Source organism: Microtus pennsylvanicus, chromosome X (genome assembly GCF_037038515.1).
Source record: "Microtus pennsylvanicus isolate mMicPen1 chromosome X, mMicPen1.hap1, whole genome shotgun sequence".
Classification (NCBI taxonomy): domain Eukaryota; kingdom Metazoa; phylum Chordata; class Mammalia; order Rodentia; family Cricetidae; genus Microtus; species Microtus pennsylvanicus.
In genome coordinates, this window is record NC_134601.1 from 9,320,979 (window position 1) to 9,393,067 (window position 72,089).

The following is a 72,089-nucleotide window of genomic DNA, read 5'->3' on the forward strand; positions in this document are numbered from 1 at the left end:
AAAGGAATGGAAGACAGTTGTGGAAGTCTGTGAACCTTTGCCTATTTTATGCCTATTATTAGAAATCATATTTGGGTAAATAAAATGACAGGTTTGAAATTGTTGACCTACTGTGTCCTTTTTTTAAAATATTGGAATATGGTACAGCTTTTTACATTTTGATTTTTAATATACCTTAGTCACTGCTGTTTTGCTGTGAGGAGACACCATGACAAAGAAAACTTATATAAAATAAACCATACAAAATTTGGAGGTTCCTTACAGTTTCAGAGGGTGTGTCTACACCTATATAATGGTGAGGAGCCTGGCAGCAGGCAGGCATGGTGCTGGATCAGAAGCTGAGTGCTTATATTCTTATCCAAGGTTATATGCAGAGAGGGAAAGAGATTGGGCCTGGCATGAGTTTCTGAAACCCCAAATCCCACTCTAGCAAATATGGACCAAACATGCACATATATGAGCCTTTGGGCATTCTAATTCAAACTATTAAAACATGTTTTTAAAATAATTAGAATTGCATTCACTTTCCCCCCTCCCTTTTCACGTCCTACTTTTAACTATCTCTGTGTCCTTGGTCTGAATAAGGAGAATCTTTTTGGACATTGATTGCATTCCAAAAAGTAGGAAAACCTTTCCAGCCTGGAAAAAAAATATTCAGAAAATTTCCTTAATAAAGAAGTATAATAGAAAATAATGAAGTTTTCTTTTTCTTGTTGATGTAGTGATATTTCATTTGTATTTTACTAAATAAAACTTGCCTGAAGATAAGAGAGTGAAACAGCCCCACTGGTCAGCCTTACAGACCAGGCAGTGGCAACACACACACACCTCAGTCTCAGTCTGAGATTCCTAGAGTCAGGATAGCCATTTTCGGACTGAGGTCAAAGTAAGAGCTGGCTTTTCTGGTCTTCAGGTTAAAATCCTATTTCTGTCTCAGTTAATGTTAATCGTGCTTCACACTGGTATTCAGTGTTGGAGTAGAGAGGGCTGTACTGTCTTCTGCATCAGCTAGAATTTAGTCAGGATGAGTGATGGGAATTTTGAAAGGCTCTATCTTGGAATCGAGGGAGGTGAGACTACTACTTTAGAGGGAGTTGGACTTATTTGGTTAGCAAAACTGAGGTCCATCATTGAAGGGCAGAGCCCAGATTTAAGACTGATCCTTGTCCTTTCCCATGGAATGGTGGGATGCCAGTCCTGCCTCCATAGTCAGTTTTTCTGGGAAACTCAATAGAAGGTCATGGCATTAACCATTATATGCAGCCTCAGTCATGTAAGACTCAAAGGAAGGTGAGATATGTAGAGGGTAGGCTATGGTAGGCAGAAGATGATTCTTAGAATTGGAAAATACTAAAGAGAGATTTGAGGGAGGTATGTGAATATTGCAAGGAACTTTCGGAGCACTTTTTGCATTATTACCAGCCAGTTAGGACAAAATATGAAAATACAGAATTTAAATTCTACTTTGTAAATCAGGGGGGAGCAAAATTTTTGAGGCATGTATAATCATCCCAGAGTTAGCCATTGTTGGACTGCAGCCTGTTAGTCTTTCCAATTAATTATACACACACATACATGTAAGATGCTGTGACTTCAGAGAATCCTGACTATTACAGATTTTGGTATCAGAGTGGTTCTATAGAAACAGAAGTAAAAGGATAAGTCTTTTAAGTATCTGAAATATGCTTTTTAGTTATCTAGCACCTTCAAATTCACCAGCATCTTCAGGTACTGAAACCTCTCCAGTACCTCTCTCTCCTAAGAGGTCAAAGAGTACTAAAAGTCCATGGTGCAACCTATACTTCAAACTTAAAGAGATAAATGCCTTTGATTATTTTGGTTTATTAATAGTGAGTGGCAATGGATTTAATAGCCCTATATATGAATGTTGTCACAGTTTTGGAAATGATGCTTCTGGTTGATTACTCAATATCTCTGGATAAATTGGTAAAGGATAGGAATAAAGCCTCATCACATAATTAACAACTTCAGAGTATATGGTATAGGACAACATTGAACTTAATGATAAAGATGAATAGTTCCATATTTTAATAAAGAGTCTGAAGGTTTTTAAGTGTGCCTTGAAATATGATCTCTCCTGCAGCCATAGAGCTGAAGTTACAGAAAATCAAACCAAAACCCTCATTATAAGGTTGGCCAAACTATAGCAAAAATTCAAGTCCCAGAAGATATCAGTGGTTAAAGTAAGAACATTAATTTTTAAAGCATGAAGTCCTATAACCTGGGATGGAATTGTGAGGGAGGGCCATACTGAAGCTGAGAATTTTAAACCTTCAGAATCTCAAGGGTCTATCTCACCTGAGGAAGTAGTACTCACAGCCCCACCCTTTGAAATATTGCTCTTTTCACTGAAGAAATTAATCCTTCAGTGTCTACTAAGCAAGCAGTGACTTTTTCTGAAAGAAATACCATAAAATACAATACTGATGTTCCTCAAGGCCACCAATAGTTGCCTCTGGATATATAAATAGACTCAAGCCAAAGCAGGCTCTAGAAGGGAGGTAGAAAGTGTAGTCCATGAGGAAGTGCACTACACTACGAAGCTTAATTATTTTGCTAATTTGTTCAAGCAGAAGTATGGATAATATGTGTGAGAATGGATTTTAAGGGTGTGGAATAATGGCAGAAAGTACATAAAAATAGATCAGGTTGAGTTTATTGATATGGGTTCTCTGAGTGGAGATTCGGTGTTTAATATGGAAGCTTGCATAGTTTAAAAAGGTGTGACTAGTTTGTTTGAATTGTTTGCTGAAGCAATTATCAAATGTGGTCCACTAAGAAGGAGTTGGAGATGCCTGATACCCCTTGATTTAGTGTGGATAAAGGGATTTTTAAGACTCAGGGAAATTGCAATGATGGAGTAGGTACACTGTGTAAAACCTAATCTTCCACAATGGGAAGGCTCAGAAGACATGCCCTTCATTAATCCTATAAGATGCAAAAATGGTGAAAGGGGCACCAGAACATTTGAAGAAATTTTTGGGTCAGACCTTAGGGTTTGGGAAGCTGCTGCTCAACTGGATGAGTTAAATTTCATGGGTTTAATTGGCCCCCTAGGTAGCAGAGGCAAGGTGGCAACATTTAATTGTCAGAGGAAAGGTGATCATAGCGTTCATAATGGGCAATGTAGACAAAGTAATGTTTATAATGGCCTAACTCATAATGGTCAGCACAAGAAAAGTGAACTTCATAATGACATGACTCATATGGACCTTTGGAACTGACATCAAGCATGGTGCTTCCAGGCATAAAATAGATAAGAAGCCTATTGCATTTCTGTTTTATCTGTACAATCAGAATAATTCTTGGACAAATGAAAGAAAGGCCACATTGTATTATGGCAAAAGGCAATATCAGGCAGTAAATCAATTTCCAGACTTGAGACAGTTTGCAGGCCCAGAATCTCTTGAATGAAGTTATGGCCAGGTTTCCCTGAGAAAGGAACCTGATGGAACACCTTAACATTTATAGTAAACATTTCTCTATTTCCTCCCCTGAGTGATCTGAGGCCCTTTACAAGGTTAACTGCACACTGGGGGAAAAGAAACAGTCAGACTTCTCAGTGTTTGTTGGATACTGGTTCTGAATGGATACTGATTCTTGGAGATCCCAAGAAACCTTATGGCCCTCCAGTTAAACTAGGAGTGTATGTAGGCCAGGTGATTAATGGAGTTTTATCTGATGCTCAACTCACAGTAGGTCCAGTAGGTACCTGAAATAATCCTGTTGTTATTTCCCCAGTTCTAGAATGTATAAATAGGATAGATATACTTAGAAGGTGGCAGAATTCTTACATTAGTTTCCTGACCTCTGGAGTGGGGCCATTAAGGTTGAAAAGGCTAAATGGAAGCCTTTAAAGTTGCTTTTGCCAAAGAAAATAGTGAACCAAAACTAGTATCATCACATCCCTGGTAGGCTTAGAGAAATTAGCGTCACCATCAAGGACATGAAAGATGCAGGGTGGTGGTTCCTACCACATCTCCCTTTAACTCTCCTTTCTGGCCAATGCAGAAGACAGATGGATCATGGAGAATGACAATAAACTATCAAACTCAATCAGGTATTAACTTCAATTTCAGCTAGTGTACCAGATGTGGCATCCTCACTTGAGAAAATTAACACATATCCAGGCACATGATATGCAGCTATTGACCTACCAAACACCTTTTCCTTGATACCTGTCCATAAGGACAACCAGAAGCAATTTGCTTTCACTTGACAAAGCCAGCAGTATACCTTCACTGTTTTCCTTCAGAGATATATTAACTCTCTTTCCCTGTGTCATAATTTAGAAGGGATCTTGATTTTCTATTCCACAAAATATCACACTGATGCACTATATTGATGAAATTATGCGGATTGGATTAAATGAGCAGGAGGTAGCAACCACTTTCAATTCATTGGCAACACATAGGCATATAAGAGGATGGGAAATAAATACAATCAAAATTCACACACCTTCTACCACAGTGAAATTCTTACAAGTTCAGTGGTGTGGGGCATTCAGAGATATTCCTTCTAACATGAAGGATGAGTTATTGCACCAGGTCCCTCCCATCACTAAGGAAGAAGCCCAATATTTAATGGGCCTATTTAGATTCTGGATACAACACATTCCACACTTGGGTTGTTACTCCAGGTAATGTACCTAGTGACTCAGAAAGCTGCTAGCTCTGTGTGGGACCTGAAACAAGAGATAGCTCTTCAACAGGTCCAGGCTGCTGTGCAAGCTGCTCTACCACTTGGACCATTTTATTTGGAGGACCCTATGGTACTTGGGGTATGAGTGGCTGATAGAGATATTGTTTGGAACCTTTGCTAGGCCCCTTATAGGTGAATCACAGAAAAGACTTTTGGGATTTTGGACCAAGGCTCTGCCATCATCTACAGACAACTCTTCTCACTTTGAAAGACAGCCCTTGGTCTGCTATTGAACTTTAGTAGAAACTGAGCATTTGACAAGGGCCATAAAATTACCATGAGATATGAACTAACCATCATGAGCTGGTTGTTATCAGACCCACTGAATCATACGTATGATGTGCACAGCAGCAAACTGTCAAATGGAAATATATATGAGATCAGGAATGAGCAGGTTCTTAAGGTACAAGCGAGCTACATGAAGAAGTCACTCAAATGACTACAGTTTCTACTCCTGTTAATAATTCCAGCTACTCCCCAATATTCACTTATAGTCTCATGGGGTCTTTGCTATGATCAGTTGACTGAAAAAGAAAAGACTAAGGACTAGTTTATTGATAGTTCTTCACATTGTATAGGCATCACCCAGAAGTAGATAGTTGCAGCATGATAAAATCTTGTTGGACAAACCTGAAAGTTACTGGTGAAAGGAAATCTTCACAATGGGCAGAACTCCAGGCATTACACATGGTATTACAGTTTGCAAGGGGAGATGGCCAGATGTATGATTGTTCACTGACTTATGGGTTTCAGCTAATGGATTGGCTGGATGGTCAGGGGCTATGAAAGAGCATGATGGGAAAATTGGTAAGAAAGACATCTGGGGAAGAAGTACGTGGATAGATCTCTCCAAATATGAAAAGGATGTGAAGATACACATATACCATGCAAATGTTCACTAAAAAGTGACTTAAGCTGAAGAGCATTTCATTAATCAGTGTTGTCTAGGTTTTCTGTCCTGCCTGGTTTTCACAGTTGTTAGGTCCCAAAGAAATCACACAGAGGTGTACTTTAGCTATAAACTGATTGGCCCATTAGCTCAGACTTCTTATTAACTCTTATAACTTATATTAACTCATTATTCTTATCTATGTTAGCCACATGGCTCGGTACCTTTTTCAGCAGGGCAATCACATCTTCCTTCTTCTGTGATTGGGACAGGAATGGGGAGGAATGGGCTTCCTCCTTCCCAGAATTCCCCTGTTCCCATTGACCCGCCTCTACTTCCTGTCTGGTTGCCCCCCACACATACTTCCTGCCTGGCTACTGGCTAATCAGCATTTATTTAAAACATAATTGACAGAATATAGACAATTGTCCTGCACCACTTACCCCTCTAAAAAACAAAAACAAAAACAAACAAACAAAAAACCCCATAAGAACATCCATAGTTCATTTTTGGGGAATGTAGGCATAGTTTTCCAGGCTACTTCCTGCTGGTTGGGGGTGCTGATAATCTTATGGGGACCTAAAGAAAATTTAGAATTATGATCAAGTTCTGACTAGAGTATCCTGTGAGTCTTGATCATCTCAAGCAGCAGTCTTGGATCTTTTCTGGATGTAGAACTCAGACATCCAGGCCATCTGTTCCTACCAGAGATTTCTCAGGTGGTCTTCCATGATCAAACCTAATTTTTCTTAACTGAGAATACATTCACAGCCTCTCATTTCCTATGGAAAATGTGTACCATCACACACAACTATTCTCTTTCTTTTTTATTTTAAGGACTTTAACCTTTAGCCTCCATATATTTTTAACACACTGTAAACCATTTAGAGGTTTTCTTCATCTTGTTGTCTGGGTTTCTGTCCTGCCTGGTTTCTTCAGTCATTAGATCCCAAAGAAATCACACAGAGGTCTACTTTAGTTATAAACTGATTGGCTCATTATCTCAGGCTTCTTATTAACTCTTATAACTTATATTATCCCATTATTCTTATATGTTAGCCACATGGATGGGTACCTTTTTTCAGCAGGGCAATCACATCTTCCTTCTTCTGTGGTTGGGACAGGACTTGGAAGGAATGGGCTTCCTGCTTCTCAGAATTCTCCTGTTCTCATTGAACCACCTATACTTCCTGTCTGGTTGTCCTGCCTGGCTAATGGTCAATCAGCATTTATTTAAAGCTTAATTGACAGAATATAGACAATTGTCCCACAACAAAGTGTCTAGTATGTGTGACGTGTTTTGTGGACAGTCAGCCTCTTTCCACAGACATTCCTGCCATTGCTCAATGAGTCTATGAAAAAAGCAGCCATGGTGACAGAGATGGGGGTTATGTATGGGCTCAATAAAATGGACCTCCATTCACCAAGTTTGACCTGGCTACAGCTGCTGCTGAGTGTCAGATCTGCCAACAGCAGAGGCCAACACCGAGTCCCAGTATGGCACCATTCACTGGGATGACCAGCCAGCAACCTGCTGGCAGGTTGACTATATTGGACCATCTCCTCCATGGAAATGACAACACATTTTCCTACTAGAGTAGATACTTATTCCAGTTATGGATTTGCTTTTCCTGCATTCAGTGCTTCTCATCAAAACCACCATCCATGCAATTATAAAATGCCTACCTGCTGACACGGTATTCCACACAGTATTTCTTCTGACCAAAGAACTCACTTCACAGCCAGAGAAATGTGACAGTGGGCCCACAGTCATGGAATGCACTGGTCTTAACATGTCCCTCACCATTCTGAGGCAGCTGGCCTGATCAAAAGATGGAATAGCCTTTTCAAGATGTAGTTATAGTGCCAATTAAGTGGTATCAGTCTGCAGGGCTGGGAAAAGAATTCTCCAGAAGACAAAATATACTTTGCATCAACATCCAAAATATAGCGCTGCTTCTCCCATAGCCAGGATCTATGGGCCCAGGAATCAAGGGGTCAAAAAAGAAATAGTTTCATTCACTATCACTCCTAATGACCCACTAAGAAAGTTTTTGCTTCCTGTTCCCACAACCCTAAGTTCTGCTGGCCTAGAAGTTTTGGTTCCAGAAAGAGAAATGCTCCTGCCAGGAGCTACAAAATATTCCATTAACTGGAAACTCAGTCTTTCTCCTAATCACTTTGGGCTTCTAATGCCCTTTAACCAAAAGGTTAAGAAAGGAATAATAGTGAGAGGATGGGTGACTGATCCAGATTACCATGAGGAAACTGGATTGCCTCTCTACAATGGAGGTAAGAAGGCTTATGTCTGGAGTGCAGAAGATCCTTTAAGGCTACCCTTGGTGCCACTGTGCCTTGTGATTAAAGTTAATGGAAAACTACAATAGCCTAATCCAGGCAGGATGACCAAAGACACAAACTCATCAGGAATGAAGGTATAGATCACTCCTCAAGAAAAACAGTCAAGGCCTGCTGAGGTGTTCAGAGGGTAGAGGGAATACTGAATGGGTAGCAGATGAAAACAGTTCTAAATAATAGCATCTAAGGCTACATGACCCAGTTGCAAAAATAAGATAATTACTGACATGAGTGCTTCTGTTGTATTTTGTTAAGAATGTATTTGCATAGATATTTGTGTTTTGTTCAATTTCCCTTATATGCTGTAACATCAGTTAAGAGACTATCAATGGTTATAATATGTAATTTTGAGGTAATAGAAGGATGTCCCCAAAAGGGCATTGCCACTTCTAAATTTAAAATGTATTTGCAGTTGTACAAGGGATAGTTATATCATGTTAAACATAATTATTTCTTGGTTAAATATATGTAATATGATTGTATGTGTGGCAGTTACATTATGATTAGGCATTATTATGACTTAGTTATCTTTTTCATTTGGAAATTACTCATGACATAAAGAGATATGATTGTGTAACATGTTGACAAGAGGTGGATTGTGATGGCTGTTCTTGGTTGGCAAGTTGACTATATCTGGAAGGAACTACAATCCAAACATGGAGGGCAAAATTGTGCACTAGATCTTGAGGCTGGAAGACAGGTGCCTTTAATCCAGATCTTAAGGAAGGATGACACATGCCTTTAGTATAGATTTTGAGACTGGAAGACACACCATTAATATGGGCCACACCTTCTGCTGGGAGCCTATATAAGGACAATGGAGGAATGAGGCATTGATCTTTCTTGCCTGCTTGCTTTTGCCTTTTCAGCACATCTATTCCATCAATGGGATTGGAGACTACTCCTTTGATATCCCAGCATATCAAGATCAACTGAGATACACAGCCTCCTAGGACTGAGCAAATATTACATCTTTGGACTTTTCATTCACAGCTAGACGTTGTTGAACTACAGCCTGTAAGCCATTCCAATAAATTATATATGTAATATATATATATATATATATATATATATATATCCATTCCATAAATTCTTTAACTCTAGAGAACACTGACATTGACCATGTTTATTTCCTTCAAGGGTAGAAGTGTTGATTTTAGAAGTGCAATTTCTGGTCTAATGAGATAATATCTTGTTAACATAGAATGATCAAGACTGTATGAAGTGAAGATTAATATTACAAGAATAAGAGAATCTCTAGTTTCTCAACCTTTACCATCAGTCTTCCCACTAAAAGAACTGAGAATGTAGCCCAAGAGCCACAGTAGGATGAGTCTCATGTATGACAGTCATTAGTGTGAACACGAGGGTACCATTCACTGAGGAGACCTGCATTCTTCACAAAGCTATGCCAGTATTTCCCATCACTGAGGAGTCCCTGAACAGCTGTGTTTAAAGATGGTGTTCCATCACATCTTACTTCTTAATTTTAGGAATGTGGAGAATTCTCCAGAGAATTTGACCTTATCGCACCAGATGCATTGAATCCAAATTATGCTAGTGGAAAGGTGATCATAAAAAGACTAGCCAAACACACTCTGGTGATCCCAGGATGTGGACTTACCTGTTAAGTCTGAGAAGCACAGAGCTGTGCTGGCATGCCTCAGCTCAAGCTGCCTTTCTATTACTCTTATAGAGCTTTCTGAAGCTGTGGTTAGCTTATTGATGCCAGTCACATGCTCTCAGCAGTACAGAAGATTATCTGGAAGTGTCAGGAACCAAGATGAGATACAAATGCTGAATAGGTCCCAATGACACAAACGAACTAGACTAGAAGAGACGCCCATGTATGCCATTCTACATACCTCAAAGAGGGTCCTGTGACCCAAGATCTTGACAACTTTCAGTGCCTTGAGAACTTTTCTCTCTCTCTCATATTGCTACCAGTTCCCAGAGGAAAAGCCAACTAGAAAGAAAGCTGACCAGTGAAGTTCTGTGATATATCCTACTAAGAAGATCTGTAAATTGGCTTTTCTTTTCACAGCCACAAGTGTTGAGAATTTTAGCTGAGACCATTTACTATTTCTCTCCTTTCCAGGCTTGTGGAAGCTCATCACCTATACATCTGCTCATACTTCTACCCACTGCTTTTTGTAAAGTCATCATGCGCCGTTATCAAAAGTGTTTATGTCTTCGTCTGGAGGGTGATTTTCAGGATCCAAATGAAGTGAAGGATTTGATGTTTGTATTGGTTCCCATACCTGAAGAAGAGGAGAATGGGGAGAAGGAGGGTGCAGAGGAAGAAGAAGAGGAAGAAGAAGAGGAGGAGGAGGAGGAGGAAGAAGAAGAAGAAGAAGAAGAAGAAGAAGAAGAAGAAGAAGAGGAGGAGGAGGAGGAGGAGGAGGAGGAGGAGGAGGAGGAGGAGAGTGAGGAGGGGGGAGAAGGAAGAGATGGGAAAAAGGAAGAGGAAAAAGAGGAAAAAAATAAAGAGTTAGGGGAAGAAGGTGAGGAAGAAGAGAATGAAAAGGAGAAGGAAATGGAAGAGTGGGAAGAGTATGAAAAAGAAGAAGGAGATGAGGAGAAAGATGAGGAAATGAGAGAATATGATAACTATGATACAGCTTCCATACCTTTTTCCTATTTAAATGTCTCTTTACCTACATTGACACCTACCTTCCCCACCACATTCTCCAGCTCCTTTCTGTTTCAGTGCACTGAGGAAGAGGGGTATGATTCAGGAATACTGACCCCTCAGAAAGCTCAGAGTTCCATTGCATCCACATTTCAAAGAACTTTAGATGAAGAAAATAACCACACAGAGGATGAAGAGAGTCCAGGCATTATCCAGTCTTCAAAAGACACTCAATCTTTGTTGAATAGTCAACTAAAAGAAAAGATGACCGATTTAGTATATGCTATGATTTTCAAGTACCAAATGAAGGAACCTATCACAAAAGCAGAAATGTTAGAGATTATCAGCAAAGAATACAGGAAACAATTCCATGTGATCTTTATGGATGCATCTAAGTGCCTATACATGCTTTTTGGTATTGATATAAAGGAAGACTATGCCATAAGAAACTCCTATAACTTTGCCAATTCACTGAACCTCACCTATGAAGAAAAGCTAAGTGGACATCAAAGAATGCCTAGAAATGGCTTCCTTATATTTATTCTTGGCTTGATATTCATAGAAGGGAACTGTGCTTCTGAAGAAAGTATCTGGGAATTCCTGAATACAATGGGAATATATGATGGGGAAGTGCACCCCATCTATGGAGAGCCCAGAAAATTTCTGACAAGAGACTTGGTACAACAAAATTATTTGACATATCAGCAGGTGTCTAACAGTCATCCCCCATGCTTTGAGTTCTTGTGGGGTCCAAGAGCTCATGCTGAAACAACCAAGATGAAAGTTCTGGAATTTTTGGCAAGGATCAATGAGCGTGACCCACTTTCTTTTTTATTTTTGTATGAAGAGGCTTTAAGAGAAGAGGAAGAGAGGGTTTGGGCCCAAAGTATGTCTCCAAATATAAGTCAAGTCACATTGACTTCAGGGCATACATTTCCAGCTTGTACTCAGAGTGATGGATTTGTTTTTTAATGTATTCACTCTGAGTTTGAAAAGAGGAGTCAAAAGTCTATGTAATGGAAGGTGAAAGTTAGCTTGAGTAGAAAACAGTGGAGCACAACATTGTTTTATATACCTTATGACGGGATTATTATTTTTCATTTGCGATAAACTAGCAAATGTTATTTCTTGCAGTAGAAATTTATTGGCTTTGAGATCTAAGTTATGAATGACCTTGATCACATGTTCCATACTATTTATTATGTTTTTGGAAAATATAGAGAACAAAACTGGGTAATGTTTTCTTCTTAGATTTACATAATCTTCTATTCTGTAAAGTTAAATGTTGTGTTTTATTATTTGTGGGGCTTACTGAAAAAACAAAAACAGAAACATAACAGTAAATTTTAGCAAAAACAATCTTAGCTCACTGACTCATTCATTTATGAAATGTTAGTTGACTATTTATCTTTGGATGATACTACTTTAATAGCACAGAAAACATGGATAAAGCTAGACACACACCTACTCAGAGAATTATAGAATCTACAGAGAACTACTGTATCAAGAACAAGGTGAAATGTCTTATATGATATAGGAAAACAAAAGAATAAACAAGAAAAAAGAACTACCCATCAGGAGCAAAAGTCAGAACAATTTTCCTGGAGACTTGGTAGACTCCTAACTCTTTTCGACATAATTTTATATTAAGGCATAGAAAGTTTCAGGGACCATACAAACAGAGTCTTGTAGAAGAAAGACAACCATTAAATGAAAATTACTCTGAGCAGTTTTCTTGGCATTTGGGATAAACAAGAGAGGGTTCTTGATCTTGTCAGTGTAGAAGGTGCTCTAGTCCTGTCAGTACATGCACTAAATGTTATTATACTCACAAGAACTGAAAAAAAAATCTGGGGAGTAATGTGTGAATCTCTTGGACTGATGCCCCGATACCATCAGGCTGTCTTTTCTTTTCCTGGTCTGGGAGAGACAGGACCCATTCTATTATTATTTCATCTTGCTATTTGTCTAAATCTAATCCGGGTCATGGATTTCCTGGTATTAATTTAAAAGTATATCCAGAAAATGAGCAGCTAGAAGGGAGAAAAAAGTTAGTCTTTGACTGAATTCTAAGAATCCTGAGTTACCTTTGACTGAGTTACAGTACTTTAATTAGTGTATAGTTAAGCTTCAATTATACAATCATTTGTCATCTAACATGGAAAATATCACGACTTTTATTTGTAATGCTCATTTTTTCATTGTTTTGATATGCTTTACCATGTTGAACTACCTCTTTTCTGAATTACAAACAACAATATGAAAACCTGAGGGAGAGGATGGCAGGGTTCACCCCACCATTCACTAAACTATCAATAATTCTTGGCACTGTACCAGGTGATTTATGCACAGTCAATGAAGTTTTACTGTGCTGTCACATCTCTCAAAACTGATTCTGAGAGGAGCAAACTCAGGTTCCTAGTGCTTGAGAATTACCCCCAACGTCATGTAGCTGGTGCATGCCAGCACTCAATAAGCATTTATCTAGAGTGCACATTGCTCCAACTCCGCTCAGCCTTAGGTACTTTCAGTTCATTTCCTGCTATTCCGAAATGTCTTACTGGAAAAAATCCTGCCATGTTCACATAATGGAAGCATAAGGAACTAGACATGAAAATAAAACACAATGTGAGATGTGTCTTCATTGTATGAGGATTGTCTTGTTCCATCCCTTAGGAGATTTCATTGCAGGATTTCCTGGGATGCTGGAAGTTTGTTACTATACCCTCATTTCAAAGCAACCTTCTTCTGTTGTTTTCCATTGTTTATTCCTCCCCAAAGCAGGAATCTACTATATTGAGCATATCAATACTGCATCCTCCTCTGCGAGCTATGGGTCTCTTCTAGTGGCATTATTTGTTGCATCATTCTGTGTTCTTCCCTTGATATTGAACATTACAATGCTTTGTAAAAAGTTTCCAAACTCTACTTTCTTGATCTGTGGAGTCCCTCTGTTTTGCTTTGATTGTTTTCCCTTTAAAAATTCTCAGGGAAGCTTAATAGAAGGTGAGTTTGTTATGAGGGGCACTATCTTATAGCTAGATTCACATTTTTAAAAGGACATGACACTCAAGAGAAATTTTTCTTCTTTTGTCCTTTCTGGGACAGAATCAAACATCATTCATACTCCCTAGAGAATGATTTACAGACTTGGGCCTTAGCAGCATTCAGCAGCTCACCCTTGACTCCAATTCTGCCATTTTCTTACTTTCTTAAGCAAAAGATCAATAACACCTTCTATAGAGAGCAAGATTAAGGCAATGATCCCCAGAATAGTAAGGCTCCTATGGACATGACTTAAGAGACTGAAACATTTTCTTTTTACTGGAAGAAACAAAGATTTGGCAAAGTTTTTTAAGAGCTAGGGTGAATGTTCAATCAGAACATTATCATTGAGTGAATGAAGGTAAGTTTACAGAAACTATGAAAAGACTAAATGGCAATGCTTCTCAATCCTAAACTCCAAATTCGACAGAGGGTAGGAAATGATTCAAATGTAATATTTTTTAAAAGTGCAGAATATAGGTAAGGTTTGTGCTGAAAAGAAGACCCTTGTAAATAGAATTTGGGAATACTGAGTCATCACTACCAGTCAGATGTTTCAGTGTGGTCCAGTCAGGTCTAATAATGGATTGGGTCAGTGAGTCACACCTATGTTCATTCACAAGGACACAACAATGTATCCGGCGTCCATTTGGTTGATCCATTTCTTTTGGCTACTGTGGTAGTTCGGTGTTCTTCATTCTGTGTCAGGCCTGGAACATTCTTGAAGCTTACTGAAGGATGTTTAGTTTCCTTCCTTGATGGAGTTCCTCTATAGACTGGAATTATGTTAGTGTCTAGGGTAAATATTTTATGACTTCAGCTGAGGCAGGCAGACAGGGAGCAATGAAGACAGTATGAAGCAACATAGGGTTAAACAGAGGTGGGGATTTCTTCGGACTTGGTATAAAAATGACATTGCAAATAAAAAAAAGTAATGAACATTTCTAAAACAAAACAAAAATAATAATATGGGTGTACCCAACTCAGATGTTTCTTTTGGATTTTTAAGTGTCAGCGCACTAAGGAGTAGATACTATAATGCTGCAGCAGCTGGCCTCCTCCATTCACATTAGATTCTATCTGGGGTAAGTTTACAAAGATGTAAACTTTTGCAAGAAGATGTAAATGACAGAATTCTCCCTGAAACAAATGGGGTCTGTTGGATTCAAACCTAAAGCCTGATACATCATGTTGTTGAGAATACTATTGCCTTGAAGATGGTGTTTGTATATCAAAACAAGATTTCTATGTTAATTTTAGCCATGGCACTCTCCCATGGGAATTAAAAAGCTACATAAACAATTATACTCTAGAATTTTTCTATATGGATAAATAAGACAAAGGACATGTCATACAATTCAAATCCCTGAATATGACTATTCACTCTTTTGATTTAATGATTCACCCTTTTGTTTTCTTGTTTCTCCATAACAATTTGATGAACTTATAAGTCAATAAGAATAGTACATACAAAGCAGAGCAAAATCACAATACATTTAATTTGGATAGTATGTGAGAGAACAGAGGGGTAGAAAGGATCCTGGAAACTATAGAAAAGTTTTATAAAATGGTAGAGAAGTGCATACATATTCTGAGTCCTGGAGGTTCCTGATGAGGCATGATAGTGTCCTAGTTTGCTTTATATTACTGTTATACTGGCTATGGCTAAATGCAACAGGGGGATGAAAGGGTTTATTTTGCTTCCGCTTCCAGATCTTAGACCATTGTTTAGGGAAGTCATGTAGAGAGATCAAGACAGGAACCTAGAAGCAGGAATTGCAGTACAGGCCAAGAAGGAACAATGCTTACTGGCTTGCTCCCATGGCTTTCTTGATTTGAATTGTATATACCCAAGATCACCCACCCATATAGCACAGCCTTCAATAGCATAGGCTTGCCACACCAATTATTTATTAAGAAAATGCTCCATAGACTTGCCTCAGACTGATCTCATGGGAATTTTTACTCAGTTGAGGTTCTGACTTCCCAAATGGCCCTAGAGTAGGGCAAGTTTATCAAAAAACAGCCAACCAGTACAAATATATTCCTCTTAATTGAGATTGGGGATCAATGCGAGAAGTTTTGTTGTGATTTGGATTAGGAGTAAAGATGAAAAAGGGTGTACTTGAAGGTTGGCAGCAAACATAGATATAGTGATGTTAAGGATTATCTGGTGAAAGTGTTCAGTATACAGTTGGAATCCAGAGTTAGATTGTCAGAAGAGGGATCTTGGCTAGAAACCATGTTTAGCTGAATCATAGAGATTGTTTAAAATGGTTGTGCTCCTTGTGACTAGATACAAGGTTGGGTTACTGGCCCAATACGTTAGTAGACCTGCTTTAGACCATACCAAAAACCTAACTGCTTTTGAGACAGTTGAGATAGTGAAGACTCAACTATTTCCTAAGCCGACTTACAAAGGTCTCCTATATCACATCCTTCCTTATGAAATAGAAAGTGGTATACATTCTAGAGGGTGTCATTCATAAGGTCTATAATCTAGTATATGGCTTTTCCTTGTAAATTACTTCTGACGTTTACGTAGTATGGAAAAGCATCATTTTTATTAATTTCTGAACTTCTTCATTCCTCTTCCACATTCAGAGACAAACAAATATCCAAAACCTGGGCATTTAACTTAGCATATGTTTCCTCATAATACTATCCACCTTTAAAGTATTTCAAAAATATTTTTAGGAATTCATTAATGTGATTGATGGTTTAATGTGAAAATATTGTAACAAAATTTATTTTTAGCATATGTAATCTTTTGTAATATAAATTTTTCTAGTGAATTTCCTTTCACTGACATTTTAGTAACTTTCTTTCATCTGTAGAATACTACATGGACTGTTTCTTCTCTGAGATCCCCTGCTTGCCTTTTACAACATAGGTCCTGAATATTGGACACCCATCCCCTGTCTTTTTACTATAGTCTAAAACACTTCTTATATCTCTTTGAATATATCAAACTCTTCCTTTCTTAGTTTTTTTTTGCTTACTTCTATCCATCTTCCTCCAGCCTACAAGACTCTTTGCTCTACTGTACTTTAAGTCCCCGTCACAGTGAAACCAATTCAGAAAGAGTCTCTGCCACTATTTCCTTTTTATGGTTTCCATTTTCATACTTTGCTGAATAGTTAAATGTCTCATTTTTATAATATAAAACTTAAACGAGTAGATAGAACATTTCACCAGTCTTTGCTAAAGATATTGGTTTTAAACATACACATTTCAAAAATAAATGATTGGGTAATTAAGGCACACACATTGGTTACTATCACGAGAGCACTAATAATTTAAATTGATTTATTACAACTAGTGTATTAATAATACATTCTGAATGATAGCTACATTTTGGTCAATTAATTATTTTAACCTTGTGGGTATAACATTAGTCTGGATAGTTCAATAGAAGTGCAAACAGTAAAATTGACAATAAATACTATTGTTGAAAATGTCTATTTTGTTCAGTAAAGGCAGACTCACTCAGTATTAGTTTGTACTAATGTAGAGACCAATTACTTAGAAATAAAATTGTAAATAAAAGTCATGGGAAAACATATTTTGTTTCACTTCTAATAGAAATAAAGAAACTGTTTTCTGTGGATGAACTTATCATATGGTGACAGTGTCTAAAATCTCATTTATTCCAGATTATCTCATAATTTGCAAATATTTATTAAAATGATTTAAATATACTTTATATATTTAATTGTCTGTGGTCATATTCAGTTGTCATTTGTTCAGTCTTATCATATGTCTTTATGTTGTTAGTTGGCTTCTAATTTCCCCAATTCAATCATTCCCTGTCCAATAACTTCCATTATCAAATATGTTTGTGTGAGAAGATCACTGAGAAATGCAAATCCACGTAAGTATGCCACGCAAGTTCCTTAAAAGCATGTATTGTTTCACATTTCAATTCATTCTCATTGTTCTAGTTAGTTTTTTGTCCAGTTTTAGAATCACTTGAGAAGAGGAAACTTTAACTGAGAAAATGCTTCCATGAAATTGATTGGTTCATGGGCAAGTCTCTTGGATGTTTTCTTGAATAATGATTGATGCAGAAGTGCCCAACCTACTGTGGATGGTGTCAGCCATTAGCAGTTGGTCTAGGTCTTATAAGAAAGCAGGTTGAACAAGCCATGGAAATAAACCAGTAAGCATTGTTCCTTCATGGTTTCTGCTTCAGTTCCTGTATTCAGCCAAGTTCCTGTTTTGTGTTTCTGCTGTGATTTCCTTTCATGATAGACTGTGATCAGGATATGTAAACAGAAGAAAACTCCCTAAAGTCTGAGTTGCCTTGGTTTATGGTCTTTATCAAAGCAACAGGAAGCAAACTGAAAAACATTTACACATATAAACACAAAATTATATATGTTGATGAAAGTTTATGTATCTATATATTCTCACATGAGTAAGAGCTATAGGGTCCTATTTTGTTTATTAAAAATTGAAATAATAGTCTACATTTTTTTTTGCATTTGCTGTTTCTCAGGTAGGAATATACAGCAGTATATTCTTTCTACTACCTAATGTAATTATAGTGTGTGTGTGTGTGTGTGTGTGTGTGTGTGTGTGTTTGTGTATTTCACCTAGAATTCTTACACAGCCCTGGCCCATTTGCCTAGGGGTGGTACCTCACACAGTGAACTGAGCATGCATCCATCCATCAATTTGAAATCTAGAAAATGCCCTTATACATGTACCCATTGGCTGATACGACTTAGACATTCCTCAGTTGACATTCCCTCTTTCCTGTGTGCCAACTTGATATAAATTATCATAAAGGTAGAAATAGAATATATATAGAGAATATATATATAAATATATGTATATATAGATAGAAAAACGTATATATATATATATATTATAGTATAATTTCGTCATTTCTGCATTCCTTTTGCTACTTCCATACCCTAACATGTATATGACATAAAATAAATAGAAATCCTCGCTGGATTATCATTAAATTTTATACTCATCTTTTTTATTCCAATAGCATATAGAAGCATATATGGGGGATCTTTCCATTTTCTAGTGTCTTCTTCAATTTCTTTCTTCAAAGATTTAAAGATATAAAGTTCTTGTTATACAGATCTTCACTTGTTTGGTTAGAGTTATTCTAAGATATTTTATGCTATCATAAAGGGTAATGTTTCTCTAATTTCTTTTTCAGCCTATTTATCATCTGTGTAAAGGAGGGCTACTGATTTTTTTGAATTTTGAATTTGATCTTGTATCCTGCTACATAACTGAAAGTTTATGAGTTGTAGAAGATCCATGGTAGAATTTGGGGGGTTGCTTAAGTAAATTATAGTATTATCTGCAAGTAGTGAAAGTTTGTCTTCTTCTTTTCTGATGTGTATTCCCTTGATCTCCATTTGTTGTCTTATTTCTCTTTAGAAACTCAAAAACTATATGGAATAGATATGGAGAGAGTGGACAACCTTTTCCTGTTTCTGATTTCAGTGGGAATGCTGTGAATTTCCCCAGAACTTTATCATGAAGGGATGGAGTATTTTGTCAAAGGCTTTTTCAGCATCTAATGAAAAAATCATGTGGGTTTCTTTTTCAGTTTATTTATATGATGGATTACATTGAGAGATTTTCATATGTTGAACCATCCCTGCATCTCTGTGATGAAGCCGACTTGATCATTGTGAATGACTTTTCTGATGTGTTCTTGAATTCAACTTACTAGTATTTTATTGAGTACTTTTGCATCATGTTCATGAGTGAGAGTGTCCTGCAATTCTTTTTCTTTGTCTTATTGATTCTTTGTATTATTTTCTTTGTTTCTATTCTGTTGATTTGAACTCTAAATTTGATTGTTTCCTGCCATCTAGTTTTGCCAGGTAAGTTTGCTTCTTTTTGTTATAAAGTTTTCAAATATTCTGTTAATTCACTTGTGTGGGATTTTTCCAGCTTCATTATATTGGCATTTAGAGCTAAGAACTTTCCTCTTAACACTGCCTTTATTGTGTCCCATAAATTTGAATATGTTATGTGGTTATTTTCATTGAATTTTAGGAAGTTTTTATTTTTTTTCTTTATTTTTTCCTTGACCCATTGGTGTTTCAAGTGAGCATTGTTTAATTTCTGTGTGTTTGTGGGCTTTCTGGATTTAGTGTTGCTGTTGAATTCTAATTTTAATCCATGGTGATCTGATAAGACACATGGGGTTATAACATTTTTTGTATCTTTTGAAGTTTGTTTTGTTATCTAGTATGTGGTCAGTTTTTGAGAAGGTTCCATGAGGAGCTGAGAATAAAGTGTACTCTTTTGTGTTTGGATGGAATGTTCTACATATGTCTGTTCAATCCATTTGAATCATAATATCTATTATTTACCTTATTTCTCTGTCAATTTTCTGTCTGACAGAAGTGTCCATTGGTGGGAGTATGGTGTTCAAGTCTCCAGCTATTAGTGTGTGGGGTTTAATGTGTGATTTAAGCTTTAGAAGTATTTCTTCTATATATGAGAGTGCCCTTGTATTCACGGCATAGATGTTCAGTATTGAGATTTCCTCTTTTTGTATGTGACTAATATGAGATGCCCTTATTTTTCTCTTTTGATTGATTTTAGTTAGAAGCCTATTTTGTTATATATTAGGATAGCTGTACCAGCTTTTTTCTTATGTCCATTTCATTGAAAAAAAAATTTCCCAACACCTTACTCTCAGGCATTGTCTATCTCTGAGGTTGAGGTATGTTTCTTATATGCTACAAAAAGATGGATTCTATTTTCGTATCCAATCCGTTAGCCTATGTCTTTTCATAGGTGAGTTGAGTCCATTTATATTAAGGGATATTAGCAACCAGTGATTGCTATCTCCTGTTATTTTAGTTTTCACTTGTGATTTTATTTTGTGTGTTTTCCCCTTCCTTGGGATTTGCTTTTGTGAGATCAGCTGTTGTCTGTGTTTTTGTTGATGTAGCCAAATTCTTTGGGTTCGAGTTTTCCTTCTAGTACTTTGTGTAGGGCTGGGTTTGTGGATAGGTATTGGTTAAACCTGGTTTTGTAATAGAATATCTTGTTTTGTCCTCTATGATAATTGAAAGTTTTGCTGGGTATAGAAGCCTGGGCAGGCATCCATGGTCTCTTAATGTCTGCATAACGCTTGACCAGGACCTTCTGGCTTTCATTATTTCTTTCCATTGAGAAGTCCAGTGTAATTCTGATAGGTCTGCCTTTATATGTGTCTTAGCCTTTTTCCTTTGCAGCTCTTAATAATGCTTCTTTATTCTGTATGTTTAGTGTTTTGATTATTATGTGGCAAGTGGACTTTTTTGATCCAGTCTATTTGGTGTTCTGTAAACTTCTTGTATCTTCATAGGCCTATCTTTCTTTAGGTTGGGAAAGTTTTCTTCTATGATTTTGTTAAATATATTTTCTGTGCTTTTGAGTTGGACTTCTCCTTGTTCTATCCCTATTATTCTTAAATTTGATCTTTTCCTGGATATTTTGTGTCAAGCTTCTGTAAGATTTAATGTTTTCTTTGACTGATGAGTCTATTTCTTCTCTTGTATCTTTAGTACTTGAGATTCTCACTTCCATCTCTTATACTCTGCTGTTTATGCTTACATTTGTGGTTTCTAATCATTTTCTTATAATTTCCATTTTTATTTATTTTTTTAAATTTATTTATTTATTTATTAAAGATTTCTGCCTCCTCCCAGCCACCGCCTCCCATTTCCCTCCCACTCCCCCGATCAAGTCCCCCTCCCTCATCAGCTCGAAGAGCAATCAGGGTTCCCTGACATGTGGGAAGTCCAAGGACCATCCACCTCCATCCAGGTCTAGTAAGGTGAGCATCCAAACTGCCTAGGCTCCCCCAAAGCCAGTACATGCAGTAGGATCAAAAACCCATTGCCATTGTTCTTGAGTTCTCAGTAGTCCTCATTGTCTGCTATGTTCAGCAAGTCCGGTTTTATCCCATGCTTTTTCAGACCCAGGCCAGCTGGCCTTAGTGGGTTCCCGATAGAACATCCCCATTGTCTCAGTGTGTGGGTGCACCCCTCGCGGTCCTGAGTTCCTTGCTCATACTCTCTCTCCTTCTGATCCTGATTTGGACATTGAGATTTATGTCCGGTGCTCCAATGTGGGTCTCTGTCTCTGTCTCCTTTCATCACCTGATGAAGGTTAATATTCGTAGCAGCATTGTTTGTAATAGCCAGAACCTGGAAACAACCTAGATGCCCTTCAATGGAAGAATGGATGAAGAAAGTATGGAATATATACATATTAGAGTACTACTCAGCAGTAAAAAAACAAGGACTTATTGAATTTTGCATACAAATGGATGGTAATAGAAAACACTATCCTGAGTGAGGTAAGCCAGACCCAAAAAGAGGAACATGGGATGTACTCACTCATATTTTGTTTCTAGCCATAAATAAAGGACATTGAGCCTATATAATTCGCGATCCTAGAGAAGCTAAATAAGAAGGTGAATCCAAAGACAAACATATACACATCCTCCTGAATAATTTCCATTTTTATAATTCCCTCATCTTGTGTTTTCTTTTTTGCCTCTATTTCAGTTTTCAAATCTTGAATAGATTCTTTCTTATGTTTGATTTCTTTTTCTTGGTTTTCTTTAAGGGATTTGTTGATGTCTTGCAATTTTTTTGTCCATCTTTTCCTTGAGATAATTTAATTTCTTCTTCAAGAGCCTCAAACATCTCCTAAAGTTATTTTTTAGGTCATTTTATTTTGCTTCATCTATATTTCGGTGTTTAAGTTTTGCTGTTGTAGGGCCACTAGTTTTTATTGGTGTCATGTTTCTCTTGGTGGTGTTGCATATGTTATTACCTTGTCTACCCATCTTTTTCTCTGGGTGGTATAGTTGGGGATGTCTGTCTTTCTGGTGATCAGTCTTCCAATTTCCAGTGGATCCATGGCTCAGATGTTTACTCCTCATGGTGTTGCCAGAGCCATGGTTTCAGTTACCCCATTGGTCACTCTGAGTTCCTGGAGGTGTTTCTGGGGGCCACTCTTCAACAAAATGATAAGGCAGAAAAGAATTTAATTAGATTTCTTGTTGACTCCATGAAATGGAACCCATACCAAACACTGCTAAAGTGAAAAGAACCTGAGATTACATAGAATCTAAAATAAAACCAACTACTATCATTGTGCTAAAGGAACATAGCAATAAAATTACTCTGAATGACATAATGCAATGAGACCCACAGTTGGACAATGTAGAGAGAGTTAGAACTTTGGGGTACTCAGACCTAAATAAGATGTCTTTATAAAACTCTTCTTATGAAGCCTCAATGATCTATGCAGAAGAAGAGTGAGAAAGATTTTAAGAGCCACATGTGGTATTTGCCAGACACAACAGGGTTTATACAAATGTGAATTCAAAGATTTCATGCAGAAGACCTGTATAAGTTTAAACCTGACAACATCTTTGTCTGAAGAGGGGTAAGCAGACAAAAATTCCCATGACTAACAAAGAAACTGTTTGCAATTGATACATTCTGGAAAAGAAAAAAATCTATTTTTCTCAACTAAGTGTTCCTAGGTTTATCAAACACACTCTAAGGCAGGCCTTATGCCCATGAATAGTTGCTCAACAAAAAACGAATTCCTTGTTTCTGTGTGCTTTTGTTTTTGCAGCTTGTATCTTATTGGTTTGTTGTTGTTGTTATTGGTTTGTTTTGCTATTTTATTTTATCTTATTTTTATTTTTTTGAGAGGTGCTGGGGACACAGAATGAAGTTGTCTGGGTAGGAAGATGGGGAAGATATTGGTAATGTTGGCAGGGGGGAACGAATATGATCAAAATATACTGACAGAGTATAGAACCAGTTCAGGAATAAGAAGGTGGAAAGGAAGTGCTTTCAGTTCAACTAGTGGTAATACCAGCGATTTGAGCTCTGACTGCCCCCTGAACCCCAGAAGTCAGAGAGCTGGGTAGTTCCTGTTCCAGAGCTCCATCCACAGATTCAGAAGAATGTGGCTTCACATTAGCATAAGGCATGGTCCTAAACCTGACCAATCAAGAAAAGAATGTGCAAGTCCCTCTCATAACAAGTAGGAGGCACTAGAGTTGGCATCCATCGTATCTCTGGCCTGGAGCATCAGGGATTGTTTATTGATTACAGTTTTTCTTTTGCTTCATGCCCTTTTTCAGGCAAGTAGGCTGTCGTGAAGGACATAAAACCTGGTTTGGGAGGCAGAAGCTGTGACTTTGAACTATCAAAGGGTGTGAGACCCAGAGGAGGGAGGAGGGATTTTTCTTCTACCACAGGAATAGAGGAAAGTTTGGAGGAGCTAGTATATAATGGCTCCAGTGCCATTTGCCACTGGTACAGGTGGTCACATTCAAAGCATGAGTGTGAGGGTCACAGTGCTTTTTGTGATTGGAATTGGACAACATTTTCTAGAAGTTCTGCCTTGTGTAATACTGACTAGGAAGTGGGGAGAAGCTGTCAGGGCATCTTGAGGACAGAGCAAGGTACTCCCACCTTTCTGGAGAAATAGTGCTGGAGGGCTGCCTAGACTGTTAAGTCAGTGGAGGTGGTTGATTGTGGGGGTAGATACGTGGGTCAGTGGTGGTCTTGGCTTGTACTGGCTGCCTAGTGCCGTCGTGTCAGTCTCGAGATAGTGAGGCTTTCTGTAAGTGAAGCAAGAGGCCAGTGAAGTAAATAAATTCTGGAATTTATGCCTTTCAGTACTAATAGGGGAGGTCACTGGGGGGCCATAAGAAAGGAGAAAGAGATTTCCATGTTGGAGAAGTGGAGAGCTTCTTGTTGTTTCTTAGCCACCCTGCTAGCTTAGAGCCGTAATAACTACACAGAAAATGTATTAATTAAATAACTGCTTGGCCCATTATCTCTAGATTCCTATTGGCTGTTAATCATGTATCACCATATGGCTGTGACTTACTGGCTAAAATTTCAGCACATCTGTCTCTGGTGGCAGCCCCAAGGCTTTTCCCTGACTCTGCCTTCCTTCTCCCATGATATAGGCCAAACCAATTTTTTTAGTCATTAACTAATAAAAGCAACACATAGACAGAAGGACCCCCCACACCATTTCCCCTTTTCTATTTAAAGAAAAAGGAAAGCTTTAACATAGTAAAATTACCTATAACAAAAAAGTTATCAAGCAATAATTACAGTTATAATATTTACATATACTTTATTTTTTATCATAATTAAAAAAAACTATGTCTACTTCTATCTATTCTTCAAATCCATCAAAGACTCCAGAAGGATATAATATTACCTAAGTAAACAGGAAGTACATTGTAAGCAATTTCCAAAACTCTAGGAATGACAGAGACATCTCACTACCTGGACAGTCACCCAATGTTCTTCTGTACCACTGGGGCATCCATCTTCAGCCTACAGGCTCATAATATCCAGCAGACTCTTCCACGAAGCAGGAAATTTCAAAGATAGTTCTATCTATATTGGCAGTTTGTCAGTCACTTTCTTCTGTGTCCTGCAAAATGTCTCACAGACTCTCTCATGAAGCAGGAACCCTGAAGGGTCGTCTCACCTTTAGGCAAGTTCAGCAGTCATTTCTCTGTGGATCCTGCATGTCCAGTTAAGCAGTCCAGGCAATATCAGTTTCTTGCCCAAATGGCTATCAAACTCTATAAGGAGCCTCCTTTATGCCCATCATCCTTTTGAAGTAGCTTATGCTGTCAGGAGTAGATGTGTCTCATTGTCATGAAAAGTCCTAAGTTATTAAAACATTTTAAATGCCATATTCTGAAGGTCTCTGCCAGCTGAAAAAAATGCAGCTAACTTTGTGCACGTGTGTGTGTGTGTGTGTGTGTGTCTAGAGTTCTTTTCCAAGCCCTCTCATGTTTTATATGGATTTAGTCCACTACAATGGCACACCAATAAAAGCAACACATAGACAGAAGGACCTCCCCCACCACTTCCATTTTCACCATAGAATCAGTGGGTACTAGAGTCCCAGCTTTTGAACCCCTTAACCCAGTGAGTGGAAATTGAGCTTCAAGTTTTGTACTCGCTTTCCAGTGCCATTGTTGCTGCCTGAAGATGGTCAAGCTTTTGCTTGGTGTCAGGCCTCAGGATCTTGGGGGAAGATCTCATACCCTTGGGAAATATCAAGGGAGGCAGTATGTGTGAGCGGATTCTGAATAAAGAACAAAAGGCTGCTGGCTGATGACTGGGGGCCTGGGTGTAGGAGGTCCTTCTGTATTTGTGTTGCTTTCATTGGTTATTAAAGAAACTGCCTTGGCCTAGTATAGGGGGGAATTCAGGTAGGCAGAAAGACAGAACAGAATTCTGGGAAGAATAGCAGTGTGGCAGATGCCATGAATCTCCCCCCTGAGATGGACATAGGTTAGAATCTTTCCCTGTAAGCCATGACCTCGTGGTGATACACCGATTGATAGAAATGGGTTAGATCAGGATGTGAGAGTTGGCCAAGAAGAGGCTAGATATAATGGGCCAGGCAGTAATTTAATTAATACAATTTCTGTGTGGTTATTTTGGGGGCTAAGCTAGCCAGGCAACAGGACACAGCCAGCCCGTTCCTCTTACTACAGAGACCTTTCTTGCAACAGATATATGAGAGTAGTATATCTACTACTTCCTTAACTGTTTCTTCCTAGAAGCAGGCTGTGACCCCTAAACAATTTCCTGAGTTCAGCCTGTTTGCCTAAGGGAGATGAGAGCTTTTCTTCTTGTTTGCTCATGTGCTCTCTCTCTCTCTTTCCTTTCTTTCTCTTTCTCTTTCTCTTTCTCTTTCTCTTTCTCTTTCTCTTTCTCTTTCCTTCCTTTCTTTCTCTTTCTTTTCCTTCCTTTATTTCTCTTTCTCTTTCCTTCATTTCTTCAGCTTTCTCTTTGTGTTCTCTCTCTTTTGTTCTTTCTTTCTTTGCTTGATTCTTTGTGAGGGGAAGAGACTCAGATAACTAGGGGTAAAGTCCTACACCTAAGGCAGAGGTCACTGTGGGAGGAATGGAGCAGTCTTTTTTTTTTGAGACAGGGTTTCTCTGTGGCTTTGGAGCCTGTCCTAGAACTAGCTCTTGTAGACTAGGCTGGTCTCGAACTCACAGAGATCCGCGTGCCTCTGCCTCCCGAGTGCTGGGACTAAAGGCGTGCGCCGCCATCGCCCAGCTTGGAATGGAGCAGTTTTATCCTACACAGGAATGCTTATGGGAGGGGTGAGTCTAACTTGTCCAGAAAGTTGCCACCAGAGGCTCCTACCTAGGCCCTATATTGAAATATTTGTTTCTATGAGTGCCATATACAGAGTTCAGGGAAGTAAGCTGTTTCAGAATATTACTTAGACTTCCGGTAGGTCTGAAAAATGTCTAACCTTGGCAAATGCTAAGGGGGGGGGATCTTGAGGGATGCCAATAAGGACAATGAGGACGATTTGGGAACCTTTACCTTCCTTGCCTTTAGAGTTCTGTTTCTACCTTTCCCAGCTCTCTTACCTGGAATATTTCAGGCAGGCTGACTGGTGTGTGGTTTCCAGGACTGCATCATGGGAGGCATAAGGAACTGGTGTTAAGTAGGCACAGGAGTCTGAACTCACCACTAGGAGGACTCTGAGGGATCGATTTATTCTTTCTCTAACATCCTTATTTATAGACACAGTTGGGCATTAGTTACAGACTATATCCCTGATAGACTCTGGGCAGGGTGAGTGATATGTAGGTTCCAGAGGGGGCTCAACTCTCATCATTTGAAGGAGTAATTCCATCCTTGAGTGATAAATATGTCACCTAAGGAGAGTATGCTTTTCCACACCTGAGAAAAAATGGTGTTGTCTGCTCTGATTGTCCAGACAGTTGTTCTGGGAAGCTCCATGTTATGTTTTCATATGATACATGTTGGCAATACAAAAGAAGAGGTGAAGCTGGGAGTGAGGAATGACCTAAAACCAGAGAGTATCATTGCCTGAGGGACAGAACAATCACAGGAGAAAGAAAAATAAATAAAAAGAAAAACGGAGGCATTCTGAGTCTTATGAGGTTTCTCTATAACTATCGCCATCCTGCAGAGAATTGACTATATGCCTACAATCTCAGTCACACTTGCAGGGCTAAGACCCTAGAAATAGAGGAATCAAAGTCCATTCTCTCACTCCTAACTTGCCCTTTTTAGAATGGAGAGGGTTTCCAGGATCCAAAGAACTCAGGCCCAAAGAGCCCAGACAGTGCCTCAAAAAAGAAGAAAATTCTAAGCTAGAACCAAGTTTTTCCACTCCACACATCCTTAGCAATGCTCTTCCTCAGCAATTCTCTTTGGAAGGTGGAAGGCAGGGTTCCTAGATTTGGCATACTCTGACTTCTGTTATGGAAGTCCAAGGGAGGAAGATTTTCCTCTGAAAAGATCAAACTTTGCTCAGCTGAAAGTGTAGTCTTTGACTTGGTAACCATCAAGTAAGAAACCAAAAGAGAGGGATCTCTGTTCAGATAGAACATGATAATCTCATTGGGCTTTGGTTGCCATCAAGAAGGCTCAAGGTGCCTACCTACACTGTTTTCTGAATTCCATTTGGCAATTCTGAGGTTTATGTTTCACAGAAGGTGAAGGAGGTTATCTAAACCTGGCCAATCATGAACAAAATGTTCCAAATTTGAACTAAAAGCCTCTCTTACCACTGCTGTAGAGAGTACGGAGTTCCCTGGGTTACTGCAGTTTTCCCTGAAGCACAACATGATAAGACTTGTAATCTTTCCTGACTTCAGTATCTAGAGTCTGGGCGGGGGGATGCAAGGCGCTGGACTCTGGTCTGCAGTAAAACAGTCCTAAGTTTGTGAAATATTAAAGGAAGGACTTTGGGTGAGGACTGAGCAATCTCCCCTGTCCTGGAGAAACAGAACTCCTAATCCTCTCTTCTTAAGCATTAACCCCTTGAGATTCAATTTCCTGTCACAGCTTCTATAAGTAATAGGAGTGCCATTAGGAAGCCTAGGGGAAGTGAAGCAATATTTGGGGGGACTGGGCTGAAACTGTGACAGCAGAGAGATGAATCTTAGCCTTGGAAACATCAAGAAGAGCCTCTGAGACTGAGAGGACTCTGAAAGAAGATTAGGAGCTTTGGCTTTCTCTAAAGGTACAGAGGATCTTGATTTTTCTTCTAAAACAGATAACCCAGAAAGTCTTCAAACAGAGCAAATAAAGTAGTTTCTAGGGTTACAGTTTGGGAGTTAAAGGGAAGTGAAGCGATTTTATATGCAGATAGACTCTGGTTAGCAGGGCTGGGAAGTCAGTGAAAGAGCAGTTGGAGCATGACATTTGCTCTCAGAAAAAGCTTGCTTCCGATACAATTTGCCTATGTAGTGGCTCCACAAATCTCGACAAATTTTTGTACTAAACTCAGCCACCTAGTTCTATGTTTGGAGTCTGAGGGAAACTGCATTTTTAAGGAGGTGAGTGTGCTAGATTGGGTCTAGTATAGGTTTAAGATGAAACCATTTCCTTATCTGATTTTGTGCGGGGACTTTGAAAGAAGGCTACTTGAAAGTTGACTTCATTTGGGTCAGGGGTTACCCTGTCTAGATAGCCATTGAGAGGAAGTCTTTAGGAAAGTGCTGGGAGGGACCAGAGAAATCCTTATAGGGGTAAACCAGTTTCACCTGATCAGGCAGTTTCCTTGCTTTTACCATTGTCATTCTGTGTTCCCTGCTTGGAGCCCAAGGTAAGGTTTTTCTGAAGGGCTTATGAGGACGGAAAGGGAGGGGATAGAGCCTGTTTTCTCACTTATTGGACCCCAAGGTAAGACTTTTTCTGAGGGGAGTATGAGGATGGGGAGGAAAGAGATAGAGCTTTTTCTCTCACTGGGAAAACCCACATTCCCAAGGAGACGGCCTGGGAGCCTCTGGGTCCGGTACATTTAGGGAAACATATTAAACGATGTAGTTCCCTAAATGTTGTTAGAAGTAGTCTTAGGGTTTCAAAGAAAAATATCTCTAACTTGAATAAAGTGTCCGGATATGACAACTTTACTTCTGATCAAAAGGGTGTTGAACTCTCACTGAAATGGTGGAGGAAGCACATCCAGCAGATAAGGTCTCCAACTTTTATCCTTAACACCAGAGGGGCTCGGCTGTTCCTCCTTTGCTGAGATCTAACCTCATAGTCTATTCCTGCTTGGCTAGCTTTGGAAAACAGCAGAAAAAGCAAAGGGGAGGAGGTGGGGAATGTTGCAGACTGGATAGGCATTTCTATCTTATTTTTTCTTATTTTATTTTTATGTGTAAGAGTGTTTTTCTTGCATTCATATATAGACTATAGGTGTGCCTCATAATCACGGAGGTCAGAAGAGGAATTTGGATGCTCTGGGGCTGGAGTTACAGACACATTTGAACTGCCATTAGGGTTCTGGGAATTCACTCTGGGACCTCTGGACAAGTAGCCTGTGACCTTAATTGTTGTGCCATCGCTCTACTCCAATATTCCTTTTTAACAAAAAAGAAAGTCGGTTACACTGACTGGTCAAATATTATTGGAGCACAAAGGACAATAGAAATAGAAAAAATAAGATTAGACCTTTCACAGAAGGCATCTATCTCAGACACAAGTCTGAGAGCTTGTGTGTTCAGTACTAGACAAAGAGTTCAAGGCTTCTTATAAATTATTTGAAAGGGAAGATGGAAATTTGATGGGTTGTACAGTTGAAAGCTGGAGGGATATAAGGCTTTCAGATTTTGGACTGAACTTGGGTTGACAGGTAAGGAGTTCTAGTAATGAGTGAGTAGGAGCCTTTCCCTACAGGAAGATGAGGGTGTTGGTCCCACATGCAAAGAAAGTTGCTGAAAGAATCTCCATTCCTGGCCATGACTCACACTAGTTTGTTTCCCAGATTTTCATGTCTTGAGATCATCTGTACACAGATCGCTAAGGAAGGATTTCCAGCCCGGGAAAAATATTGTGGGTTTTATAGAGATCTCTTGGTTCTTGTCTTCTTGGAGGAATGAATTCAGTTACTCAAGAAACTTAGACAGTTTAAATAGAAGTTTATTTAATAAAGGTAAACAAAGAAAATACCCCAAAGACAGAATGGACTGTGCTGCCCCAAAGAAAAGCGCTGTATTGAAGAGTCTATATAAGGATTTTAAAAAAAGTTTTCTGTGTATTCATTCATCAGATGTGTGGAACATTTCTAGGATAAGGCGGCCAACAATTTCCCCTTACAAATAATGGTGGACAAGGTCTCCCCTTTTACAGTTTTTTTTATACCAAATCCTCTAGAAAACCCGAGAAAGGGTCAAAACCATAACATAAGTGATATACTGAAGTTAGAGCCTTTTAAGGCTATTGCTCTCCATGTGTGGAAAACTGTTCTGGTATCTTAGTTTCTGATAAAACAGCAGCAACCTAAGCATCACTTCAGGAATGTTTAACCACAAAGGTTAGAAGAGACAATTACCAGGGTCCTGCTTGCAGCTTTGAGCAGTTCATTCCTATCCAAGTCTTTGCTTTCTCAGCATCATCATGAAGGCCTTACCTTATAGGAGGTCTGGGAAAATTCGCTGTGTTCTAGACTCCCACAGATAGAATTATTCTGCCTGTGCCCTCCCAAGAAGCCATCCCTGCCTAGATAAAAGAAGGTGAAACAATGTATGCTTTCCTGGGCTTGTCCTGCAAGGTCAAGGAAATTGAGAGTTTGGAAAGAGAGCTGGAGTTTGAGTCCTGAGGAGGTAGAACTTGAGTGAAGAATATGAATATTTTCCTCACCCAAAGCCATTACATAAGTCCAGCCCCACTCGCCAGGGTACTTCCTCCTGACAGTGGGGGCTCCAGGCTATCACAGTTCTAATTATTTTCCCCATGTTCCATTTCTGGAATACAAGCGGGTTTGCAGCTTTTTCGTCTGTGGTTTCACTCCCTTATGAAGCATATCCTTCAGTGTAAACAATGGTCTTAAGAATAGAATCTTCTTTTCCTTCACAGAAACAGTGAAAACATCATCTTTTGCACCTCAGGGTACTCTGCTTCAGGTCATGGCTCAAAATCCTTATTTTTAGTAGTGTCATGATCCCAATCTAAAAGAGGTGGGGATTTGGGGGTGTGTTGGACTTAGGACTGCTGGAAAGGATTCCCAGACAAGGCAAACATTCAAGTGAGGGAGAACTATCAGGGTTCCAGGGGGGATTAAGAGGCATCCCTCTTCCAAAAAAAGAATGGAGCTGACATTGTCTACCCTGGCAATCATCTCTCTGTTGCACTATGGGCTGGAAAAGCAGTGTGCTGTTTGTTGGATTACATATTGATAGACTAGGGGGATGGAGGCTTTTGGATTGTATAGTTCTAACCTTGGTAAACATCAAGGCAAATACAATGGCAGTTGAGGATTGTCAGTTTTCCCTTTTCCCATAAATATTATGGCCTCCACTCATGTGTTTTTAAGCAGTTTCCCTAAAGCCTAGAGGTTGCATGTCAATTTTGGATGAAATAATTGTTTCCCTGAATCCCATGTGGGAAATACAAGGAAGATGAATATTTTAAGGAATGGGCTGGATCCAGGTCAGCAAAGGAAGTGGCCCCAGGATTGAGAAATATTGAGGAGAGACCCTCTGAAGAGTGAATGGAAGTTCTTCATGGGGCTTTGGGAATATCCTACTCCCTTACATGTACAAGGATTTGGGCCTCACCTTCCCCAGAATTCTTAGGAGGAAGCATCCAGAAAGGGTGAAGGATCTGCTATTTGTAGTTTGTATCTTGTTGGCTGGTGGCAGTGAATTATTTGGAGGAGGTAGGATTCTCCCACACTCATCTTGGGAGAATGCTAGCTTTAAAGCTTATGGTCCTAATGGAAGAATAGAAGGAAGGTTTTCTGAGTACTATAGAAAGAGTTAAGTGACAATGCTCCTTAACCAGGCTGTGCCCTGGGAATTTCTAGGCAATGTTGCAGCTCTAAACATTGTTTCCTCAAATTCAATGTCAGAAGTCTGTGGGATCACAGGCTTTCTGGACAGGCCAAGACTCAGAAGAATTCCTAATCTGGAGGGGAGGAGCATGAAGGTTGGATGGCAGCCTTCCCACCTCTGCAGAAATAATAAGGCTTTAGTCCTCTTTGACGAAATTGTGGTCCTAGGAATCTCTAAGCAAGGTTGTAAGTCTAAACATTGTTTCCACAAGCTCAATATCAGGACTATGGGACTTGAGGTTTTTGAGAAAAAAACGCGAAACCGGTTTATCAGGAGCAGTTTCAGCCTTGAGTGGGAGGAGCCTCAGAAAAAGGGGAGGCTTTCTCTGGACAAAAAGAGGTGTGGCCCATTCCCTTTGCTCAGACTGCTGCCCCAAAGGCATCCAGTCTGTTCCAGCTTGGTGTTTGCTACCTGGAGCTTCCTGTCCGAAGCCTAAGGGAGGTAAGGCCTTTCGTGAGAGGGCTTAGTGGAGCACAGGTTCCAACCTCCGGAAATGTTGAGAAGAGAGGTTTAAGAGTGAAATAAGAAGTTGAGGAGCGACCAGACCCACATATATAGGGGTCTGCCCAGCATTCATCTCAGAAATGATCCAGAAAGGGCAAGTCGTGTTCTGTTCCCAGCTTTCACCTAGGATACTGAAAGCAGTAAGACATTGAGAGTGGGCAGACTCCCTGGGTCAGCAGGGTCTAAGTCCACGTCTGGAGGAATGTAAATAGAGGGCCTTGGAAGGACATTGATGGAAGATTGGGAAACTTGGTGTGCAACACAAATAATAGGGGTGTGTGAATCCTTTCATGGTTGAGAGAGGCTTTTAGGGAAGGAGCTAAACTCAGCACATTGGAGGTACTTCAGCTTTGAGTGGAAAGGTGCTAAAGGATAATATGAGCCTTTTCTTTCCACAGAAAGAGGCATAAAAAGCCTCACTTACTAATGTAGGACCTCCAGGGAGACCAAAGGAAAATAGGTTCATGTTGTTTGTTTCTGCCTTCTGTGCCCAGAGTTCAAGGGAGATGAGTTTTTTGTTGTTGTTGTTTGTTTGTTTGGTCAGGTTGCTGAATTATGGCTGGCAGGGGAACAGTCCCAACTCCAAGAAACATGGAGGAATTTGGGGCCTACCTCTTCTCCTCAGATAGAGAGAGGTTGTTCCACTTTTTCAAACAGCATTCATCTCAGGCATTATGAGGAGTCTACTGTTTCTAGAGGTTTTTTCCTAAGAAAATAATGAACATTGTAGTATATTTTCAACTTCATTTTCAGTCCACATGAATAAACGAATTTTCAAGCCAAATATACAAAGATGCAATTTGAACCTTGAAAAGGAAGAACTTGAGAGAGCAACCTTGTTGCCATCCCCTCCGCTATAGAAATTGAGATAGAATGTCAGTGCTCCGTGCCCAGGAAATTTCTTATTTAGGCTCTAGGCCAGTGATTCTCAACCTTCCTAATTGTACAACTCTTTAATACAGTTTCTCATGTTGTGGTGACCCCCCAGTCATAAAATTATCTTCATTACTTCTGTATAACTGTGATTTTGGTACTGTTCTGAACTGTAATGTAAATGTCTGATATATGACTTGTGTGAAAGGGTCATTTGATACACAGGTTGAGAAACATTGCTCTAGGCCATGAAGTCTTTTGCTACGACCCTGAAATGTTCAGGGAATAAGAGAGGTAATAACTTGACTTCTGATACTGACTTGGATTTTTCACTTTAATTCCTACATGGAGAAAAATCAGGAATAGATCTCTAAGGAGGACTGGAAAGACTCTGAGTAAAGATTAAGACTCTACCTGACCTCCACAGAAATAGACCTCTGCCACAGTTTTCCTCAGTTCCTGTCTCTGTGTGACTCTAGGCAGAATGATCAATGGGGCATTTCCCTTACTTTATGCTGAGTCTTTTCAACAGGGTATTAGACACCAAACACCATGAGTCGGAGTTCCAGTCCTGAAGGACATGACTCTGGGTGAAGAGTCACAGCTTTTCCTTCTCCCACAGAAACAGTAGGGAAATAGTCCTGCTTGCTAAGCTATTTGCTTATTGGTTATTAAAGAAAAAAAAGTAACCTGAAGGAGGCTTATGAGAACTCTGAAAGAAGAGGAGGATCCTCTGGGAGGAGTGATACTCTCCCTTTCCCTTCAGAAATCAGTAGTGCTTGTTAGTCTTGCTTCTTCAGGCAGCCATATCAGGATGCTAAGATTAGGTATCAGCAAGAACACATTTTAACCATAATTCTGTATTCATATCCCAAGGAAGATTTGTCCTCTCAGAAGGGGAATGTATTCCAAAAATCTGGGAAGGATTCTTTGCCTTGGAAACTATCCAAGAGATTGCTCCAGTGACGGAGCACTGGGGAGAGTCTGACAATGTTCTCACACTGATACTTTACAAACTGCTGCTGCTGCTCACTGTCCATCCTCTTCACAAATTTAATTTACTGACAAAGTATACCCCCTCTCCATCTGCAGCTCCCCAGACTATCAGACAAAAGGGGAAGTGAGGTCCTTTACATCTGTAGGGGATGAGAATGATCCTAACTACTGCTCTCAGTCCTCTCTCAGGGTCTTTTTCTGCTCATTTCCTGAAGCTGGAATTCCTTACCTATGGAGTATAATCCAGCATTCTGTATAAGAGCCTCAACTTCAGAGTCCCAGCATGGAACTCAAGAATCTGTAACAGTTCTTTTTTTTTTTTGAGACAAGGTTTCTCAGAACTAGCTCTGTAGACAAGACAGGCCTTAACCTCACAGAGATCCTTCTGCCTCTGCCTCCCGAGTGCTGGGATTAAAGGCGCAAGCCACCACCGCCTGGCAACTTTAACAGTTCTTAATTACCTGGAGCATTCCAAGACAACTACCTGGCCAGTTAGGCATGGCTTCCTTTAATTTTGTGGTAGTAGAGAAGATTTATGTTTTTTACGGCAAAGCCTCACAAGTATTTTACCTTCTCACTGCTCTCTGTATTTCCAGGCAGTAAACATCTTCATAAGAAGAGAAGGCCATCTGGAAAAGAACAATAACAGATCAAAAGAGAGAAAAATCTGTGTGGAGATCAGGTAATATTCAGGAATGGGGAGTGAGGACACAGTTATCTTCCTCTTTTGAAGGACAAGAAGTGTACTAAGCTTGACTATGTCCTCTTGCCATCTCCTAGAGGAGCTGTGTAACATGGTCTTTAGTGGTTCATATCCTATCTCTATGATCAAGTAATTGAGTGCTTGTTCTGAGGTGGGCAGACCAGGGACAACAGAGGAAGAATGCTGAAAGTTGTCATGATTAATAATGGAAGATCTTATGGCAACCTGAATATGCCATGCTTTGTTGATACCCACGGGAGGCCTGTCTCTCTCTGAACAGATACAGAAGAGGAGTAGATTGCGAAGAGCAGAGGGGAGGCAACCAGAGGACAGGAGGGAGTGGAAACTGCAGTTGGTTTGTAAGATGATAGATAGATAGATAGATAGATAGATAGATAGATAGATGGGTTGGTGCATAGATAAAAAGGGAAAAAGTAATGAAAGAACCTCTAACCTAGAAGAGTTATGATCCCTGCAGTTTGGCTGGTACTTTGTTGTCATTCAGGTTAGCCTGATATGGTTTTGAATCGTGCTCCATCACTTTCTCTTCATAGTATTAGCAATGTTAAGTTTTGTCCTGTGAATTAGACCTTAGTCTACCAGATGGGTATAATCCATCTCTTCATGGGGCAAAGATAAGCGCAAAGGGGGTCTTTCACTCCACAACTGTTCAGAGTTTAGCCTGGACAGCACTGAGAAACCACTGCTCCACATTGTTGTTTGTTTGTTTATAGCCTGGACAGTACTGAGAAACCACTGCTCCACATTGTTGTTGGTTTGTTTATAGCCTGGACAGTACTGAGAAACCACTGCTCCACATTGTTGTTGGTTTGTTTATAGCCTGGACAGCACTGAGAAACCACTGCTCCTTATTTAGTCAGTTTTTTTCAAGACAGATTTTCTCGGCAAAAAGACATTTTCCTGTCCTGGAACTCATTCTGTAGACCAGGCTGTCTACTTTTATTTTTAACCTAAGGATGATACCACCTAGTTTTCTATTACAGAGCTTCCAGGGACTATAGTGAGAACCTTGGGATTAATTTTGTGTTTTCAAAATCATAGAAAAAAAGAGATCCTGAAAGTGTCAAGAGTCCAAGAGTCCAAGTGGTGTATATACCTCCATATACACAAACATTGTACTGCAGAATACAGGGACCCCAACACAATTTGTCCCACATACTCTTGTATGTGTACTCACTGAAATCAGACTCTGACTTCTGGCTGAACTCAAAGAACCTTTATCATTTTTTTTTCTGTAGGTTCCTAAAGGACAAACCAAATAGAAAGTCTGCAGAACTCTGTGGTTATACCATATCACCTGGAGAAGATCGGTAAGATGGCTTTTGTTAGAACCTTCATGAACAAATATTTCCGTTTGTGCCGGGTCTCTCTGTTTTTCTCTTACTTCCCCATGCCTGTGCAATCTCATCCCCCTTGACCTGTTTACATTTCTGTCTTCTGCCTCCAGAAAGCAAAATAATGTCTCGCTACGGAAAGCACCCACGCCTCAGCCTGGAGCAAAGTGTAAGCTTCCAGAACCCAGATGAACCAGATGAGTTCCCACTGGTTCCCACAGCTGAGAAAGAGGAGAGGCAGGAAGAAGAGGAGGTAAAAGAAGAAGAGAAAGAAGATGACAATACGCAGAACAATGAGGAAGATAACAATGAGAAGGAAGAAGAGGAAGTAAAAGCGAATGAAGATGAAAAAGAAGAGTGTGGTGATGAAGAGCATGAGGAAGAAAATGAGAAGGAAGAGGAAGAATCAGACATAGCTTCCATGTTTTCCTCATCTTCTAATGTTTCTCTACCAAGTTTCTCCCCTCCTTCTCCTTCTTTCTCCTCCTCCTCCTCCTCCTCCTCCTCCTCCTCCTCCTCCTCCTCCTCCTCCTCCCCCTCCCCCTCCCCCTCCTCCTCCTCCTCCTCCTCCTCAATCTTTTCTCTGTTTCAGAGCAACCTGGAGGGAAATGCAGGCTATGCTCCTGGGATACTGAGCATTTTTCAGAATGCTCAAAGCTTCTTCCCCTCATCTATTTTAGGGGTGGATTTAGATGAAACAAGCAGCAATGATGAAGAGAGTTCAGGTGCCAGTCAGGCTTCTGAAGATCCTGAAGCTCTGCTGGATGTTGTGATACAAGAAAAGGCTACTGATCTGGTGTTTCTTTTCATTTACAAGTATAGAATGAGGGAACCCATTACATTATCAGAAATTCATGAGGTTGTCACCAAAGATTATGAGAACCATTTTCCTGTCATCTTCATGGAAGCTTCTAAGTGCTTGGAGATGACCTTTGGCATTGATATAAGACAAAGTGATCTTCTAAGCAGTGCTTATGTCTTTGTCAACTCTCTGAACCTCACCTATGAGGACACGCTGAGTGACAACGATAGATTGCCTAGAAATGCTTTCCTGATAGTCATTCTGGGTGTAATATTCATAGAAGGGAACTGTGCTTCTGAAGAAAGAATCTGGGAATTCTTGAAGCTGGTAGGAGTGCATGATGGGGAGGAGCATTTCATTTGTGGGGATCCCAGGGAGTTCCTCACTATAAATTTAGTGCAGGAAAATTACCTAGAGTATCGGCAGGTGCCTAATAGCCAGCCTCCGTGCTTTGAGTTCCTGTGGGGTCCAAGAGCCTATGCTGAAACTACCAAGATGAAAGTTTTGGAGTTCTTGGCAAAGATGAATGGGTGTGACCCAACTGATTTTTCTGTCTGGTATGAAGAGGCTTTAAGAGATGAGGAAGAGAGGGCCTGGGCCACAAGGGACTCCGAAGATGGAAGCCCAACTATGTGGCTTGCAGAGCGCTGATTGTTAGTTTCTCTTACCCAGTGCGAGGGGCCTGTTTTTGCATGGGCTCACTCTAATTTTGAAAAATGCAGCCAAAATTTTAAGTAAGGGAAAATCAAGCCTAGGCTCAGTAGAAAAGGTTAAAAAAATTACTAATTGGGGGTTTGCTTAGCTGTTTAATTTTGGATTAATTTTAAATGTTATTCCTTGTAAGTAGAATCTATGATTGAAACTGGTAACACAATTTTACTGTTTTTTTTTCAAATAATGGAGTGGAGATTATGTAATGTAGCTTACTTTTGAATTGTTTTAAACCTATTAGTTTATTCTGTAAAATTAAAATGCAGAGTACATTTATTAACCAAGCTCATGTAAGAAAACAGGACATATTAATAAATCTTAATAAAGACTGCTTGCTGATTCATTCATCAAATATGAGTGAATCTTTTCTGTTGGCAAAATAATATGATATTGGGGTGAGGTGCAAGAAAAAATAATACACTTCCCTACAGAGGGAATATCAGAGTCTGGAAACAGCTATCATATAAGGGACATGGTGAGATGTGTGTCAAGTCATAAAGAACAAATAGAAAGAAGGAACAAATGAGGAGGATGGGTTCCAGTTATCAGAAGTCAAGTGCAAACATTCCAGAGCCTGTGAAATTTGTGATTTGGGAGATTAAATGCTTTGGGGTATATTTTACACTAAGCCATGAAAGGTATCAGAGGCCACAAGCTTGGTAAATCAAAACTAAGTGTTCTCCACTCAAAAGTTCAGGGATTTCCTAGGAAAAAAACAGATGCATCCCTCGAGTCTGCCTACCAATTACCAGTGTATCATTATTTCCCTTTCCCTGTGAGTCAGAGCCCTCTCTCTTACAATGCATTAAAATTGGAGTTCTTGACTGCCATTTGTCCAAATTCAAACATCTTCAAGAAAATGACAGTGAACTTACTGTAGACAGAGAATGAACAGTCAGGAGAGGAGAAAAGAAAAAACTAGTTTTTAATTTAACTCTAGGGGTTTCCAATTTTATTAGCTAAGCATGCCAGACTTATCCCCCAAATAATATATTGTCTAAAAGGGAATGTATGAATTTTAGTTGTAAAGTTTTTTTTTCTTGATTCGGTATTTTTTCCCTCCTTTAGTTGCATTTTTAAATACACTCTGGTTAATGACATCAACAAAACCCAGGGGAGAAGATGGCAAAATTTATTCTCAAATTAATATTCAAAATAACTTACATTCATTTAACCAATATATTTGAGCAGGATGCCAGGTGTTCTATGGTCACTGCATTCTCACTCTGGTGCCACATTTCTCAAACCTGCTTCTGAGAGAGCAAATGAAGGCATCTGGTTCTTTATAATTATCCAAAGATGAGGCACCTGGTATATGCCAGGGTTGGACAAGAGTCTATCTATACCTCACTTTGTTCCCTATCTCCAACCCTAAGGTAGATCTTTGGTTTATTACTTCATTTCTTGCTGTTCCAAAGTGTCTCACTTGACCAAAAAATGCTGTACAAATATTTGAAGCATAAATGGAGATAAAAATTTCTCATTTCTTTTCACAATAGTGTTAGAGTTATCTTGACCTTATAACCAGAACATTTCTTAGCTGTGTCCTTGGAAGTAAACAGCATCTTCCATTAAATGTCAAATTTACTGGTCTTGAAATTCAAGCCTCCAGAAGCACTTTATCATTCAAATAATCAGAAAATTAGTCTTCACCCATAGATTGTTATGTTTTTGCAATAGCATGAAGATTGTTAGGGTTCCTATGGATGTGATTTAAAAATTAAGTATACCAATAGAAGCTTCTTGCCAAACTGAGCAACATGGATCTTCTCAGAAAATCTATAGTCAGTGTACAAACAAACATAATCTGAGAGGCTACTGAAATATTCATAGGAGAAAAAGTCCTGAAATCCTCAGGAACAAATACAAAGTTAATCCAGAGCCCAATAATAGCTCCCACTCAGTTGTGATACTAGTGTTCAGTATAGCCTGAAGATGTGTCCAGAGGAGAGGGGGTGAAGAATCTTAGTAAGGACTGTGGTTGTGATACATGATTCTTTACTGACCAGGCTTGGTGTATCGTTGAATTTTCAGTCCAACTTTAGGATTCAGTAGGATCTGAGCATGCAGGTACAAAGAGTGCCCCAGAGATGTTCTAGATATTATGTGTTGCTGTACAATACCACTGGGTATTGTTACAGAAAGCCAGTTGTGTCTTCTGGACATTTCTGAGTAATCCACCTCCCTTGATCACTCTGACAAGTGTCTGTGGTCTACCAAGTGTACTTAATGTTCACTAGATGGTATGTATTCATTCTTCATGATGCCCAAAGCTACAACACTGTTAATAGGGTAAGGGCTACATGGCCTGTAATATAAAAAGGAAAGAAAAAAATTCAAGTTCAGTGAATAAAAGTGTTTAGTTTGGGGATGAAGAATTTAAATGGAAATTCATAAGGATACTATGTTGAGGGAAATGCATCTGGGAACATCATATAGAAATTCTTAGAATTAGGCCCTTTAATTCTTAGATTTTGTCACCTCGTAGGTAATTATTTTAAAGTTGTCACTATTGTTTTATATTGCTACCAGACAGTATATGTGGTATTAGCACAAGGTATAGTCATCTTATTCAGCATAGATTTAAAACATATGCAGACAGAATAGATCCCTTTTCTAGCAACAAAAATATGTAGTTTGAGAAACAGGGAGCTCCATGAATCACACTTTTGAAAGCACCTCCATATTGAGAAAATGTTTAGCTGTGAGAAAGAAGCATATAAATGGCACCATGCCCTTGCTCCCCATGAAAATGCTGAATAAACAGATCATTGGTAACATTTTGATTTTCTACCAAGGAAATGAAAGACCCAGGTAAAGCTCAGAGTCTACATTTTGATTCAACACGTGGAACATCTGCAATTTTATGCATTCATTCCCTCACACATTCTTTCTTTCATCAAATACTTACTGAGTAAATGTAACAAAAATAATGAAAGACAGCATAGGATTATAACTAGACATCTAACTGAAACAGCACAGGGAAATGGGCAGTTCTAGAGAATTTGAGGAAATTCATAGCATTGAAGTGGTGGTAACTTGTACATACTACCAACTATCTTTCATAATTAAAAGGAAAGTGTCTTTTAAACATTCTTTTTGTTGATTCTTTCTGAATTTCACATCATACACCCTGATGTCACTCATCTCCCTGTCTCCCTTCTTTTGCCCTCTGCTCTTGGAACCTCCCCCACAATACAAAATTTAAAGGTAAAACCAACAAAACAAATCACAAACAAAAACAAAATAAAAACATATGGAGGTGGTTTCAAAAGTTTGATTTATGGAGCTCCCTGTCTTTCAGCAAGAACAACAACAACAAAACAAATAAGAAAATCTCAGTGTGGAAGCTGAAGTGAGACACAGTGAGTCACACAGTATGCAGTTTAGTCCAGACATCTTTACTTGTAAGTGTTCTTTGCAACCAGTCATTGGTCTGGTTGACGCCACTAAAAAAGTACTATCAAATTTAGCCATCAACATAAATAATGGATGATCCCGTATAAGGGAAATTTATTCTAGGAATTATTTATTTTAGCATGACAAAATAATGTATGAGCACCATATAAAATAATGTATAATAGTTAAATTATTGAGTTGTTAATGATAATGGAGTACAAACTGCCTCCATGTAACCCAGTAAAATAGAAGAGTACGAATATCAAAAAAAGAGAAAAAAGAAATATTCTAAAGAAAGAAAGTGAGGTAGAAACCTCAGAAATTCACAAGTTGTTGACAAGTTACCTGAAAATTGTGTAGCAAAACTGTGGTGACTCATGAAAAAAAAAAACAAGAAGAATGTAGCTCCAGACTCTTGATTCCCAGTAAAAGATTCCTCCAAAAGATAAGCCAGAAAGGCCTGAGGATAAGGATCTTGCACTCATTCCTGCCTGCAAGAGAAGTCCATAGTCTTTCAAGATCCCAAAGCAGATGCAGGTTCTGGTGAGTGAGTAATCATGTACAGGTTGGTCAGCAAGGGAGAAAAATTTCATTATGTCTTTCTCTGTAACTGGAGAGAACAGAATGCAAGGTATCTTGAGAGATAACTTATCCTTGGAAACTGAGCTACACTGGAGCCTCAAGGAGGACCAGTATAAGATTAGAAGTTGATATGCAAACAACTCTAGGGTGAGAGTTTGCCCAGGGATGTTACTGTGGGAACAAACACTGGCAGAGATTTAAAACGTCACATAGACTCAGTACAGAAATAGTGTTCTTTTTTTTTTATTGAAAAATTTCCACCTCCTCCCCGCCTCCCATTTCCTTCCCCCTCCCCCCACTCCTCTCCCCCTCCCTCTCCAGTCCAAAGAGCAGTCAGGGTTCCCTGCCTTGTGGGAAGTCCAAGGTCCTCCCCCTCCATCCAGGTCTAGGAAGGTGAGCATCCAAAAAGCCTAGGCTCCCACAAAGCCAGAACATGAAGTAGGATCAAAACCCAGTGCCATTGTCCTTGGCTTCTCATCAACCCTCATTGTCCGTCATGTTCAGAGAGTCCGGTTTTATCCTATGCTTTTTCAGTCCCAATCCAGCTGGCCTTGATGATCTTGAGAGGACAATAATCAACTTTATATGGAAAAAGAAAAAACCCAGGATAGCCAAAACAATCTTATACAATAAAGGAACTTCTGGAGGTATTACCATCCCTGACTTCAAACTCTATTACAGAGCGACAGTATTGAAAACAGCTTGGTATTGGAATAAAAACAGAGAAGTCGACCAATGGAATTGAATAGAAGACCTGGATTTTAACCCACAAACCTATGAACACCTGATTTTCGATAAAGGAGCTAAAAGTATACAATGGAAGAAAGAAAGCATCTTCAACAAATGGTGCTGGCATAACTGGATGTCAACCTGTAGAAGAATGAAAATAGATCCATATCTATCACCATGCACAAAACTCAGTCCAAATTGATTAAAGACCTGAATATCAGTCTGAACACACTGAACATGATAAAAGAGAAAGTGGGAAGTACTCTACAACATATGGGCACAGGAGACCACTTCCTACGTATAACCACAGCAGCACAGACATTAAGGGCAACATGGAATAAATGGGACCTCCTGAAACTGAGAAGCTTCTGTAAAGAAATAGTGTTCTTAAGGAAAAGAAATGTGCTCTTAGTTAGAAGCAGATCTCAACTGAAAGTAATACTGGAGTTTGATTACATTAAGCCTGAGATCAGGATAAGAATCATTGACTGCTACTGAGCCTGAAAACTCTGAAACTTTTGAATCATACTCAACAGACACGTCCACCTTCAGGAGATGAAGGACATATTTTCTTTCGGTACAGATTTAATTGCTGTGACTTCTTTTGAGTGTACCAACACTAACTTAGCAATATTTTTATATTTTGTTATTTTTAAAAGCATGTTTTTGCTTCTTATTTTCTTTGATCCATTCCTCCAATTATGTTTATACTTTTAGTCATTATCTAGCATTTTTCCTTTATTGTTCTTTTTGTCTTATGTCCCCTCTGTTTGTCCATTTTTCTCTTTACTATAATTTTCATATTCTTTAGTTGCTGTTTAAAAATAATGCTTTCTATTACCCTTAATAAACTAATTTAATCTCTCATTTTCTTTTTTGTTTTTATTTGGCAATTTCTTTCTCATTTGATTTCCTCTCTATAACATTCTTCTCTACCTATCTTCCCTTTTTTTTTTATTTTTTTTAATTTATTTATTTATTTATTAAAGATTTCTGTCTCTTCCCCGCCACCGCCTCCCATTTCCCTCCCCCTCCCCCAATTAAGTCTCCCCCCAGCCCGAAAAGCAATCAGGGTTCCCTGGCCTGTGGGAAGTCCAAGGAACCCCCACCTCCATCCAGGTCTAGTAAGTTGAGCATCCAAACTGCCTAGGCTCCCACAAAGCCAGTGCGTGCAGTAGGATCAGAAACCCATTGCCATTGTTCTTGAGTTGTCAGTAGTCCTCATTGTCCGCTATGTTCAGAGAGTCCGGTTTTATCCCAGGCTTTTCCAGACCCAGGCCAGCTGGCCTTGGTGAGTTCCCAATAGAACATCCCCATTGTCTCAATGTGGGGGTGTACCCCTCGAGGTCCTGAGTTCCATGCTCGTGCTCTTAAGGTCATGCTCAACTTCCTTAGCGATCAGGGAAATGCAAATCAAGACAACTTTAAGATACCATCTTACACCTGTCAGAATGGCTAAAATCAAAAATACCAATGATAGCCTTTGTTGGAGAGGTTGTGGAGAAAGGGGTACACTCATCCATTGCTGGTGGGAATGCAAACTTGTGCAACCACTTTGGAAGGCAGTATGGCGGTTTCTCAGGAAATTCGGGATCAACTTCCCTTTGTTTTATTTATTTAAACTTGCTGCTTTCATGTTTCTCTTTTCTCTGTCTCCTGCCTTTCTCACATTCCCTTGCTGTTTTTGAAATTTACACAAGGAGATTTTAAATTTTCTCCTTTGATTTCATCACTATATTTTAATTCTCCAAGTACTTGTGTAACTTCTTTCATTTTCTTTATTATTGACTTCTGATTTTAATTCATTATTGGGTGCAAAAGTTGTGCATGTGAAATTGGTAACATACTTTGATTTAGGAAAAGTTGCATTTCGGAGAAAAGAAAAATGATTCCCTTTTGCTGGCTTATGATTACTGGCAATATAGGCTTTAATTAAATTTTAAGTGTCTTTCTACATCTTTTACAGTTTGATGTGATTCCATTGGGGATGAAGCCCTCATAAATAGTCTGCTCAAAAGAAGGAAATATGGATAAAGCAGCGAGACACATCTGATTCAATAGATGATCAAAATGTTTCGAGGAAGTACAACAGGTGTTAAAAAATTGCTAGCATGACTCCTCCAAAAAGACAATGACAAACAAGTCACCAAACCAAACAAAACCAAATCAAACAACAACCCTGGCTCCTCTCCAACTGAGTAAAAAGGTAAAATACAAAAAACTTGCATAAAGATTTTAAAAATTCAGTAATAAAATTGAGCAATAATCTCAGAGACTACAAGGCAATTGATCTCAAACTGAACTTGAAGAGGAAAGTCAGCAAATTAATAGAAAACATCAGCAGAATAATCAGTAATATTTATGAAACAGTAAACAATAAGGAATGAAAATTCAATGATGAATTTGTGATTTACAAACTAAGAGCATATGACAGAAAAACAAAATTAAGAAAATAAGTTAATTAACAAGACAATAAAATTATAATTGTTCAGTATAATAATCAGGATTGAGTTTTATATAATATATACATAAATTATTAATGAGAAACTACAAAATTGTTTATTTAATTTACTGGAAAGAAGTCATAAATATCAAGGTTAGACATGGTGACATATGCCTTTAATCCAAGCAGTTGGAAGGTAGAGACAGTTGGATCTCTTGTGAGTTGGAGGTCAGCCTGGTCTACAAAGCATTTTTCAGGACAACCAGGGCAGTTACATTGAGAAACCATGTCTCAAAAATCCAAAAAAGAAAAAAGTCATGAATATTTAAATATATGAGACAGAAAAATTAATATTGTTTATAAGGTAATTAATACTTGCAAATTTGTCTATAAGTCCAATGCAATCTTTAGTATTAGTTAGAAATTGGAAAGCTAACTCAAATTTATATGAATTTGACTTTGAAGTAGCAAGATAATTTTGATAAAAAGTAAATCAGATGATTCTATTTTCGAGTTTTAAAGAAACTAAAGTAACCACTAGTCTCAGTTACATAAATGTGACTAAAGAAATAGCCCTTGTTTTGTCATTAGTCATATTTTTAACAAGGGTGTAACGATTATTGAATAGAGAAAGTCCAGTTGTTGCAACAAATAGTGCTATAAGCAATGGATGTAATTGTACCCACAGTATGTACAAAAATTAAATGAAAGTGGATCAATGAACAAAGTTATAAACATTTCTTAAGAGAATTTGGGGACTGATATAAGATAACTCTGTAGGAAAAGTAACTATCACACAATGACAAAGACCAGAGTTTGATCCAAATATTCCACATATAAAAATCAGACATGGGGATGGGAAGTTGTAACCTAGTTGTAAGGAGGCAGAGAACAGCAAATACTTGAGGCTCAGTGACCAGTCAACTTAGCTTATTGTTTGAATTATAGGCCACTGAGAGACCCTGGAACTTCTGGTCTCCATAGTCACCTGTATTCAAGTGAAACTATCCTTCATAGAAATAAACACACAAAAAAACTCTTAAAATTTTACAAAGTTGTACTGCTCCAGAGGAACAACACCGAAAATTATCCTAGTGACTTCACATATACAAGCTCACCTACACAAGCAAAAGCATGAGTACATATGACCATATTTGCTGGTGTTTTTGTTTGTGCACATAGACATGCCCACAAGTACATACATACATAAAAAACAAAGGAAATATCTGTAAGTGATCATGACTTTGGATTAAGCACTGGCTTTTTGGAACTTTCCCCGTTGCTAAAAGAGAGTAAAAAGTTTTAAAGTTTAATTTCATAAAAATATTTAATTTTAATATACATTATAATGAAATGTAAAATAACACTCCAAATATAAACAAAACACATGGGGATCATTTATATGAGGTTCCTTTTTATATATAAGCAACTATTAAATGTCCAGCAAAGAGAATCAATAATTCAGTTTTTATTAGTTGTACTAATGGGAGTAACAGACATTTCTCCAAAATATATATTAAAATAGTTATCAAACTCATAAATAGATATTCATCAAAAGTTGTAGCCAAGCATAAATGAAATGCAAACTTCCCATACTACTGGAATAAAAAAATAGAAAAATCCCATAATAATAGGTGCTAACAAGGATATATGAAAAAAGTGAGAAGAGGAGGATGGGGAGAGCTGGGGGAATGTGATGGTTGGGATAAAGGAAGGGTAGATATGAGAGCAGGGAAGTATGTATCTTAATTAAGGGAGGGATTTTAGGGTTGACAAGCGTCTTGACTCTAGAGGGGTTCCCAGGGGTCCAGAGAGATGTCCCCAGCTAGGTCCTTGGGCAGCTGAGGAGAGAGAGCCTGAAACGGCCCGATCCTATAGCCATACTAATGAATATCTTGCATATCACCATAGAACCTTCATCTGACAATGGATGGAGATAGACACAGAGACCCACACTGGAGCACTGGACTGAGCTCCCAAGGTCCAAATGAGGAGCAGAAGGAGGGAGAACATGAGCAAGGAAGTCAGGACCACGAGGGGTGCACCCACCCACTGATACGGTGGGGCTGATCTAATGGGAGCTCACCAAGGCCAGCTGGACTGGGACTGAAAAAGCATGGGATAAAACAGGACTCTCTGAACATGGCGGACAATGAGGGCTGCTGAGAAGCCAAGGACAATGGCACTGGGTTTTGATCCTACTGCATGTACTGGCTTTGTGGCAGCCTAGCCTGTTTGGATGCTCACCTTCCTAGACCTGGATGGAGGGGGGAGGACCTTGGACTTCCCACAAGGCAGGGAACCCTGACTGCTCTTTGGACTGGAGAGGGAGGGGGAGCGGAGTGGGGAGTGGGGGGAGGAGGAGGGAAAAGGGAGGCGGAAATTTTTAATAAAAAAAGAAAGAAAAAAAGAAAAAAATCACTTTAAAAAGAACATTTTTTAGTTTCTCATTTATTCAGCATGTAATTACCATGCATCAGTAAATCAGATCTCAGGTATATGTACAAGATATTTAAAAACACATGTACTCAAAAATGTGGTCACAAACTCTCATTACAGTATTCATAATTTATGAAACCTGAAAATGCAAAATATCCATAAATTTAAAAATGGACACACAAATATGGTTTACTTAGCCATATCATGACATGCTATGACATGCTACACCATGGCTTAATCCTGAATAGTATGAAAAATGATAGAAGCCAAATAGAAAAGATTCATTTTGCTTTTGTATGCTTAATTAAATGTGTAGAAAAAGGGAAGTTGAGATAGAAAATAGAGTAGTTCACATCAAGAAGAACAGTTATATGTAGAAATGTGTATGTTTTTGAGATTTTAAAATTATCCTGGAATTGGGTAGTATTATTGCTTGAATGAGAAATGCTGTCGTACTTTTGGGCATTTGAACACTTAGTCTCTCCAGTTGATGGTTTGGTTTGTGCAGCATTGCTAGAAGAGGTCTATTGCAGGCACTGGGATTAAAAACCCTCACCTATTGGTCTAAAAATTAATAAAATTATTTATAATGATATTCACTATATTCATAGATCAGTGCTTTATCCAGTCATCATCAGAGGGGCTTCCTCCAGGAGCAGATGAGAATGGATGAAGAGACCCACAGCCAGACAGTATGTGGAGAGAGTTTAAATTGGAGGTTTTCATCAAATTCCTCTCCTTGGAGCTTAAGGAATTCTATGGAAGAGGAGGTAGAAATATTTTAAGAGTCAGAAGGGATGGGGGAGAAACTAAGACAATAAGGACCTCTGAATCAAATAAGCAATGCTACAGAGACTGAAGACTGTAAAGCCTACAGGGAGTAAAGCACCAACCATAGGGCCTATGTGGGTCTGCATCAGTTTTTCTGTGAATACCTTTAACCTGTTAGCCTAATACTTTTATGCATCGCCTGACTGTGAGAATGGGTGTTTTTCTCATTCTTGTGCCTGCTCTTAGGACTCGTTTTTTCTTCCTGTTGTGTTGCTATGTCAGACTTTAGTGTGATAGCTTTTGTTTTATCTTACTATTTTTGTTTTGTCATGTTTGAATGTTAAATCTTGGAAGCTTGTTCTTATCTAATGAGAGACAGAAAAAAAGTGGATCTGGGGGAGAGGGGAGGTTGGGAGAAATTGAGAGCAGCAGAGGGGGGAGAAATTATGATTAGGATATATTGTATGAAAAAAATCTACTTTTAATAACAATAATAAAAAGAAACCTCACCTGATTCCAGTTTGCTTTGTCTGCTTCACATTTGCATTTGCTTCAGTGTCCCATTCTTGCTACCATGTTTGCTTGTCATGGACCATAACACTTTGAAATCATAAGCAAAAGTGAACTTTTACCTTAGTCATGGTGTTTTATCACAGCAATAGAAAAGTGACTAATACAGGTAGTGATGATGGCTCTACTATATTGTGAATGTATTAAAAATTATTTATTGGAAATTCAAAGAGCAAATTTTAATTATATATCAATTTGAATTATATATCAAAAATGATTTAAAATTTTAAGCAATATTTGTCAAAAGCAAAGTTCATTTAATATTCTTACTCTGTATTTGAACTCACAAACAAGTGTCATTTCTGATTTTATATTTCCAGAAGTTTGGTATATATTGAAAATGAGTGAATATTAAAGTTGTACATATAATATACTTATTTTTGAATTCATTATAATAGTTATTTTTTCATTTAGCATGTGTTTATGGAAAGCCTACTATTACTTACATACTTGAATGTACTAGCTGACATTGACAGAAGTGAATTTCACTAATCTTGACCTCTAATGCTTTATCCAAAGAAAATACAAAGGGAAAGAAAAATGATCAACCCTTTCAACTTGTTACTTTGACTGAACAAAAGGAGGCAGAAGCATTATTTCAAGGATGACTGAGTGCAATGGAAAGGTGAACGTGTTCATAATATATTGCAAATGTGTATGAAATTCTCAAATCACAAATTAACAAATATATTAAAATGAAAGCCTGTGAGTGACTTCAGCTTGAAAACATGCCTTTCAGTCAGAACAATGTAGAAGGCAAGAGAAGCAGCTTCTATCTGGATTCTATATTGGACTCTTCCTAAGAGTTATTATTCAACAAAACCATTATAGTTTGAGGAATGTCTTGTGTTCTTTAGACTGTGTGTGCTTAGAAGTTACCTTAGACCTCTCTTTTCTTCTTTCAGTTTTTATTTTTCTGTGAAAATATTCTACTTTTTAAAATCACCAGTTCCTTTTAGGAGATATCAGAATTGGAGCATAAACAATTTGGTCAGGGAAAGGCACATGTATTTACATATAATTAAATCTTTCTTCCCTGCAGTGCACCACACCTGTCTGCGCTCTATGAGCCACCACACAGTTCGTGAACCAGGCAAGGGGCTGGAGATTGAAACACACAAAAACTCACAGACAGAGACATGGGTCATCCTTGAAACAGGAATGCCCCCTTTATTGTGTCCAGGGGCAGCTTATATATGATCCTTAACTGAATAGCCACGCCAAAGCCAAACGCACCAGAAACCACTCCCCTGCCATCAGGAACTCCTGAGGGTCTTGTGCTCAGAGCAGCTGCAAGCATTACAAGTTGTTTACCAGGAATTCGGGATCTGGGGGGTTCACAGCTCCCAACACTTCCTATTTCTACTTCTAGGATAATTTTAACCTAGTTAGTGCCATTAATACTTAAATGAAAACTACTTTAATTTTGTCTATGGGATAATAATGTGCATCCTAAACCAAAACAGTGTGTATTATCTTCACACTGTAACTTTATTTCAGGAGAAAAGAATTACTTTAAGTTTAGTATTCTTGGTCATAAGGCAATAAGTTTTGATTTAAATTTCACTTCTTCGGGATATTAAGAATATTGTTGTTACTCTGACTTTTATGGGGACAGAAAAAAACAGAGGTGGCAATTCATACAGGATTTTTCAACCCAACAGCATTAAAACCCTTGATAACTATTTGATCCAATGAGTTGCACTCTCAGCCAAATCATACATCAACACTATGAACACTAGAACTGAAAGTGCACATTGCATAAATATAACATTTAAATGTCAAAGTAATGAGCTTTTTGAATTTCAGCACTGAGGATTTAAGAAAGAAAAAGTCTTAGATTAACAATAAATTGCAAATGAAGCAAAAATAAACTTGATAAATTAATGTATTGCCATTTTGCATTAGAAATAACTAATAGACTTGAGACTGCACATAAGTGCAATATTCATCTCACATTAAGCATTTTTCAAATGGAAATATATACTAATAAGATTTTGCAGTTTAAAACTGATTAAGTGTATAATTTAGATGCTTAATTGAAGTTTTATCGGATTTTTTCACAATAATTCTCTGTGATATATATGTATAATTAAGCTCTGGAAACCATGTTGCCAAAATAAATTTATACATTCTATAAAAATTAATCATTTTTCTAATAATGTGCTATACATTTTGATCTATGTTCAGTTATACTTTCCTATTTTTTCATAATTACACATATGAACACCATTTCCACCTCTCCTCTCCAGGCTAACTCCTCCCATGAACTCCTTCAGCAACTTCTGTAATTTATGACCTCCTTTTCTATAGATATTATTGTTCAAATATGAATATGATTATCAAATATAAATAATTGTCAAAATATAAATAACATGTATATATATATACAACATATATATATATATATCATATTTAATCCACTTAGCATTGCTTATACGTACATGTGGGTAGAGCCTGCCACTGTGCAATGAATAATCTGTGAATTCAACCCTGGAGAAAATGAATTCTTCCTCCTTCAGCAGCCATTGACTATATATAGATCTTTGTTTGGGGCTTAGAGACTACAAAATTTCCTTTATCCATATCTGCCTGTAGACTTGTACTGTGATTATGTATGTATTGTTTAGCAAATCATATTTTTCACGTTTTATGGGAGTCACATCCCTATCATGTTTAGAAGACAGTAAATCTGGTCAGTCATTTGTCTATTATAATCTTGCTTACGCCTCTGCTGAAATGTCTTCTGAGAGTTAGGTCATGTAGTAAATATATCAGTTGTGTCTGACACACCCTTAGTCATTTATTCTCTTAACCTTTACAAGCTATGGATCTCTGAAGTATCCTTCTACATCAAAATGAAGCTCATTTGGTGAGATGTTAGAGCTGTACTTACTATGCTATAAGAATAGTATTTAGGATGAACCATTTGTCCACAAAAGGCAGGCACCTGGGCTACAGTTGCAGCTCCTTCATCAAGACAAAACCTTCCAAGCATTTATCAGGCACTGATTCCATCAGCCACCAGAGTCCCATTGGATTCTTTGATGTCAGTGGTAACTTTGGCATGGCCCTGGGCACCTAAGCCAATGATTGGACTTGCCACCTCTGTTCACAGGTGAGGGGCTGGGAGACACCCCATGACACAAGACCTGTGAGAACTGTTAGTGATACCATGGAAAAATTGACCATTAAGTACAAGTATATGTTGAAAACCATGCCCAAAGTCCTGTGGCTCATATGCAGGATTACCTCTGATATGTTCCACTTTATGGAATTTGGTAAATTAAAATATGTACACCACACCATAGACACGTATTCAGGTTTTCAATGGGCTACTGCCCTGAGCTCAGAAAAGGCTGATTCAGTAATCACACATTTATTGGAAGTTATGGCCATCATGGGTATACCTGCACAAATAAAGACAGATAATGGTCCAGCATATGTATCTAAGAAAATGAAACGCTTTTTTGATTATTATAATATAAAACACATTACAGGTATACCAAATAATCCTACAGGTCAGGCAGTTATAGAAAGATCAAATCGTACTATAAAGGATATGCTGAATAAACAAAAAGGGACCGAAAATACCCCCAGAAATAGATTACATAATGCTTTATTAACCTTGAATTTTCTTAACGCTAATGAGAAAGGAACGACAGCAGCAGAAAGACATTCGATAATGGAAAAGTCTGCTGAACTAAATCAACTGATTTATTTCAAGGATGTGCTGACCTCTCAGTGGAAGCCAGGAGATGTGCTACGTTAGGAAAGGGGTTTTGCTCTTGTTTCCACAGGAGAAGAAAAATTGTGGATCAAAATTAATAAAGTTTCGATTTGAAGAGGAGAAACCTCTTGGAAAGGAGAAACGACAACTCATCCACAATGATGATATTCATACAGGTGGTAAGAAAAACATATAAAATGGGGGCAGGGTTCTGTTCTTATCTCTACAGGAAAACACTCATCTTTGAAAAATTCAAGGGACCCTGGATGTTTGGATACTGACAGATGGAAAAATACCTGCCCAATAGGAAATATCAAGAAAACTGAATGAGTTGTGTAAGTAAAATATATTAAACCATATTTCTAAATTTATAAAGCTGGTTTTGAAGTTGGACTCTGGCTCAGTCCCTCTCCAATTCCAAGCCTGTTAGTAAGAGAAAAACCCAGAGTTTCTGGAGTTTCTGTCTCATATTAAGAGCCATGATATGGGACAGAAAGAAATATGAGTTTAGAAAACATCTTTGCTTTTCTTCATATCTATCATACTTTTCATTGAATATATCTATCATGCCTTTCAGTGAATATATATATATATATATATATATATATATATATATATATGCCTATATGATTAATGTTTAAGTTTTTCACAATGAACAATGAGTTTTTCCTGAAGTGACATTTGAAGTTTCCAGGAAGAAGATGGGGCCCCATAACAACAACTCCACCTGGTTGATATGACGTCATGATATTGATAGCGCTACTACAAGACCTGCTTTGGGTACCAGCTGCACAAGGCAGTTCCAACTTGGTTAGCTGAAATGGTGCACATCTTATACAACATTTTGGCCAGACCTGCACAAAATACTCAGAGACTATTGGCATTTTTAAAAGACATTGATCTTGAAATTTAACCATCATTTTACTTTCACAGGATCCCCCAGAAAGAACGTCGCCCCCATGACAGCTGGAAGTAATTCTAGAGGACTACGTCCCCTCTCCCAGTAAAGTTTGCCCTTAGGTTTAGGGACATCTTTTAGGGGTTGATTATAATTAGTAAACGATTGTGGGTTGGGGGAGGAATTTTATAAGCTCAGGGATCATTTTGAAAAAAAAAAACGAGGGAAGATGGGATAATAGATTTGTAATTGTGAGTTACTGTTTTTAGACAAATATATTGGTATAGATTCTTGTATATTGATACAAAGTTAAATTATATTGACTATTGTATGCATGCATGTTTCTACCTCTGTTTAAAACATTTTTATGTATTGAAATATATTGTATTGATATATATATATATAGTATATATTTACCATATTGCAGTGTACATTTCTAACTCTGATTAAGATACTTATATAATGTTTGTGTATTGATATATATTTACCAACTGCAATGTATATTTGTACATTGTTTATATTTGGAGGTCATTGTCCTCATTTGTTTCACAGTCGTTTATTGTCTTAGTCTTTAAGTTAGATAGATATTGAGAATTATATAGACTAATAGTCATCTAAGTTTGTCATTTATAATTAGACTAATCAGGTTCTTTAGATATATAGAGATTATACTCAGTATAGATAGATAATCTTCAACTTCTTCAAAGAGCTGCAGAAAATGGCCTTTAATCTAACTCAGAGTTTTGTGGTAGTGAGACACAATTGCTCCTGGCAACACCACTCTATTCCCGAGAGAATGTTGAGCACCAAAGACACTCCACCTGGAGCCTTTCTTTTTGGGAGAACTGGCCTTGGGGCAAAGAAATGCCCATACCTCAACGAAGGACAAAGATACAGAGCGTGCATCAATGGATAAAACAGGACTGTCATATCCTGCCAAGACAGAGTAAGATAGTTTTGAAAAGTTGCTTGCCGTTGAAAATGGTATGTCACTTATGTTAGGCCTTAGCCAAAGTTGGTTGCTTCAACGCTGCTAACATGACTTTGGGTGATTGCCCAGGTAGCTAGTTGTCTCTGTGATTTGTTGCATGTTTTGGAAGTTGTTTTACTGAACTTCCTAATTACCCAGGTAACATTATTTCCCTTCTCAGATCTTTGATGGGGTTGAAGACTATATGAATGTAGTTACTTTCTCTCATGGCTTGGCCAAGTTATTTATTATACAAGACCTAAGCTAGTTAGAATAGGATATTTGTACTTATTGTATATAATTTCATAGTAGGTTTAGAACTCTCTTATTTAAACAAAAGGGGGAGGTGTTGCAGGAGGTCCTCCCGTTCCTCCAGCCTATAGCTGCTGAGATACCAGCCCATTGGGGTGTGGTCTCTCTCTCTTTAAAAAAGCGGCCACTTCCCTCTCCTCTCTTTCTTCACTCCCCGCTCTGCCAGCTACTAGACTCCCTTCCTGGTTGCGCAGAGGGCTGAAGGTGATCTGTAAGTTTTTTCCCCTTTAAATAAATACCACCCTATTAATCATAATTCCAAACTGGTGTGGCATTGTTTATGACTTACGCCTTCAGTTGGCACCCAACGTTTGGTGTTAGGACCTCTCCTTCCCCTGCTCGGCTGCCGGCCGCGAGTTAGGCTTGGCGCGAGCCTCCCTTTTTCAGTTGCCGCGGCCGGCAGGCGGCCTTGCGGCCTGTGTCTTGTGCATGGAGCCAGCAGCTTAATATAAATCATCACGCACTGGCTTTTATTGCTGCAGTTCTTTATATTTTCTCTTTAGACACCTCAGATTGACTTCCAGTCCCCATGCACCCTATCGTCTGCCTCCCCATGTGGATTTAAACTCCACAGGCCTGCGTAGTCTCCGCCCGCGTGGTTTGCTCTTTTCTGAATTATTTTTATATCTCCCTTGCAAGCACAGCTCTTAAGTGGCGCCAACCAGAGCATGCGGTTGCTGAAAGCTGCAACCCCTCAGGGTGACTCTGTCACGTGGAGGCATAAGCAGCTTCCAGGTTGCTCTTCTCTACCCCTGGATTCTGGGTTTCTGGTTCCGTCTCTGGAATTGATTAATTACATTTACTTTGTTGAGCAACTTACATTTTCCAGATTTTAACAAATACTAGGCAGACTCTGGAACAGGACCCTGTTTTCGTCGTGACTTGGCAACAGCCCCACCTGCTGGATAATAGGTAATATGGCAGTTTTCGTTTCCAATGCGAATTTTACTGTTGGGTTACCAATACAATGGGTTATATCATGCAAAGGGTTTATATGACTATGGGGATAACTTAATTTACTGGTTACTAGGTTTCAGTATTCTTTTGCATATTCTATCATTTAGGAAGAATATGGCACTCCTAAGAACCATATAATCTTTACTAGAAACTCATGCAGGTTAGGAGATTCAGGATTCAAAAGAGACAATAATAAAGACAATAATAAAAAGACTTGAAATGATTGAAGAAATGATTGGAGCTGGTGAACAGAGTAATAAGGCACAAGGACAGGATACAATGCCAACACCAGCTATTAGAACTGGCTTACCCAAGGTATGCAGCTTTTTTTTTTTTTTTTTGGTTTTTTGAGAGAGGGTTTCTCTGTAGCTTTGGAGCCTGTCGTGGAACTCCCTTTGTAGACCAGGCTGGCCTGGAACTCACAGAGATCCGCCTGCCTCTTCCTCCCGGGTGCTGGGATTACCTCCTGTGAGGCCTACAAGGCTTTCAGATTTAGAACCCTTCAAGAAATATACGGTACTGTTTCCTGACCACCAGCAAATGTGAAATCACGAAACAAATGCCAAGTCCTTTCATGTCGGCCACTTAGTGTATTTCTTCAAAGTGGGGATGCTTAAAGAAGATGTGTGCCTTCACTGAAGGCATGGTGGCCACTAGAAGTAAAAGTACTCAGAGAACAACCCACATCCAAGATCAAGGATTTCTCCACCTGATAAAAAGCCACTGACTAAGATAGTCCCATATCTTCTGGTGGCCAAGCCAAAGAAATTTTATGCTATGCCTCCCATTTCTGGTATGCCAGTCTCCGTAAACTAGCAGATCCAGAGATCATGGTCATTATTAGCTATGCCAAGCACATCCTTAGTTTCTTAATCCTGTCATTGGGGAACCAGGTGGGCCTTCTGAAGAGTGCCTGTAGGGAGACTTTCATCTTAGATACCCTGTACTTCTCATTGCCCTATGATGACAAGCTATTTTATTTGAAAAACTATATCATTGATAAGGAATACTCTTGCCTGACCAGGTTGATGGAACTTTACCAAGCTATCCTGCAGCTTGTGAGATGGTACAAGGAACTCAAGAAGGAAAATGAGGCATTTGTAACAATCAAGTCTCTGGCCCTGGCAATTGCCAAGTCAGATTCCATGTACATTGATGTCCTAGAGGCTATGCTGAAATTTCAAAACCTGCTTTATGGGGCACTGCAAAACTACAAACTGAGTCAGCACCATGAGAAGCCATAGAGGACAGAATAGCTGCTGCTGACACTGCCCCCTGCTGCAGAAGACAGACACTAAGGCCATGAAACAGTTTTATACTGTAAACCCCCAAGTTAAATTGTCCACACACAAACTTCCTGGAGATACTGAAGGCCAATGCATGACAGCCCAGCACACATACAAATGAACAGACCCATTTGGTGACCTCCACAGTCACCAGCCTCAATTTTCCCCATCTGCCTCCTCCTTGGAGCTGTAAGATGTCTTAGTCTTAACTCATTTCTATTCTTCTGTGTACTGCCACGTGGCTGTGGCTTACCATCTAAAGTTTTGACATGTCTGAATCTGGCAGGTTCATGGATTCTCTCTGACTCCACCTTTTTTTCTCCCAGCATTCAGTTTAGTTTTCCACAGATACCTAAGTTCTGCCCTGCTATAGGTCTAAGGCAGTTTCTTTATTCATTAATGGTAATCATAGTATACAGAGGGAAATCCCAAATCACTGGGGGGCAGCACATGGGGAGCTGGTGATTAGAGCGCTACAGGGAATGATCATTTACCACATTTTCCTTGGTGTTTTTATTTCTCAATGGGCCAGTGCTAAGTCTCTAGCCTTGACTGACATCCCTTAGGGCTAGAGACTACCAAAGGAAGCATTCTTCCTCACCTAACAAAGGCAACACATTCATGTGCAACCCCTACATCTTCAAAACCTCATTGTACCCAGGTGGGCATAACGCCATAGCCAGTACCAAAGAAACTTAGATTGGGTGCTCCTGGAGGTGTTGATGCTACAGAGGTCAGGTTCTTTAAGGTCCCTGTGCCTTTTCCTGAGACTCTGTGCCTTCCCAGTTCAACTGGATCTCCTTCTATCCTCCTTTTCCATTGCCCCAACATATAAGAGGAGACTGCTCATTTATTTCCTGGCCACTCAGACCTGAATAATCACACAAAACTGTATTAATTATAACACTGTTTGGCTAATAGCTTAAGTGTGTTTCTAGATGTGAGAGACATCTTAAATAAATCCATTTTTATTAATCTGTGTATCCGCACAAGTCTGTGGCTTACTGGTAAGAACCCAGTGTCTGTCTCCTTCAGCAACTACAGGGCATCTCCTTGACTCTACCTATTTTCTCTTTATATCTGTCTTCAGATTTCCCACCTGGCTTTGCTCTGATAAGCCATCAGCTGAAACAGCTTTATTCATTAACCAATGGTAATAAAACATTCACAGCATACAGAGGGACATCACCAGCACACTCAGATCCCAGTCGGCCTTCCTAACAGCCCAACAGTGGCCACTTCACCTCCAAGAAGTGTTTCCTCTGTTTCTTTTCATTAGCTTAACCAGCCTAGAGAAATAACTCCAGGGTATCAGCATGGGAACTCACTGGCTCAAAAGTTCTGGTTCAAGGTCCCCCTGCCAATTCTGTTCTCTCTTCCTCCTCTGAGACTTGTGGAAAGTTAACGGCCTGACCCTATCAGAGGGCACGTGGGAACCTTCACTCACTGTAAAATCCCTCACGCCAAACCTAACCTGCTTCCAGTGATTCTGGAGAGACAAGCAGATCTTACCTCTCCCTAGAATTCAAAGAAAGCAATGTGTAGCCCTATTTAGTTAAAAAAGAAAAACTTTTAAATAACAATGACCAACCCAGAAAGGAAAGATGGTTTGTGGTGGAGTATTGACCTTTTGACCCTGGAGATAACAAATACCTGTCATTTGGATTAAAGGCCTGACAATAGAAGTAAATTAACTGATGCCTGATACTATGAACCAAAAACATCTAGACCCTAGAAAAGAAGCTACTACCATCAATTTTCTAAATTATACAGGTTATGACTATATAATAAATACATATTCTTTATATGGGAGGAGGGCTTTCCTTATTTATTAGATTACAGAATAAGTTGGGCTGGATGTGAGAATCCCTCAAGTGATGTGGAAAAACACATAGAAGAAATACATGCACATAAGTAAGGAAGCACAAGAGACTGTCAGTATATATTCATTCAAGGAAATATGTCTTCAGTTCCCATTATCCTCTTGGGAGTAGATCAATGATGGGAGGAGAAGTCATGTCTCGTGTCAACAGAATTATGTTATTAAAATATTTAAATGCCATATTTGGTAGGTCTTTGGAGTATTTGAAGATTGCCCATCTAAATGGAATACATCTTTTTGCATCTAGAAAACCAAACTCTCACAAATATAAGTATGACAAATATGGATGATTATTAACCTGTAATTCTTAATAACTTATAAAGCTTTAAGGTAACACAGTATAAAAATAATCTGTAAGCAGATATACAATATTAGGACAACGACCTCAAAATTGTGACACTATACAAAAAAAATCTGAATCAGAGGTAGAAATGTATAATGCAATATCATAAAAGTATCCTTAATTTACATCAGCATACAAAATATTTTAAGCAGAAGTAGAAACATTCAAATGACAAATATAATTTTTAATTTTATCAATAAAATTAGCTTTAACAAAAAAATTAATTTTACTTTTCTATAAATATAAAAAATTCATAACATTGCAAATGATCTAAAACTGATAGTTGTTAATTTAGTTTATGAGTAGATACAATAATTTACCTTATTGTTCTAAGGAGCAGAAACAATTTTTAAAGGATTTTATCAGAAAAAAAAAGGTTTTTCTTTGCTTTGGTGATTTGAGAGATGGTTAATAGTGAATGGCCCCCATAATCTTGCATAATTGATTTTGAGTTGGTAAAATTGTTTGGGAAGAATTAGGAGGTGTGACCTTATTAGAAGAAGCATAACACTAAGACTGAGCTTTGAGGTGTCAAAAGACTTGTGTAATCTTCTTTCAGCTCCCTGTGCTTCCTGCTTGTGATTTGCACCTTAACTTCACCAAAATGAACTCTTAACCTCTGTATCTATAATCCTGATTAATGTTTTATAAATTTTTTAGTAATATTGTTTTATCACAGCAATAGAAAAACAACTAACATATTACCCATTTTTAGTTATTCTTCAAAAAACCCTCTGTTCAGATCCATGGCCCAAATTTTAAATGGGTCACTTGTTTTCTTGATTTTTGGTTTTTTGAGTCCTTTGTGTATTCTGGATATTAATCTTCTGTTGGATATATGGTTAGTAAAGATTTTCTCCCACTCTTTGAGCCTATTCTTAACTTGATTGTTTCTTTTGTTGGAAAGACTTTTAGTTTAATGAGGTACCATTTGTAAACTGTTGATCATAATTTCGGAACAAATGGAATCCTATTCAGAAAGTTCTTTCATACACCTGTACCTTGTAGGGCACTGTCCACATTTTCTTCTAATAGTTTCTGCATTTCAGATTTTATATGGTGGCATTTTATCAATTTGGGGTTGACTTTTGTGCAGAGAGATAGGAAAATAATTTTATTTTTCTACTTGTAGACGTCCTATTTTCAACAACATTTGTTTTTTTTTCTCTAGTGCAGTGGATCTTCCTAATGCTGTTACCCTGTAATATACTTCCTCATTTTGTGGTGACTCCTAAACATAGAAATATTTTCATTGCTACTTCATAACTCTAATTTTGTTACTGTTAAAGATTGTAATGTAAATATTTTTTCGAAATTAAGGATTGCCAAAGGGGCCATGACCCATAAGTTGAGAACCACTGCTTTAGAGCATTTTTGGCTTCATTATCAAATGCTCAATGGCTGTAATTAAACACACTAATATTTGGATCTTCTGTTCTGTTTCATTGATCTACCTGTCAGTTTGTATTCCAGTACCAGTGTTATTTTTATTACTGTGGCTCTCTATTATAATTTGAAATTTTTTATGATAATTCATCCAACATTATTCTTTTTGATTAGGTGTGTTTCAGCTTTCCAGAGTCCTTTGTTATTTCATTAAATTTTTAGGATTATTTGTTTATTGCTTTGTAATTTCAATAAAATTTTAGGATTATTTGTTTATTTCTGTGTTTATTATTTAAGTTTTGTCATAGAACTTTTGAATAAAATTTTATCGAATCTGCAAATAGCTTTTCACAGGATAGCCATATTAACAGTATTGATTCTACCAATCAATGAGCATGGGAGATCATTCCATCTTTTACTATCTCCTTAATTTCTTCAGTGATTTAAGCTTTTCATTGTGAATGTATTTACCATTCCTAGATATGTTTATTATTAAATATTTATTTGAAGCTATTGTGAGTGAGCATTTGTTCAAGCTCTTTTTCTCAGCATGTTTTTGTTGATACATAGATAAGATACTGATTTTTATAAGTTAATTTTGCATCTTTCCTCTTTGCTGAAAATGTTGATTATTTCTAGAAGTTTACTGGTAAGACTTTTGAGATGTATTATGCATAACATCTTATCATCTGCAAACAGGAATAGTTTGACTTCTTTTTCTTTTAGCATCCTTTTTATCTTTTTCTCTTACATTCTTATTATAGCTATGGATTCAAGTACTATATTTAAAAGGAGTGAGGGATATATATACCCAAAATTGTATTGCTGGGTCTTGAGGATGTTCTTTCCTAATTTTCTGAGAAATCGCCATACTGATACCCAAAGGTGCTGTACCAATTTGCACTCAAACAAGAAATGCAGGAGTGTTCCCTTTACCTTACATCCTCTCCAGCGTAAGTTGTCATCAGTGTTTTTGATCTTGGCCATTCTTCCAGGTGTAAAGTGGAATCTCAGAATTGTTTAGATTTGCATTTTTCTGATGGCTAAGGATGCTGAGCATTTTCTTAAATGTCTTTCATACATTTTAGATTCTTCTGTTGAGAGTTCTCTGTTTAGATCTGTACTCCATCGTGCCACAATGACATGTACTCAGCTATGTTCATAGCAGCATTGTTTATCATAGCCAGAACCTCAAAACAATCTAAATGCCTCTCGACTGAAGAATGGATAACTAAAATGTGGTACATTTGCACAATGGAGTACTACATAGCAGAAAAAAAATAATGACATCTAGGATAAGCCTGAATACAAAAGACATCTGGGAAATTGAATCAGGCAGGAGCCATACTGGTGCAACTCTGGATTGGTCTGAACAGAAAGAGGCAGTACAGGTGGGAGTCTTGGAGATTCACTTGTTTGATTCATACTCACTGGCATAAAGTGGGTGTATTGGACTCGCCCAGCTGGTGCACACTGACAACCAAGCTAATGCGCAGTAACCACCCAGCTGGTGGAAACTCAGAAGTGGGCCTGGGTGTGTGCAAGTATTGTAAGTGAGACTCAGGGGCTCAGATAGGCTTTTATAATTATAGTTTAACAAGAACAATGCTATCTAGTGTTTTCATTTAAACATATATGTTGTTATTTCTAGTTCTGGTAATGGCAATATTGTTTATTCAATGATATTATGATTTTTTATTATAATCAATTTTAAAACAAATTTATTTAAGGTACTAGAGTAAGAATAAAAGCAAACAGAAATTGGAGTGGATTCAAGTTTTGATAATAGGGTTCATTAGGTAAGATTCACAATTACAGGACTTTTCTGTGACAATCCTTAGTCATTACTGAACATTATTAAGCAGAAATTCATCATTTAATTGATCGTCAATATTAACAAACATTTTTATTATTGATGAAACAAAAGTTAAGAAAGTATAGCCCAAAAAGAAGAAGCCGAAGATAGCATTGTGTCAAACATCCAATTGTTTATTTTTTTTTAAACCCCTAGTGATTTAGGGAAAAATTCACATTTTTCTTTCATGGTTGGTTTTAAACCTTAAGAGTTAACAGACTAATTGTAACAAACTATAAAGTAATTTTCTTAATGCATGAGATCAAACATTAGTCTATTTTATAAAATAACACCTCCACCAAAAACAATAACAAGGCATTCTTCCAAAGAAGAAAAATAATCTTAAGAACTAACTCAGAAGTTGCTTGTTGCTCTTTTAGAGGATGCTAGTTAGTTTCCAGCATCCATATCAGGTGACCTGCAAAACCCTTTGTAATTCTAGTTTCAGGGAGGTCTAATGTTCTCTTCTGGCATCCATGAACACTCCTATTTATGTTCTCTCTCTCTCTCTCTCTCTCTCTCTCTCTCTCTCTCTCTCTCTCTCTCTCTCTTTCCCTCCTTCCTTCCCCCCCCTCTCTCTCACACACACACAGAGAAGAGTAAATAGTAATTTTTTTTTAAAGTCAGTATATCCAGACTCTCCGTAATAGACAAATAAAATAAACCTTCCATCTTATGACAGTTACTGGACTTGTAAAGAAGTAGAATTATATTAATCTTGACAATCATACAAACAAATTGGATACAGAAAAACTGAACTTTTTATTATTTATTTATTAAAGATTTCTGCCTCCTCCCAGCCACCGCCTCCCATTTCCCTCCCCCTCCCCCCGATCAAGTCCCCCTCCCTCATCAGCTCAAAGAGCAATCAGGGTTCCCTGACCCATGGGAAGTCCAAGGACCACCCACCTCCATCCAGGCCTAGTAAGGTGAGCATCCAAACTTCCTAGGCTCTCCCAAAGCCAGTACGTGCAGTAGGATCAAAAACCCATTGCCATTGTTCTTGAGTTCTCAGTAGTCCTCATTGTCCACTATGTTCAGCGAGTCCGTTTTTTTTCATTAATAATAAATAGATTTTTTTTTATTGAGACAAGGAAAAAAAAAGTTTCCCCCTCCTCCCAGCCTCCCATTTCTCTCCCCCTCCTCCCACCCTTCTCCCCCTCCTCCCACTCCTCTCCCCCTCCCTCTCCAGTCCAAAAAGCAGTCAGGGTTCCCTGCCCTGTGGGAAGTCCAAGGTCCTCCCCCTTCCATCCAGGTCTAGGAAGGTGCGCATCCAAACAGACTAGGCTCCCATAAAGCCAGTACATGCAGTAGGATCAAAACCCAGTGCCATTGTCCTTGGCTTCTCAGTCAGCCCTCATTCTTAGTCAGCCCCCATTGTCTGCCACGTTCAGAGAGTCAGGTTTGATCCCATGCTTTTTCAGTCATAGTCCAGCTGGCCTTGGTGAGCTCCCAATAGATCAGCCCCACTGTCTCAGTGGGTGGGTGCACCCCTCGTGGTGCTGACTTCCTTGCTCATGTTCTCCCTCCTTCTGCTCCTCATTGGGACCTTGGGAGCTCAGTCCAGTGCTCCAGTGTGGGTCTCTGTCTCTATCTCCATCCATCACCAGATGAAGGTTCTATGGTGATATGCAAGAGTCCGGTTTTATCCCATGCTTTTTCAGACCCAGGCCAGCTGGCCTTAGTGGGTTCCCGATAGAACATCCCCATTAACTTTTTAAATGTATCAAGAAATACACCATTAAATCTGCGAAGTAAGCAGCATGAAATTGGATGATAAGGGGCAGATCATCTATCATACAAGGTTCTATTGTAGAGTATGTGATGAATGCTTATAACTCTCCAACAAAAGGCAGACATGATAATTGAAATGTTGGATTGATATTTTAGTGGGTATAAAATTATTAAGAGATGCAAATGTAAACTACAACAAGCTACAATTTCAGAGTCATAATTATTATTACTCTAGAAAAAAATTATAAAGATAATAAATAATGATATTTTGGCAAGTAATATTTGGAAGCTTACTATACTATTTCTATTAGAGGAAGTAGATTATTATATCTATATCTATTATTATTATTATAATAGTAGTTGATTTGGATAACAATTGGATATAAATTATAAAGATTAAACACACAACTCATAAATTAGAGATATACACTTAAAACAATAAAATATATTTATTTAAACTTGAATATAAATGTTTGTAGCAAAATTATTTGTCATTTTAATAAGGAATAATTCTAATCTCTGTGACTTGATTAACTGCAGAATAAACCTGTGTATATCTATATGAAGTAGGAGACTTTTCAGTCATAAAATGAATACAGTTCTGACACATTTTAGAGCATAAATAAAATTTTATATTATTATACTCAGTGAATAAAGACACATAAAGAAGCCACAAATGGTCTAATTTGATTTTCATAGGTGATAGTTAATATGCACCAAAGCAACAGCAGACTTTTGTCTTTCAGGGTGAAGTAGGGGACACAGAAAGTAGGTATGGTAGTGATATTGGTTAATGGTGTTTGGGGCATTTTATTCAAGGGTTTCAAAATGTCTACAAATAAGATTGTTTTTAATATTATACAACTCTGATTGTACTAGAAACCACTGAAATCTGTAATATAATTGTGTATATTTAATGATATGTAAATTACATCTTAGTAAAGCAATAAAAATTAAGTATCTTTTTAAATTAGTTCAGTTAAGAAAACAAATCAGGAAACACGATTGAGCTGTATATATGAAACAATGGACTTTGCAATTAAAATTCTTCCCAGAAGGAAAACTTTTAAGAAGTCATTATTAATCAGTCTTCTTGAGCACTTAAGGAAAACTCAATAACATTTTTTTTTCAAACTCATCCAGGATGAGATTACTCTCCAAAGGTTTTGTGATGGTAACTTGATATTGAAGGTAGAAAATATAGTAAAATGTAAGTGAAACTTACACAATACATGTTGAAAACTATATATAATCACAGAATTTCATAAATTCTAGATATGCACCTAAAATTAAAAAAAATTGTTAGTGACTAAGAGTATATATGTGTGCCTGCAAGATGGCTCAGAAGTAAGCATAATTGCCACCAATGCTGAAGACCTGATTTTAATCCCTAGAACCTACAGGGTAAGGGGAGAATTGAGTATCATGTGCTTATCAGAGATATCATATAAATGTATAATATTAATGATTATTAGTTTTGGAAAGAATATGTATGTAAAATGTTTAGCTCAATACTGGCAACTCATTTGTCTAAAAATACAAAGCACACTTTATATGAAATAGATGTTTACACTAGAAATATAAGAGTTGTTCAGATTATGAAGATTGATCAGTAAAACCTGTTTGTTGATATAATGAAGGCTTAAATTCATACATTTTCTTTACCAAAAGCAGAATAGCCATTACTGCTTAGAAGAAAAAATATCAGTAAATTGAGAATAAATGGCACTTATCACAGTCACATAAAAAACATGTGTATATTTTGTATTGAGTATCATGATAGATAGCAATTAATATATTCTTCCTAAAGTATATACCATAGACACCCAATGTTCTAGCTTCTGTTCATTCCAAAATTATCACTGACATTCAAAGCATTTACATTATTTAATATGTTTATAAGAAGAATTCCAAATCTTGAGAAATTCTTCTGAATTTTAAGTTTAGTTTTATATCTACATTAAAAAAGAATGAACAATAGACCAGAATAGAAAAACATTGAAATATTTCCCCATGATAATGAATTTTTACATAAATATTGAAGCAATTTTTATAAAAATAAAAATATTTTAGTAAATGATTCACATTAGTTTACCATGTATATTTAAATGGTCTAGACTCCCATCACCCTACTACACATAAATTTTTTTTTCTGAGAAATGATTGTTTCATTATGTAGCCCTGGATGACCTTTTATTCTCTATATAGACCAGGATGGCCTGAAAGTCAAGTCACAGACACTGCTTGCCTTTAATCTCACAAGTGCTGAAATTGAAAGCATGTGCCATCACATACCACAATACCATAAATTTGTTATACTGTTCTCCAAAATCAAGTCTTGAAACATTTTAAATTTACTAGCTTTTCCTGCTGTCTGAGAATCAGAGAGACATTTTTAGAATGTGAATAAAGTTGGTGGAATTTGGATGGAAGGAGAACTGGGGATAGTCTGGAAAGAGCTGGTAGGGACAAAGCATAATCAAAATATATTGTATGAAAAAATTCTATTTTCAATAAAATAAAAATAGCAATAAAATAGCCAATATGGAGTAAAAAAAAGATTAATATGACAAGACCAAAGAAGTCAAAAGGCAGGGATATTTTATACTCAGGTAAAAGAATATAATTCAATTACCACAAAAAGAAGGTACAATATTTGATAATGAGTACCAGACAAGAGCAAGAGAAATTTTTCACCTCATCCTATCCTCAAGAAGAAGTAGTACTCCAGGTACAGGTTCATCTGTAGGACTGCTGTGCTAAGTAGAGCTATTGTTTCAGTAAAGTGTTTATTTGCTGGTATACATTTCATAAAGCCTTCTAACACTTATGAAACCTTCTAATTTATAACTTATTCAGTAAGTAGTGGTGATGAGAATATTTTCATCATCCATGCTCAATCTTCTGTCCTTACTCTCGGAATTAGACCAAATTACCCATTTTCAGTCAGAGATCAACAATAAAAATAACTACTACATATAACATATGAATGCATAATCTATATATGTATATTATGGATTCAAATGTGTGTTCTTAGCAGAATACCCAACTTTCACTAGTTGCCTAAATTTCTCAGTAATAAGCCTCTCTTACTCACTGCATATTTAACTTTCTGTCCCAGGAAATGGCAATCAATAGATATGAGTTTTTAGCTTAATTTATCTGGTACTGTGGATCTTTGAGACTAAGTGTATTCAATATCACAGTTGTGAATTTGATTAATGTCTTTTGTCTTTTGGTGTGATAGAATACTCTGACAAAAGAAGCTTAGTGGAGAAAACTTTGATTTTGGTTTATGTTCCCTGGTTATACTCCATAGCGGGGAATCACAGTAGAGGACTCAAAGGAGCTGGTTACTGCACTTCTATGGAGTAACATAAGTAACAGGAGCAGAGAAAAATGTTGGATACATGCTTTTTATGCTCAGCTTGGTTTCTCTATTTTAAATACAGACCCCACTCGTAGTCAGGGAACGGTGCCACCCACAATGGCCAAGCCTTCCCACATCAATTAGTGTAATCAGGATAATCCATCACAGGCATAACCAGATGCCCATCTCCCAGGAAATTATATATCAAACCACACTGACAACACTAAACATCACACTGATTTCATTAATTTGCCAGCAATTTTTTAATTCTGTGTGCTATTAAGGATACTCCAAGGTAAGGTTTAATCACTGAAACCTCTCTTGCTGTTAATGCTTCTTTCAGTATAACTGAATATCCAATCTTGTGTGAATTTTTATGAATATTCTACAGGCTTTAAGCCTGAAGGTAACTTCCACTCTCCTTTGTTCAAAGATATGAATGAGTCAAAGATCATATTCCCAAGAGACTAGCCAAGATTCAATGCAAGGTTGAAAAGAAAACTGTTTGTTTGTTTGTTTGTTTGTTTGTTTGTTTATTTATTTATTTTTGCTGTCATATTTGAGGCTTCCAGTTTTGCTTGCTTGCCTTCTTTGTTTTGTTTTGAGACTGGATCTCACTATGTAGCTTTAGCTGGATTAGAGCTTTTAATGTAGACAAGACTAGCCTGAAATTAATAGAGAACTGACTCTCTATGCTTCTCAAATTTTCTGCTTAAGAGGCATGTGTTACTCTGCCCAGCGCTACAATTAATCATAGACTCATAAAGGGTGGTCACAGCATCTGTTCAGAGTATTGTAGCTTTACTAACTAGGCTTACTCTATTCGTTTTCCTACTTGTGGCACTTTCCTCTGTTGCAGAGATATTTAGTTTTAAAATTTATAGAAATATATACATTCTGGTAATATAAAAAATTCAAAGTCAAGCAAAAACAGAACCACATCAAACCTTAAGAAATGCAAATCTATGAAAGCATTCCATGGTACCTTGGAAATTTGAAATAAATTCTCAAATATAATTTGTTGAAATGCTTTGTAGTTTTCAGATATATATGTCATATACTACATTTCATCACATGTTTTAATAGTTATATCTGGAGGTTAAAGCAATATGTGCTTTTCATGAAGCAATGACTTAGAGAATTTTGAGGGATGATGTAATTTATGATTAGTGCTATAATTTTATATAAAAAATTCTACATGTGGTCATAGATTATAACTGTGAAAATTAACAATCATTTCAGCTGACTTCTGTCACTATGGTGATGAGGTTGCATGCAAAAGGGGTACACAGCAGTGATCCTGACTGTGCATCTTTCCATGTGCCCCTGTTTCTGACTATATATAACAGACATGAAGCATGGAGTGGTGAATGAAGGAAGAAGTGAATATATGTTAATATTGGTAAATCATTTTGCCATCAGCCAGCTTTCTATAAAATGTTAAAGTGTTGACCTCATGAACAGAGTAAGTCAATGCTGTAAAACTAATGGAAGGAATATTTGGAAAGGAGGCAGGTGGGAAAAGAAATGAGATAATAAGAACCTAATTGGGAAGCCCCCACTGAAGGGCTGTGTGTAACTGGAAATGATGTGTGCCAATATTGAAGACAGAGTCAGTTCCTCGTTCTTCTGCCTTCTGTGAGTCTGTCTTGGTTTTCTGAAAATTAACAGCTATGAAATATGCTGACCTGGAATGCATTATCCTGTCAAAATAAAATAATCTTTGTGTTAAAAAAGGTTTTAGTTTTATGAACATGGTTATACAGGTGTTTTAAATATTCAAAAGTATTTTGTTGTTGGAAGCTACTCAATACAGGTGATTTTAATATTTAGTCATATATTTTCTAACCACATTGTCATAGTTATAATTACCATCACTCAAAGTGTTGTATTGTTAACCTATAAGTAAGTTTAGACTATCTGCTTTTGTAAATATGTTTGTGTGTGTGTGTGTGTGTGTGTGTGTGTGTGTGTGTGTGTGTGTGTGTGCATGGATGCATGCACTGTGCAAATACAAGTTTCATTTAGATGCCTCTTATAATATCAGATACCAGGATATTTGTTACTGGATAATTATCATTTCTCAACTCAGACACCTGAGTATGAGGCAAGTGGAAGATTAAGTTTTCTCATTCTCTGAAGATATGTCTGCAGGAAATTGTGAAAGAACACAAGAAAGGTAAGAAGAAAATGTGAGAATACTTAGAGAAGACAAGAGAAGGTCCTGAGAAAAAGATAAATTATGGTGTCAAAAACTCAAGAAGATACGTGTTTGGAAATTGTCATTAGAATTAGAGTTTCAGTCATTGGTGGTAAGGATACTTTCAGAAAACTGGGTTTGAGAGAAATAGAAAGGTATAATATGAATATTTTCTAGATTACCTAAAGTAATAATGCCATGAAGTAAATATTAAAAATTGGCATAAATGAATTACATAGCTTTCCTTCAAAGATATTTAGAGTGAGAAAAAGGATACGATGTCATTCAGACATTCTTAAAACTTCTTAAACCTTTTCTAAATTCTAAAACTTTATATTTTGTAAGAGCTATAGATACTTATTATATATGTTATATATTACATTAAAATATATAAGATACATATATATTGCATTGGAAAATATAGATAATTACTAGTAAGTTGATTGCTAATACATTAGCATCAGCTCCAGGATTAAAGGGCAAAGAAACCCAGTTGAAATATCATTTAGAAGACAGGGATTCCTTGACTGATAAAACAGAAAGGTTCAGGGGTGGTTTTTGTTAGTTTCACAGGCAAGAAAAAACACAAGTCAGTGTTGATATGTTTATTATGAGTACAGGAACAAATTTGAGTAATTGACTAAATGAGTTCCTAAAATCAGGTTCACAGATTTTAGTTAAGCATGGTGTTACTTTAAATTACCCCAAAAAGGACCTTTTCAAATTATTTATCACTCCCTATCCTAAGACACCTTTTCTGTAAACCACCTGGCAGCACCAATCTACTTCAAGAGGAAGATGGGCATCGAAGAGGATCCTTCTGGAGTTGGTTAGCCATTTGGGCAGGAAACTGCTCTTGCCTGGACTATTGCATAAACTGGACACAAAGAACCCACAAAGAGTGGACTGCTGAACTTGCCTAAAAGTGAGATGATCTTTCAGGGTTCCTGATTCATGAAAGAGTGTGCGAGGCATTCTGCAGGACCTTCTATGTATATCTGAAGGCTAAGTCCTCCTATTTTTGCTATTCCCAGAGGATATATTATTCCTAGGAATTCCTTGTCTACAGTTCCTTCTCAGATGTACTACTCTACCACAATTAAAACATTTGGCATTTTGATGTCTCCTCATTCCTTTAGAAATTGCTTCTCCTACCTAAGATTCAGTTTTATAGTCACATGTCCCAATGTTCATTGTATACATTGTTGCTGATCTAACCTTTAAAGTCCCAAGCATCTTTTCGCATTCTAAGTTTGCAATTTCAAAAGCCAGATATTCAATAAGTACTCATTTAGCATCTGGGTCTGTTACTCCTATTTGTACAGCTTTAGTCATTTAATAAGTCAGTAAAGTGTTCTCTCTGGCCCTGCTCAACCCTGGTATATGATTCAATTAGTTTTCCTAGTTCTTGAATCCTTTCCCAATCATGTAAGACTGTTTTGTGGCATAGGGACAAGATTTGTTCATTGTAAAGAGCTTGAGTCTGTAAGTCACTGTAAGTGCCCTCACCAAGAATTTGATTTTGGGAAATATCAAGTCTTTGTACTTCTCCCTGTTGTTCCAAAATTTTAGTCTCTTCTCTGAAATAGCATCTAAACATCAGATGAGGCCCACATCTGGGACTGCTGAGACCTAACCAAAGCTAGTTATATGGCAAGACTTTAATTCTAGACACCCATGCCTTTACCATCTTTGTAACAAATGTAGACTGCAAGCCATAAGTTATAATTGCTTACTTAACTTCTGTTACATCATTC

At 37.9% G+C, this 72,089-nt stretch overlaps 2 protein-coding genes and 1 pseudogene across 2 annotated transcripts; all 3 read left to right on the forward strand.

Moving 5' to 3' along the window:
* The first annotated feature begins 10,133 nt into the window (after positions 1-10,133).
* LOC142841662 (uncharacterized) lies at positions 10,134-36,943 on the forward strand. The gene is made up of 3 exons (XM_075958561.1): positions 10,134-11,487; positions 34,786-35,029; positions 36,868-36,943. The coding sequence occupies exons 1-3, from the start codon at positions 10,134-10,136 to the stop codon at positions 36,941-36,943; spliced, it is 1,674 nt and encodes a 557-aa protein (XP_075814676.1).
* Positions 36,944-37,087: 144 nt separating this feature from the next.
* On the forward strand, positions 37,088-38,416 carry LOC142841663 (melanoma-associated antigen 10-like). The gene has a single exon (XM_075958562.1). The coding sequence runs from the start codon at positions 37,088-37,090 to the stop codon at positions 38,414-38,416; it is 1,329 nt and encodes a 442-aa protein (XP_075814677.1).
* Positions 38,417-41,207: 2,791 nt separating this feature from the next.
* On the forward strand, positions 41,208-57,660 carry LOC142841664 (steroid hormone receptor ERR2 pseudogene; annotated as a pseudogene).
* Positions 57,661-72,089: the final 14,429 nt, after the last annotated feature.

What these genes read in the sequence shown, in the direction of transcription:
- LOC142841662 (XM_075958561.1), top strand. Translation starts at nt 10,134, where the DNA reads ATGCGCCGTTATCAAAAGTGTTTATGTCTTCGTCTGGAGGGTGATTTT. An exon ending in AGAGAGGGTTTGGGCCCAAA is followed by an intron (nt 11,488 to 34,785) that starts GTATGTCTCCAA and finishes TCATATCCCAAG; the next exon opens with GAAGATTTGTCCTCTCAGAA. An exon ending in ACTATCAGACAAAAGGGGAA is followed by an intron (nt 35,030 to 36,867) that starts GTGAGGTCCTTT and finishes TTTTTTCTGTAG; the next exon opens with GTTCCTAAAGGACAAACCAA.
- LOC142841663 (XM_075958562.1), top strand. Translation starts at nt 37,088, where the DNA reads ATGTCTCGCTACGGAAAGCACCCACGCCTCAGCCTGGAGCAAAGTGTA.